Source organism: Solanum verrucosum, unplaced genomic scaffold (genome assembly GCF_900185275.1).
Source record: "Solanum verrucosum unplaced genomic scaffold, falcon-dt-bn FXZP01000113.1, whole genome shotgun sequence".
NCBI classification, from domain to species: domain Eukaryota; kingdom Viridiplantae; phylum Streptophyta; class Magnoliopsida; order Solanales; family Solanaceae; genus Solanum; species Solanum verrucosum.
Genome location: NW_026020105.1, coordinates 1,086,207 through 1,158,295, shown reverse-complemented (window position 1 = coordinate 1,158,295; position 72,089 = coordinate 1,086,207). Strand labels below are relative to the sequence as shown.

General features: G+C 31.9%; 5 protein-coding genes and 1 pseudogene across 5 annotated transcripts in view; 3 read left to right on the top strand and 3 right to left on the bottom strand.

Annotated features, from left to right (window-relative positions):
• Positions 1-19,588: 19,588 nt before the first annotated feature.
• LOC125825142 (NEP1-interacting protein-like 1) lies at positions 19,589-22,190 on the top strand. The gene is made up of 5 exons (XM_049504482.1): positions 19,589-19,819; positions 20,427-20,605; positions 21,442-21,525; positions 21,619-21,786; positions 21,878-22,190. Exons 1-5 carry the CDS (start codon positions 19,648-19,650, stop codon positions 21,998-22,000), a joined length of 726 nt encoding a protein of 241 aa, XP_049360439.1. The 5' UTR covers positions 19,589-19,647; the 3' UTR covers positions 22,001-22,190.
• Positions 22,191-22,549: 359 nt separating this feature from the next.
• LOC125825144 (premnaspirodiene oxygenase-like) lies at positions 22,550-24,151 on the bottom strand (annotated as a pseudogene).
• Positions 24,152-29,511: 5,360 nt separating this feature from the next.
• On the top strand, positions 29,512-33,652 carry LOC125825270 (rac-like GTP-binding protein ARAC1). The gene is made up of 7 exons (XM_049504621.1): positions 29,512-29,938; positions 30,283-30,370; positions 31,850-31,959; positions 32,053-32,116; positions 32,930-32,994; positions 33,099-33,164; positions 33,259-33,652. Exons 1-7 carry the CDS (start codon positions 29,840-29,842, stop codon positions 33,358-33,360), a joined length of 594 nt encoding a protein of 197 aa, XP_049360578.1. The 5' UTR covers positions 29,512-29,839; the 3' UTR covers positions 33,361-33,652.
• A 5,617-nt stretch (positions 33,653-39,269) lies between these two features.
• On the bottom strand, positions 39,270-39,922 carry LOC125825164 (uncharacterized). The gene is made up of 2 exons (XM_049504499.1): positions 39,896-39,922; positions 39,270-39,719 (listed from the first exon to the last, which is right to left on the bottom strand). Exons 1-2 carry the CDS (start codon positions 39,920-39,922, stop codon positions 39,270-39,272), a joined length of 477 nt encoding a protein of 158 aa, XP_049360456.1.
• A 17,811-nt stretch (positions 39,923-57,733) lies between these two features.
• On the top strand, positions 57,734-64,287 carry LOC125825201 (protein FREE1-like). Its single transcript, XM_049504535.1, has 10 exons — positions 57,734-58,424; positions 58,697-58,783; positions 58,885-59,016; positions 61,142-61,273; positions 61,402-61,467; positions 61,562-61,672; positions 63,038-63,130; positions 63,562-63,595; positions 63,749-63,816; positions 63,932-64,287. The coding sequence occupies exons 1-10, from the start codon at positions 57,822-57,824 to the stop codon at positions 64,007-64,009; spliced, it is 1,404 nt and encodes a 467-aa protein (XP_049360492.1). The 5' UTR covers positions 57,734-57,821; the 3' UTR covers positions 64,010-64,287.
• Positions 64,288-71,954: 7,667 nt separating this feature from the next.
• Positions 71,955-72,089, bottom strand: part of LOC125825196 (protein FD-like) — an 887-nt gene continuing 752 nt past the window's right edge. The window contains exon 3 of the mRNA XM_049504528.1: positions 71,955-72,043. Coding sequence (XP_049360485.1) covers positions 71,969-72,043 — 75 coding nt within the window. The 3' untranslated portion in view covers positions 71,955-71,968. The remainder of the gene's footprint in view (positions 72,044-72,089) is intronic.

The window sequence follows — 72,089 nt, the reverse complement described above, 5'->3', positions numbered from 1 at the left end:
TTGGTAAGATAAAATAATTTCTTGGACTACACATTGAGAATTTGATAAATAGAATGTTTATCCATCAATTAATATATGTACACTGAAAATGTTTTAAAGCGTTTTTACATGGACAAATCACGTCCATTAAATACACAAATGATTGTAAAATCGCTTGATATTAAATAAAATTTCATTATGACCTCAAGAAAAGAATAAAAAGCTTCTTAGTGAAGAAACTTCATATCTCAGTGCTATTGAGACATTAGTGTACCTTGCCAACAATACCAGGTCATATATTTGTTTTAGAGTAAGTTTATTGGTGTGATTTAGCTTCTCTCCAACAAGAAGACATTGAAAAGGTATTAAGAATATATTTAGACATTTTTGAGGAACAATTGATATGAGATTGTTTTATTCTTTTGAATTTAAGTCAGAGATGTTTAATTATGTAGATGTGAGATATTTATCTAACCTAGATAAAACCTGATCTCAGACAAACTATTTATTTTTATATGGAGGTACATTTATATCATGATGTTCGATGAAATAAATAATAATTGTCACTTCTTCAAAGAATGTAGAGATAATAGTTATTTCAAGGCAATTCACACAAAAGGACCATTAACTTGGCTTCAAATTTTAACTTTGACCTTAAATTTTCAAAGTGCACAAAGAGGCACTTGTACTATCCAACTCTTGAATAAAAAAAACACTCGAATGTCACCTGACAAAACACGTGATATGCACTCAATTTGCGCATGTCAGGAGTAAATATTGAGGCCCACAACAGTAAAAAAATATGCTGAAATGACAATTATACCCTTAATGAATCCCTTTTATAGATATCTTTGTATTTTCAAATCAAAATCCCATTTTTTTTCTTTTCTTTCGGATCAAGCTTTTTCTCTCTCTTTAGCACGATTTCTGCTCGTTTTTAGTGCAAATAGCTTCTAATTTGTTTTGTCATTATGCAAAAAGAGTTATAATGAAGATTTCTTGATCTGCAAACAATTCAAGTCGTTGGTTTGCAAACAATCCAGATTTAAGTAAAGATTCTACCTTCTATCAAAAATAAACTTTCAAAAGTGCAAAATTAAACATACCTGGACTAAACTGAGGAAGATGAACAGATAAACATCATAGTATATGAACTTTTAGCACAAATCTTGAACGATTTTCCCCTTGATTCACGAGTTTTGTTGTAAATCCCCAACTAGAGTTTCGCGATTTGGAGAGAGAAACAAGGTAAAATGGAAGAATCTTTCACCCTATACAAGTGTATTCATTTGAATATTAATTTTGTTTTTATTTTTAATTCTAATATTTGTGTGTAAATTTTTTAATTAGTTGACAGTCATTGAGTGGCTCACTAATCCATGTTGGAGCGTCAACATTTCACACATTTGGGCTGCAATATTCAAGTGTTTTTTTATTGGATTAATTACTTGAGTGGATCCTTTTTAAAAAATAATTACTTATTTTAGATATACTCTTTAATTATTATTATTATTTATAGCAATATATAACAATACTATATATTTTATTAGATTTTTCTCTCTCTCGCCTCTTTCTCTTTTTTTTCTCTCAGTTTTTTTAATTTCTCTCTTTCTCGCTCCTTTCTTTTTGTTGCTCTTTCTCTCTTACTTTCTTTTTGTTGTTTTTTCTTTCTTGCTTTCTTTTTGCTACTCTTTCTCTCTCTTTCTGTTGCTTTTTTTTTCCTTTCGTTTCTCTCTCACTTTCTTTCGTAGAGTAGTCAATGATTCGTAAAATGAATAAAATTTGTATCAATAATTAATTAATTAGACAAATAATTTAATTGTAACAAATGAAGAGACATAATAAATTGCAAAATGAATTAAACTTGAATTAAAAATGTATTACACACATATTAAAGTTGAATTAGAAGAGAACTAAACATGAATGCAAAATGTAGCAAACGAAAGAGCATTTTATGATTTGCAAACTGAATAAATTTGTATCAATAATGAATTTAACAAGTAATTGAATCGTAATAAATCAACCAATAAATTGCAAAATGAATTAAAATTGTATTTAAAAGTGTATTGCACAATTATTAAAGTTGCATTGGAAGAGAGAATTAAGCATGAATAAAAAAATGTAACTAATGAAAGACCAGATCTATAGAGTAAATTAAACTTATAATAATGAATTAAACAAGTAATCCAATAGTAACAAATAAATCAAAAAATTGCAAAATAAATTAAATTGCTTTAAAATTGTATTACACAATATTAAAGTTGAATTAGAAGAGAGAATTAAGAATGAATGAAAAACGTAACTAACAAAAGACAAGACAACGATCTATAAATTGAATTAAACTCATATTATTCATGAATAAAACTTATATCATATGTATCTTATAAATTATTTTTGCTTTTATCACTAAGAAAATAAGCGATGGTTGCAATATGTATTAAAAATATATTGTGCATGTCTTATAAATGTATTATTAGTGTGCTACCTAAATTATTCTTGTTGGTATCCGTAAGAAATGAGTGAAGTGTGCACTACGTATTATAAATGTATTATTCATGAATAAAACATGTATTATATGTTTCTTATAAATTACTTTTGGTTTGTATCACTAAGAACGTGAGTGATGTTTGCAATATGTATTAAAAATGTATCGTGCATGTATTATAAACGTGTTATCTAAATTATTTTTGCTGATATCATTAAAAATGGAGTGAAGTTTGCAATATGTATTATAAATGTAGGATGTATTGTTCATGATTTTAATACAATTTTAATATAATTATGAAATACATCTAATACAACTTTAATACAAACGCGATATAGTTCCGTAAACTTCATCCTTTTCGAGCTTCAATCCAATATTTTTCCTAAAATCAATTCTAAACTTAACCAAACCCTCTTAAAATTGAGTTATAAACTACAAACGATATTTTCAACTATTTGTAGGAACAACCTATCCAAATTAATCTCAAACGAAAGAGTAGTCAATAATTCGTAGACTGAATAAAACTTGTATCAATAATTAATTAGACAAGTAATCTAATTGTAACTAATGAAGAAACATAATAAATTGTCAAATGAATTAAACTTGAATAAAAAATGTATTACACACATATTAAAGTTGAATTAAAAGCAAATTAAACATGAATGCAAAATGTAGCAAACGAAAGAGCATTATGTGATTTGTAAACTGAATAAAACTTGTATCAATAATGAATTAAACAAGTAATTCAATCATAACAAATCAACCAATAAACTGCAAAATGAATTAACTTGTATTAAAAGTGCATTACACAAATATTAAAGTTGAATTAAGCATGGATAAAAAATGTAACTAATGAAACACCAAACAATGATCTATAGAGTGAATTAAACTTATATCAATAATGAATTAAACAAGTAATCTAATAGTAACAAATAATAACCTACAAAATGAATTAAATTTGCATTAAAAGTGTATTACACAATATTAAAGTTGAATTAGAAGAGAAAATTAACAATAAATGAAAAACATAACTAACGAAAGACAAGACAATAATCTATAGACTGAATTAAGCTTGTATTATTCATGAATAAAACATGTATTATATGTGTCTTATTAATTATTTTAGTTTGTATCACTAAGAACATGAGTGATGTTTGCAATATGTATTACAAATGTATTGTGCATATGTTATAAATGTATTACAAGTGTGTTACTTAAATTATTTTGGTTGATATCACTAAAAAAGGAGTGAAGTTTGTAATTTGTATTATAAATGTATTGTTCATGATTTTAATACAATTTTAATACAATTATGAAACATATCTAATACAACTTTAATACAATCGCGATACCGTTCCATAAACTTCACCTTTTTCGAGTTTCAATCTAATATTTTTCCTAAAATCAATTATAAACTTTACCAAACCCTCTTAAAATTGAGATATAAACTCCAAACGACATTTACAATTATTTGTAGGAAGAACCTATCCAAACTAATCACAAATTCGTAAAATTCAAATAATGAGTTCAAAATTTGAAGCTTTATAATGACCATCAATGGTGAACTCTTGTTGCTATAATTTTAAAGATTTGAAATTTCTATTTGAGAACATGATATTGTACAATTTTTTGATTTTTCTATTCCTCTTTTCGTCGTATTTTTGGATAAAAATAATGAAATATGGGCAAAAACTGATTTAAAAACAGTTATTTAAATGACAATTTCAAAAAAAGAAGGAGAAGAAGAAGAAGAATAAAAAAAAAAGAGGAGGAAGAGAAAGAATGACACAGAAAGAGACGATGAAGAAGAAAAATAAAAAAAGAAGAGGAGGAAGAGAAAAAGGGCAGATAGAGAGGCGAAGGAAGATAAATAGTACAATTTTTTAATTCTTGTTATATTTAGTTAGAAAAATTATATTGCCATAAATGGTAAATATTTTTTTAATATTGCATATTTATGTGATTTTAAAGCTGGATAGTTAAAGTACCTCTTCGTGCACTTTGAAAGTTTAAGGTCAAAGTTAAAATTTGAAGCCAAGTTAAGGTTCTTATTTATGTAGTATGTCTTATTTTAAAGACAACCGAGAGTGTGTATGGTTAAGGTCAATAACTCAACATACTTTACAATTATATGGTCTTTCTTTAAAAACAAAGATTTCAACAATGTTGTATGAAGATGGTATTGTTTGCATAGCTCAATTGAAGGAAAGATTCATCATAGGAGATTGAACAAAACATATTTTACATAAGTTCTTTTTCACACATGATCTTCAACAAAATGGTGAAATAGCTATTCAACAGATTTGTTCGAGTGATAATCTTGCAAATTTATATTAGTTTGGTTCCAAGGGAGAGGAGAAATTATATATTGAAGGAGCTGGATGAAAAGGGTATTTTGTGGTGTGGAGATGTTACTGCAGAATGCAGATAGATTGAAGTGGATCAAAAGGTATGGCCTTTCTAGTCATCTATACATAATACAAGCAAGCATGTGAACCAAAAAGAGGCTATACACAAAGAGACATTCATATGGTAATACACCTCACCTCCTTCTTTCAATTAAATTAATCACTGATGGGCGTAGATGTTGATTTGCAGCTAACCATTAATCGCATTCTTTTCCAAACAGTGCAGTTTTCTTTTCATGTACAAGAAAATATTTTCATAAAAATAATAATTCTAAACCACAAAGTAAAGGACTGGTGTAAAAAGAAAAGTGAAAGTGCATTGACAGATAAAATACAATTGGGCAAACAAAATTGTAAGACTTGAGTTGTATCAACTATCACCAACTCTTAACTCCAGAGATCTGTGTAACCCATATAAAAATCTTCGTAAAATGGTGGGATAAAATCAGCTTCATCTTCTTGCTGTTGCGGAATGTAAGGAACCATTGTTTCGAGTACAGAGGCAGCATACGCATCAAGTTGTTTGTGGTAAGTAGCAATGTCATAAACAGAGCATTCTTCTTCTATTGGGAGTAAGCTAACAGAGGAAGTTTGTTGATGAACCACAGGAACAGAGCATTCCTCTTCTATTGCAGCAGACAATTTTGATTCTTTCAACACTAAACTAACTGGACCAATTTGGTTCCCATTCAAAATACTGTTCGACTCATCAGATGGAATTACATTAGTATTACTGAATTGTTCCAAATCTTGATTTTCTTGAAACTGACTCTGAGCAAAAACAGCACTGAATTGTCCCAAATCTTGATTTTCTTGAAACTGATATTGAGCAAAGGATTGTCCCAAATCTTGAAATTGATTCTGAGCAAAGGATTCTTGACATTGTAATGAAGAAATTAGTAGAGAATCAAGAAAATTCTCTACATTGTGATCTGAAGGGATGATAACCTTAGAAGAATTGACGCTCCTCGTAATGCGACATACAACAAATTCCTCTTCATGTCGAGCATGACCACGTAGTCTTAAGGCCTTGAGTATTTTATCACAAAGACGATATTCTTTCATAATCCAGACATGATTTTTTTCCTCAAAACGGAAAGTTTTCTTGAACCCAATAACTGATTTCTTCTTGTCGTAAACTGGTCTACTATTGTCAACTCCTTTCCATGAGCCGCCACCTCCAACAATTCCCCTGTTGAAGTTCTTACCATTCCCTTTTTTTTTTCTTTAACTGAGTAAAGACATGATATTCAGTAGCAGTAGTCGTGGTGGTATCGAATAACTGAGAGGGTTTGTTGTTGCCATACAAGTCGACAAGTTGAAATTGAACAGAGCTACCACTAACAAATTTTAGAAGACAGATCATGAGTTGTTCATCATCAAAATTCATCCCCATATTTTTACCAAAAACAAACAAAGAAGAAAGGGATATTTAAGAAAAAAATCCAACTGGCCCTTTGGTATGTATAGAGAGACAAACCGTGTAAATTAATGGATTAAGCGAGTTTTTTTAGGATTGGAATCCATTTTTAGAAACTCACACATAATTTTTAGTTAGTGACCGTTAACTAAAAATATGCCTTTTATTGTTTTAGTATAGTAAGTAAAATTTTCTTTAGTTAGTGTTATGATAAATGGTGAAGTCTATGAATATATTAATTAGCTAAATTTGATTTATTTTATTTAGTTTTTGTTACTAAAAAGTGTGATAACATAAATAATTTATTTTTCATTTCAAATATGATTTAAATATTTTGGGATGAGCTAAAATTAAGAATTTGTAAAAAAAATAATGTCTTTTAGAACAAATAAATGAATTGACTAATTAGTAGTAAAGGAAATTAAATTTGGGTTGATGGTATTTTTAGACCAAAGGAGAAAGGAGCTTATGAATTTGGCATATTGTATAGGAACCACACTCATACTCGTGTTGAGTGTTTTGCAAAATATTGACTGGATTGGATTCAAAATTAATAGAAAACCTACTATTGGCTATTGTGTCTTTATTGGAAGGAACATAGTATTATAAAGGAATAAGGAGCAAAATGTCATATTTCTATCCGGTGCAGAATCTGAGTACAAAGCTATGTGGTAGTCTATGTATGAGATTATCTAGAAACATCATCTTTTAATTGAAATTGAGTTGAAGCATCATACACCGACAAAACTTTGATGTGATTAGTGATAATCAAGTTGCTCTAATGTATCATGAAAAAACTAAACATATTGTGGTTGAATGTCATTTTATTTGTGAGAAGATTCAGGATAACTTTTCACTGGTTATGTGAAGACGGGAGAGCAACTGGTAGAATTGCTCACAAAAGCTTTAAATGAAACTCGAGTTGAGTATCTTTGCAACAAGTTAGACATGATCAATATCTATGTTCCAACTGGAGAGGGAGTGTTGAAAAATGAATATAGTTATATTCCTTGTAATATATATTGACACGATATAAGATAATATAATCTCTAAAAATTTCTATCATTTGTTATGTATCGGGTGAAGGAGCAATGTATCCGCGAGTTCTGAAAAATCTGGAATTATTGTAATTTGAGAAACTTTCAGGATAGAATGTAATTAGCGCCCAAATTGTTGGGGTTTCTGTATTTTATTCATATAATTTTGTTACTTCATGGAATAAGATATCAGTTATTTCCTTATCTAATCGATTACAATAAGCAAGAGACAGATTTAGAAGGATAGGGTGTGGTCTAGTGATCAATGATGTTGGTTCCTCTGAGTGTAACTAATTTCTATCACTGATGATGTGCACTTGTTTTCATGAATTATGTGTGCTGGCGAATTGTAGAGGAAACATATGTCAAACAATTAGAGAGTAGTCGCATTATTTTCTTTGGTTGATAAGGTATAGATTAATTTTGGAAAAAGTCTTGTATGCAAGCAGTATACCAGAAAGTAGAGAATCCACTATAAAAATGTTTCTCTACAAAAGTCACACAATCATTTATACATGCATGTGAACCAAAAAGAGGTTAAAGACAAGAGACTACATCAAATATACAAAGTTATTTTCAATTCCTTCAAAAGTTTTTCTACTTCTCTCCTTCCTTATGTAAGAGTGAGGGCAGCGTTATCAAAAGAAAAAAGCGCAAAGAAAACGTTTACTTTAATGAAAAGAGGCGTAGGAGGAGAAAAAAATACAAATATATATGTATAATTTAAGACTAATAATTATTAGCATGAATGACAAATATATGATCTAATAGTTTAGTGTTGCCTCTTTAGAAGAGGTTGTTGGTAAGGAAAAATATGTCTTAGCATCTTAATGATGACACTAAAGCGTACATTAAGCGAGACTAAGTGTTAACACGTTTGAGCCTCACTTCAGGACTTAAGCACGATTTTGATAATACTGCTAGAGGGGCAACTTGTCTTGTCTTCCTTGTTTTTGAAATCCCAAGAAAGAGAGCATCCTTTAGTGTGCTCAACATCGTTCACTAACAGTAACTCATTTTATTCACTTTTAGATTACAAAAGTGTGATACAAGATTCATTTGCAGCTAACAATTGTAAGATAGAATCAGCTTCAAGTTCCGGAATGTAAGGAACCATTGATTCGAGTTCAGAGGCAGCATATGCATCAAGCTTTTTGTCATAATCAGGACGAGGAATAGAGCATTCATCTTCTTTTGCAGCAGTCACATTTGATTCTTTGAAAACTAAACTAACTTTAGTACTGTTTAACTGATCAGATGGATTTACACTGGATCGTCTCAAATCTTGATTTTCTTGAGGAAAGGATTTCACAGTTTCTTGACATTGTGATGAAGAAATTGGGACACAAAATTCTGATCCGAATTGACACTCCTGGTAATGCGACATACAGCAAATTCCTCCTCATGTCGAATTTGACCACGTAGTCTCACAAAGACTATATTCTTTCATAATCCACACATGATTTTTTTCATCAAAACGGAAGGTTTTCTTGAACCCAATCACTAATCCTTTCTTGTTGTTAACTGGTTTCAATCCCTTTCCATGAGCCAACAATTGCCCTGTTGAAGTTCTTAGTTTTTTTCTTTAAATGAGTGAAGACATGATGATGATGATGATTAAAAGTAGTCGTTGTCTCGAATAACTGAGATGGCTTCTTGTTGCCATACAAGTCTACAAGACGAATTTCTGAGACACAAGCTATTTAATTTATCTATTATGGTGTCTTTGATACTCTTGGACTTAGTATTTGGGGATTAAATGTCCTTGATGTGATGACTTTTTGAGAGACATGAATTCTATCAACTAACTTATTATTTCACCAATATATATTATTATCATCCAATCTACCATGCATATTGACCCATCTCAGAATCTCACCTTTTAATAAATCAAAATGATAATAAATACAGATCATAATAGTTATATCAAGATTAAGAATATAAGTACATTTAATAGTTTAGAGAATATGTTTTTGTCAGCCAATCTAAAAAAAACTATCTCCACTCGGTCCCGTTCAATACATACAAAATGCACTAGCACAAGAAGTTGGAACTATACTGTTCCCATAATCAAGATAAATTACATATAATCTTGTGCTACAATCGTACCGATGGCATGTCCAATTTCCATCCTAGATTGTGAACAAAAAACTTTATACTTATAAGAACCGATGATTTAATTCTCTGTGTATAAGCTAAAACTCTGCACACTAAATCATCTACTATATAAGTAAACAGACACCATAAACGAATATATGATCTATTAAAACTGAGCAATATTTATTCTATAATAAATATTATATCTTAACTTATGGTTAATAGTATACATCCCAACACTACAAACGATGAAAATCTCTCTTTTTCCTATCCCTATCCCAATGAGCCGAATCTAAAGCTATTATTTTCTATTGAGTAATAGTTCTAGTAAGCCTTGAATGAGCCCCTCGAAAGCTTGATGCAAATAAATGAATTTTTATTCTATGTCTCCGAGTTATATATCCTTGTTTAAATCTGGTCATTGATTAAATAAAAATTTTGATGAAGAACTAATTGATTGCTTTCTTTCTGTTATTATTTTCCCCATTCCTAGTCTATTAATAACAAAACGGATTTTTCCAATGCATAAAAATAAAAATTTCAATGGCTTTGGCTGCTGTAATTATTTCCCCCCTTCCCGACCATGATTTTTTTTTTAGGTATTTCACTGTGAAATAAGATAGAAATAAGAAATTGTAATGAATAACATACTCCCACGCGTATATCAATTTGGGGCATGAATCAAAACCTTGAAACCACCACAATACCAAATTGGCAACTTTCAGTACACAATGCTCCAGATAAAAAGTAGCATTCCAAGGAATTCTACTTTTTCTATACCTAAAACCTCTACTAGCACAAAATGCAAGAACCCTGGGATCATGGTTGAGAGAGGAGCAAAGGCTGAGGTTGACAAGGCCAAAGTATGACAAATTAGGCAGTGATAATAACACGGATGATGACATTGAATAATCTGCAGACTATACTCACTCGATATCTATACTGGTGAGAGGCAACAGGTTCCCGTTGGAATAGTCAAGCTACACACACAAGTTGACCTGAAAACTATTAGTACAAAAGAATAATCTACAGGTGGGTTTGCCAACAGAAATTGTGGACACATGCATTTGAGACGATACATAATAATCAAGCTAAAGATACTGATGAGGTGCAATAGATGTTAGCTTGAGAGACAGTGAAACAGAGTGGCTTCGTTGTTGTCCAGGCAGCCACACTAGAAGGAAGAGTTAGTTTTGACGTGATGCATATATAGAATTCATTGAAAACCTGGTAATGCAGATTTTCTGAAGAGTGAATATCAAAGGTAAAAACCTTTTTGACAGAGTACGGTTGATGAATAATTTCTTGCTCATTGGAATCAGGACCTTGTTCAGACTCTGAATATGATGACAACTCTTCCTGGGACAGTGTTGGAGGTTGAGGATGAGATGATGAACCGGGGAGACGGTCCTTGTGCATAGTAGATCCTCTACTTCCAGAATCCGCAAATATCACTGGGATTTCAAACGACCGTGGTGGCAAAGGAGGTGGTTTTAAAGTGGGAGAAGATGGAGGAGGTGTTGGATCGGAAGAGAGATGTGCGGTGTATTGATGCCTAATGTGGAGGAGTACAGTGCGACCGCATCAAAATTAGTCGCATTTCCTTTGTCAGATCCAAGGTATTTATGAATTATTGGGAAAATTCCTCTAGGCAGGCAGTATACCAAAAAGTAGAGAAGCATGTTTGTTTCTCTACAAAAGTTACAAAATCATCTATACAAGCAAGCATGTGAACCAAAAAGAGGCTATACAGAAGAGACATTCATATGGTAATACACCTTACCCTCCATCTTTCAATCAAAATTAATTAAGCTAAAAAATAAGATGACAGGTCTCAAACCTGCAACCTTCACGTTATTAGCACGACGCTCTAACCAACTGAGTTTATTTGCAACTAACCATTAATCGCATTTTTTTCCATGCAGTGCAGTATTGTCATAAAAAAATAATTCTAAACCACAAAGTAAAGGACGGGTGTAAAAAGAAAAGTGAAAGTGCATTGACAGATAAAATACAATTGGGCAAACATAATTGTAAGACTTGAGTTGTATCAACTATCACCAACTCTCAACTCCATAGATCTGTAAAACCGATATAAAAATCTTCGTAAAATGGTGGGATAGAATCAGCTTCATCTTCTTGCTGTTGCGGAATGTAAAGCACCATTGTTTCGAGTACAGAGGCAGCATATGCATCAAGTTCTTTGTGGTAATTAGCAATGTCATAATCAGGACCAACAGAGCCTTCTACTTCTTTAATAGAGGGAGTTTCTTGATGAAACACAGGAACAGAGCATTCTTCTTCTAATCTAACAGAGGGAGCTTCTTGATTAACCACAGGAACAGAGCATTCCTCTTCTATTGCAGCAGGCAATTTTGATTCTTTGAAGACTAAACTAACTGGGGTGATCATGTTCCCATTCAAAATACTTTTTAACTTATCAGATGGAATTACATTAGCTGTACTTAATTGTTCCAAATCTTGATTTTCTTGAAACCTATTCTGGGCAAAGGCAGCACTGGATTGTACCAAATCTTAATTTTCTTGAAACTGATACCGAGGAAAGGATTCCACAGTTTCTTGACATTGCGATGAAGAAATTAGTAGAGAATCAAGAAAATTCTCTACATTGTGATCTGAAAGGATGATAACCTGAGAAGAATTGACGCTCCTCGTAATGCGACATACAACAAATTCCTCTTCATGTCGAGCATGACCACGTAGTCTTAAGGCCTTGAGTATTTTATCACAAAGACGATATTCTTTCATAATCCAGACATGATTTTTTTCCTCAAAACGGAAAGTTTTCTTGAACCCAATCACTGATTTCTTCCTGTCGTAAACTGGTCTACTATTGTCAACTCCTTTCCACAACAATTCCCCTGTTGAAGTTCTTACCATTCCCTTTTTTTTTCTTTAACTGAGTAAAAACATGATATTCAGTAGCAGTAGTAGTGGTGGTATCGAATAACTGAGAAGGTTTGTTGTTGCCATACAAGTCGACAACTTGAAATTGAACAGAGCTACTACCACTAACAAATTTGAGAAGTGAGATCATAAGTTGTTCATCGTCAAAATTCATCTCCATATTTTACCGAAAACAAAATTAATACTGCAACTTGCCCTTTGCATATTTATCGAATCCCTTTGCTATGTATAGAGAGAAAGCGTGTAAACATTCCGACTTTTTTTAGGATTGGAAACTATTTTTATATGTTTTTAGAATTCACACGTAATATAGAAGTATATAACCGTTAACTAATTTTATGTCTTATTGTAATAATATTTACAAGGAGTAACTTTCCATAACTCATATCTCTTTAATTTCTAATCTTAATCAAATTATTTCTGTATTCTCTTTTTTTTTTACCTTGATTTTCCATGAGTTACACCTCTTTAATTTTACTTTTAAGAATATCATAACTCTCATAATTTTCATGTTCATGACGTTCAGACTATAATTTGTAAGTATATGATATCTTATGGCATTTCTCTATTTTAGGTATATATAAATTCATATTTAAATTCATATAGATTTACATTCGAGGTTATCATTTTTCTGCTTCATTATATTGGTTCATGAGTAATTAACATGTAATAAAAAAGAAGTATATGAAATGAAGGTAAAAAATATTTCATTTTCAAGTATATATGTCCTTTTAATTTTATATGCTTCAACATATTTTTTAATATTTTATTTATATATGCATTTTATCATCCTCCAAGCAACTATGATCAAGAATATCTTTGTAATAATGAAGGGAACTTCTAAATTTGTCCCAAAAAATTGAAGACACACTTAGGATGTGTTTGGTATGAAGGAAAATGTTTTCCCGGAAAACAAGTTGATTTTTGACTTATTTTCTCATGTTTGGTTGGTGAGTAGAAAATATTTTCCGAAAAAGATTTTTAGTGTTTGATTTATGAATGAAAAACATTTTTGAGAAATATCTTTTATTTTTACTAGAGTAGAAAATAATTTTTTAAATTGAAAATAGTTTTTAAAAACAAACTTAAATTTTTTTGGGGGGTAGGGGGTGGGTGAAGGGGGGGGAGGGGGGTCGAGGGTAGGGGTGAAAAATTGAAATTTTGAAGTTGAAAATATTTTTGAAAAACAAACTTAAAATTATTTTTTGGGGGTGGGGGGTGGTAGGAGGGGTGGGTGGGTGGGGGTCGAGGGTAGGGATGAAAAATTGAAATTTTGAAATTGAAAATATTTTTTAAAAACAAACTTGAAATTTTTTATTTTTTTTTGGGGAGGGGGGTGGGTGGGGGTTCTAGGGGCGAAAAAATGAAATTTTGAAATTAAAAATATTTTTTAAAAAAAACTTAATTTTTTTGCGGGGGGAGGGGGGGCTGGTGGGTGGGGGGGTCAAGGGTAGGATGAAAAAATGAAATTTTGAAGTTGAGAATATTTTTTAAAAACAAACTTAAATTTTTTTTTTGGGGGGGGGGGGGGGGGGGGTTAGGGGTGGGTGGGTGGGGGGTCGAGGGTAGGGTGAAAAATGAAATTTTGAATTTGTAAATATTTTTTAAAAACAAACTCAATCTTCTTGAAGTTGGAAGAGAGTTTTGGAAAATGTTTTCCTTAAGTTTAGAAGGGAAGTCATTTTCCTTAAATTTGAGGAAAATGAGTTGATTTGGAAAACATTTTCCAAAACATTTAGCCCAACCAAACATGAGAAAATTGAAAAACATTTTCCGGAAATACCAAACACACCCCTAAACTATCATGACGACCTATTACACATTTATTATTCTCTGTGAACTTAATATCACCCTCAATCACTCATAGACGTGTAACACTCCTCATAATATCATTCTTTTCACAAAATAAGATGTCTTCTACCTAAGAATGGACACATTTAGGTTTCCTCATCTATTACAATTGTCTTCTTATGAAATCAACAAGCTTCATAACAATAATAATATCCTGATATTTTCTTTGCAAAATCATATTCAAATCATATGTAATTGTCACAATTTTCAATATTAAATTCAATATATGGCATGGATGACCTCATAATTGACGCCCTAATTTGCAAGAATTCTCAATATATGAATAATTGACGAGAATAAAGAATAAAGTTGTATATCATCCTAAGATAAGATTCCTAACAAGTATTATTAGGCCTTTTTAAGTTCAAATTTATTATTTAATTCATTTTCCGTATGAACTAATAGTTTAGGTATGAAACTCATACTTTCAATATTTTAGGTATGAAACTCAAAAAAATGATAGTTTAGATGTGTTTTTGACACTTATCTCATTTTTCAGCTTGACCATCTTACAGTATTTACCCATGCTTAAAAGAGCCTCCAAATAATATTTAAAACATGGGAAAAGGGTCTAATACTCCCCTCAATTTTGCTATTTAAAGCTGATATATCATCGTTATAAAAGTGACACACATATATCCTACCGTTACAAAATTGGCTCACAACCCCTTACCATTACAAAAGAGACTCATATATACCCCTACCATTACAAAAAAGATAAAATTAATTTTTCATTTTTTAACAACCCACGTATTTAATCTTTTTTCACACTTAATTTTTTGTTGACATCTTTGATTATTATTATTATTTGAGTTTCAAATACACCTATAGTTACGAAAAATGATAAAGTTAATTTTAAATTAATTTTTAAAAAAAATCATTTTTTTAAAAAAAAACATGCATTTAATCTTTTTCAGACAAATTATTTTTTGACTTCTTTGATTATTATTATTATTTGAGTTTCTTATTCTTTTTTTTATTATTTTTTCTTTCATTCCTTAGTGTAAATATAAGAGAAATAAAAAGAAAGAAGTGTGAATGAAAAATTAAAAAATTAAAACTATTTTTTTGCGACTATATTATAATTTAGTTTTTGTATTTGTATAAAACATTTGGGGGCATCAATAATAAATTTTACAAGAAAATAAGTAAAAAAAATAAGTCTAGCCCTCAAAATAATAAATTAATATTAGCCGTTGAATGAAAAAGTAAAAAAATATGTGTGAGAAGAATCAAATATATCCCTACATGGATTATTCTTTTAATAAATATTAATTTTAAAATATATTTTTTTCACCTCCGTTAAAGGAAGAGTGTATGGTGTATATGGACCACTTTCATAACAAAGAATATATCGACTCTAAATGACAAAGTTGAGAGGCATGCCAAGCCCTTTCCCCTTAAAACAATGACAAAAATGTCAAAAAAAATAGGGAAAATGCATAAGTACCCCCCCAACCTATACCCGAAATCCCAGAGACACACCTAACCTTTATTAATGTCCTATTACCCCCCCGAACTTATTTTATATGTAATATTCTACCATTTTTTGGCCTACATGGCACTATCAGGTGGGCCCAGCGCATGTTGACATTTTTTTCAAGGATAGTGCCACGTAGGCCGAAAAGGGGTAGAATATTATAGATAAATTAAGTTCGAGGGGGTAATAGGACCTTAGTAAAGGTTAGGTGTGTCTCTGGGATTTCGGGCATAGGGTGAGGGGGTACTTATGCATTTTACCAAAAAAATAATTAATATTATTCACATCATGATATTTCTTTGCAATAGTGTTATAGAAGTCGATTGCAATTAACAAGCAATGTATACAATATGCCAGGATTATCTTTCAGAATCAAAAGTTTTAAGATTATTAATTTCTCTTTACATATTACTTGCTCCAATAATCTTATCCTTGTATTTGATCTACTCAATGAATGGTCTAAATATAAATAGTAGATCTCTTCATTTAATGACTTTGTAGATGTATTTTTAAGATGAATAAAACTAAAAAATCGCTTGTATAAATTATAAGAACCACATATTATAAGTACTAAATAACATCTTATCGCTTCTAGTTTTTTATTTACCAAAAATCCCTTAAAAATGATGTTTGCGGGATACATAGCATTGTGCACGGAATACATTAGGTTTGATACATTCCACATAGCGAGATACATAGCGTTGTGCACGGGATACATGCGGGATACATAGGTAAATAAGGGATTTTAATTTTTTTTGAAATAAGTAGGGATAAATGGATATTAAGGTAAGTAAAGGAGTGTAGTTAAAGTAATTTGTCCTTCTTTTAATTATTATAACTGTCGAATATTCAATGTCAAAACCTAAATTATTCAAAATCTATAAATTTCAAATAAACAAAGTGTTGAACATGCATCTACAAATTAATAATTAACAAAGCCACAAGTTAACAATGTCAAAAACCTAAAATTTACAGATACTAAATTAACTAACACATTCATATTGACAATAATCATAAAATATCATTATTTGAAAAAAAAAATTAAAAGTCAAAAGTTATCACTACACATTTTTTGGCAAACAAAATTTCTGATTTATCACTAATACAAGTTCATACGCATCAATAATGTGATAAAACACTAAATTAATGAATGTAAACTAGCCTAAATATAGTAACACATCAACATTGAACTCAAAATCTAAGGATACCAACAAAATTGCAAGAACTTAAAATCAAGCCCTAAATTAATGGAGAAAAAACTAATATCATTGTTATTTGTAGATGATATAGTACTGATTAATGAGACACACAGTGGAGTTAATGCTAGGCTGGAGCCTAGAAGTGAGGAGACAAACGCTGGAGTCTAAGGGATTCAGGTTGAGCAGAATCAAAACAGAGTGATCTTCCGAATCTAGAGTAATAAGATTTGCATACAATCTACCCTCTCCAGACCCAATTTGTGTCATTTCTATGGATCAAAATTCTTTAAAAGACTCAATCTAGTTGAGTTAGATGCTAATGAAATCCAACACGAAGATGAAATAGTGAAAAGGCTAATCGAGATTCTCAAAAATAAAATAAAATTGCCAACTATCTCAAGAGTAATGCATTGGCTTTATAAATGATTGAAAAATAATTATAAAAAATTAATCAATAATTTGTATCTAGAGAAGCTAAAAATAAATTTTAAATAAAATTATATATTATTTTAAAAAAATATATTGAAAACCTCTCATTAACATTTGATTTTAGGGCCATTAATTTGATTAAATTGCTCCGGTTTTATAGCTACAAACATGACAAGAAATAACATTTTAATATTATAATTTTAATATTAAAATGTACTTAAACTTCAACTAATAAAGTATTCCTCTTCTTTCAATGTTAGAAGTCTAGTATAAATTGTATAAAAGTTTTTTTTTTTTAAATCCTATTAAATGTCTAATATCGACATTGAAATTCAATTAAATTTTAATATATTTCAAAAAATATCACATTAGATGGAAAGCACACTTCCTAATTATAAATGTCTCCATATCCTCAAACTCAAAACTCTTAATTAATAATAAAAAAGTGTTTACTACTCCATAACAACTCTGATTGATGTATACAAGTTGTATATAGTAGAAAGATTAAAGTGAGATGTGAAGGAACTAAGAAAAGTTGAAGGGGACATGGAGAATATTGCAAGTACGAGGATTTTCTCCTTTCTCTTGTAGTAATTATTACTCTCTCTTTAATTACTTGTTCACTTTTGAATTGATATACTTATTAAGAAAATAATAATTGACATAGTGAGTTTATCATTTTACTCCTATTAATTATGAAATGGATGAATTTTAAGATTTTCAGGAAGTTTTACCTTTTTCAAAGTAATTAATTGAGGGTATAATAAATAGAAAAATTGTCTTTCTTTGATTTGTCAAAATGGACAAATAATTAGAGCAATTAAAAAAGGAAATGTGGACAAGTAATTAGGGACATATGGAGTATATTATATTATATTATATACTCCTTTTGTCCATTTTTTATTGTCATGTTATGCTTTTTGAAAGTCAATTCGACTAATTTTTAAAGTTAAATTAGATTACATTAATTTGATATTTTAAATAAAAAATTTAGATATTCAAAAACTATACGAAAAACGTTACAAATTCTAATTCTTTGCATATCAATATGATTAAAAAAATATCATAAAATATTAGTTAAATGTTGACTCTAAAAAATAAACTATAACACTAAAAAGTAGATGACGAGAGTAGCCAATGAAAAAGGGCACGTGGTGCTTTGTGTTGATACATAAGAAAGAAACAATGCCTTGTTTTGATGGGCAGAATATTGGATGGACTTTGGATCCCACTGAATCCTTATAATTAAATAAAATAATACTACCTAATTTACTTATGACCTATCTACCTTCTTCACAAAATATCTCTTCCCAACTATAAATTCCCCATCTATTATCTGCCCTTCACCAACTCAATAGCGACTTGATAGTCGGCCAGGAGGTAAATTTTATTATATTAAATTTTATATAAGTAATATTATGTTTTTATTTTACTCTGTATCAAAGTAATATTATTTCATTTTTTTAAATGATTTTCTGTTTTCTTTTTAACTTCATTTTTTTCTATATACCTAGAGTGTTTTTCTTTTTGAAAAAAAAATAAATACCCTTATGTAGAATTTCTATGCCTTTTTGCTTCACTAGTGATTCGTTTCATTCTGTTTGGATAGTTGTTACGTATTATTTCATAATATATTATATTATATTGTGTTATATTTATTTCATAATGTATTATATTATATCTTTATATTATTTTAATGAATATAATTATATAATGTCACACATTAATAATTTAAAAGATAAACTTGCAAAAGAAAAAAAGGGTACAAATAGAATTGCTATAAAAAGGTAGAAAACAAAATGAGAAAGAAAATATTAAAATAAGAAGACGTTCACATCAAGTTGGTTTTTATACTAAATGAAAATTTTATAATACTTAAAAAATAAGAATTTAAGTAACAATTAAAAAAATAATGTAAATAATAGCAGCATAGAAACAAGTAACAAACCATCCAAAGAAAGGTGAAAATTACAACCTATCATTTTTGCTTCGTTAGCGAATATCGAAATCACAATTTATTGGAAATACAAGTTATGTCTACCCTCAAATCGATTTTGTCCCCTATGCCTATTGAGAAAAACGAGTGATCATCTAAAGCGCTTTGGTAATTTGTAGATCATTCCAACTCTCGAGCAAACATCAAAACTCCATTTTTTTTCTTGAAAAATAAAGGCAGATTCATTCGATCAAGACTTTTTCTTTTCCTTGTTTTGGAAGAAATAGAACGAGCTTTTCTTTTGTATGATTCCTTATTTTCACCTGCATACACAAGCAGTTGATTCATGTAAATCAGAAAAGACCAAGTCTTTTGCTGTTGATCGTTCAAAAGAATCCATGGAAATGGAATTCTACTCATACCCATCTCGTGTTTTCCCTCTTTCCTCTTCTATTTGTTCGTTTTCTATAAGGGATTTGGTTGATAGGGCTAAAGATTTCTTTACCGTTGCGGTTTCTGCAATCATTGGCAGCGTCTTATCTGCAATCTTCACCTTCTTCTTTGCATTAGGTGAGTATTGGGTATAGGTTTCCCTTCTTCCAATTTGTTAAATTCTGTACTTTCCACCACAATTTGATTTAGCTTTTTAGCATGTGTATAATTCTTGATGTATGTATCTATGCTCTGTATTGGGGGTTTGCATATGTTTGATCGGGGGGGGGAGGTGGGGGGGGGGGGTGTTGCCTTGTTGAAACTAGGCTATGATAATTTAGGGTGCTTCTTCTTATGAGTAGCAGAAAAAACAATCTTTTTTGGCGTTTCTATGCATAGCGTGACGTGACAATTGTACCTTTTGATTTCCAAAATATGGAAAAGATATTAAGCTCTCTTTAATGAATTGGTTGAGATATACTCTCCTAGGCGTGCTACGTTCGCACCCTGGTTTAGAAGTAAATGAGCAAGGGGTTTGATACCGTTGTTAGACCAGAATGGTTATAGGCATTCATATAACCACCCCAACTCTGTTTAGGATTTAGGTGAATTGATTGATTGACTGATAGATATGTTATTGAGTTCCAAATGTTTAGTGGCTGGTTTAGATTAAAAAATATGGGTTTCTTATCTTTCTCTACTTATGGTAGCTGGAACAAATCTGAGATCGATTGGCTTCTTGCAGTGGGCACCTTATTAGGAGCATTGACTGGAGCTTTGATTGGCCAGGAGACGGAGAGTGGATTTGTTAGAGGTGCTGCAGTTGGTGCCATCTCTGGTGCTGTTTTCTCTCTTGAAGTCTTTGAGTCATCTCTGTTACTATGGCAGTCGGATGAATCTGGAATAACATGTCTTGTTTACTTGGTAAGCAATATAGATTCTTTCTCACTGATAATGCTGAGAATTGGTTCTCTAATATTATAACTTGAGTATATGGGATAATAATAGATGGGTAAATCATGTCCTGATCCAATATTGGCGTCAATCTACATCTGACTCTCGCAAACCTATGTTGCTCGGACTCTTCAAAAATGTTAGCGGGTGCGTATCGGATTCTCCAAAAGTATTGTATTTTTGGAGAATCCGACCCGGGTGCAGCATCGAAAGTGAAGAATCCGCACAACTTAGCTACAAACCAACAACTTACGACACCATAGTCCCAAATTAGATAAGGTCAACTATATGAATCATTTATATCCATTAAGCTTCAATTGGACCGCTTTCATTCCTATTTAATAATTTTATCTTATAAGAAAATTTAGGCATTTGCTGACACCAAAAATTCTCTATATCTCACATCTATCCATATACTGACATTCAAATCTCTAGATAATGTAGAGGACACTTCGCAAATATGGATCTAATGCAAGTGTACCAACCCGACTAAAACCTAAATCCCAACTAGTACTTTTTGCTTCCATTCTGTTATGTTCTTCCCTTAGTCTTTATGGATTCAGAGATTGTAGATCTCTAGAGACAGTTTTAGGTCCCAAAATATTTCAAATGACCTTTCTTCTACTCCTTTATGTGTGCTATTTTAACATCAACATTTATATGACACACTCGTCTTGTAGAAATCCTCTCCCCCCCCCCCCCCCATCAAATGAGGAAGCTAAGAGAGAGAGCATTATTACAATCTTAAGATCATTTTTGTGGCTCTAAGGTTTATCCTTGATTGATGAAACTTTTAAACTAAACAGATTGATGTACTCACAAGCCTGTTAAATGGTCGATTGGTTCGCGAGAGGATTGGCCCAGCAATGCTAAGTGCAGTCCAGAGTCAGGTATGTCATATATGCTACATGACTGTTGGCCATCTAAAATATTGCCAGCAACGTACTTTCCCTTCATTGTCTTGACTCTTTCTTGTTGATCAGATGGGAGCTGTTGAACTTGCATATGACGAGGTCCCTAACATTTTTGATACGGGTGCGGCTAAAGGCTTGCATGGAGATTCTGTTGAAAAGATCCCAAAAATTGTAATCACAAAAGGTAACAACTTGGATGATTCTGGAGAGAGAGTCTCTTGTTCCGTCTGCCTTCAGGTGAATTACATTAACAACTTTTGTTTGCTATTCGTCCGGATACTGCATTACTTGTTGATCCTGAATCCTTTTCGCTATTGTATGCATACAGGACTTTCAACTGGGAGAAACTGTTAGATGTTTGCCACAATGTCATCACATGTTTCACTTGCCATGCATCGACACATGGCTGTTGAGACATGGCTCTTGCCCAATGTGCAGAAGGGATCTGTAATTGCTCCATAAACTATACCAAGGTTATATAAGTTCTTCATACTTGCTTGTATGGTTTCCTTAGCTGTCTTTCTTCACTTGCTCCAATTTTCAAGGAAACCTGTGTATTTAGTGGCAAGTATGTGCTTTTTCGAGTTTGGTTGTTGTAGACTATTACTTACCTGTAAATTGAGCTATTGTAGTGTTCACTAGCTACTTCCACTTACTGGTATTCTCTGTCAATGTGTCTCATGTTTGCATGCATCGTGGGATTAGTATAACATCTTGCAATTCCAATCAACTGATTCACAGTGAGTATAAATAAGTTGCCCTTGTAAAAACAGAACAACAACATAAATCATTCTACAAAATTCCCTTTAGCCAAATCCATAGATAAATACAAGAAGGTTAGTTGATGCTATAGCTAGGCAGCAGAAATGAGTTCTCGATTAGATTATTTTTTTTCATTCAGAAGTTTGTCTTATACAAACATTTAAATACATATGTAAAAATCAAAAACCTTTATTTATAATATAATACCCCAGTCCCCAAACAATTACTACTGTTTCAATAAACTCAAGGATCATAACGAGTGGCAATCAAAACAAGATCATCCTTTCTTGTTGCAGAAATTCCAGGTGACTCTGTCAAGTCCAAATTTTCGTGACTTTGTCCGTTAGGGAGTTTCCAATCGAAGTGATAAAGCAATTGAGCTAAAGGTTGTCCAACATTGGCTAAACCAAATAGCATTCCTGGACAAATCCTTCTTCCTGCACCAAACGGAATAAATTGATGATGACTTCCAAGAAAGTCAACAGAACTATTTTCAAATCTCTCTGGTGAAAAGCTTCCAGGGTCATCCCAACTTTCAGGATCTCGTCCAATTGCCCATGCATTAACTATGACTCGAGTTTTGAAAGGTATATTGTACCCATCAATCTTTGTATCCTCCATACATTCTCTAGGGACTAACAAAGGAATTGGAGGGTGCATCCTTAAAGTTTCTTTGATTACTAACTTCAAGTACTTTAACTCATCAAGATCAATTTGTTGAATACCTTTCTCCTCCTTCAAGACTTGTCTCACTTCAGCTTGTGCCTTTGCTAAAACATTCGGTTTCTTCATCATTTCAGCTAATGCCCAAATTATAGTAGTCGATGATGTCTCAGATCCCGCGGAGAACATGTCCTACATGATGAAAAAAATTTGAATAAAACAACTATGATATCGTTCAGGTTACCATATCAAGCTTGATATAGAAAACTTACGACTAATATTGATTTAATATTATCATCCGTGATGGGAATTTGAACTTCTCCACTTTCTCTAACTCTTAACAAAACATCGATCAAATCTTCACCTCCAAATTCACCATTACCCTTTTTACCATCCGCTCGATTTTGTTTGTGCTCATTCACTACATTTTCCAAAATTTCATCGATTTTACGATGTGCCTTCACCAGTCTAGTTTTTGAACCACCAACGTCATGTAACATTTTCCATGTAGGGAAAAAATCAGCAACACTAAATCCACCTGCCAATGATATTATTTCCCTCATAAAAATTATCAATTTATCTTGGTCACAACATATTTTTCCTAAAGCTGATCTACAAGTTACCGAACTTGTAAACCAAAATATTTTATCTGTAAGGTTGACCGGAAGATTATTAGGCATCGTTCGTATAGACGAAACCATCTTCGATAGCTCGTCTTGACGAATCGAGCTAAAGAATTTGACCATCTTGGCACTAAGGAGTTCAAGTATGCAAATTTTACGAATTTGTCTCCAATATTCACCATAAGGAGAAAATGCTATATCCGTACTATCATAGTGGATGATGTCGGCCACTACAAGTTTCGGCCTCGTTGCAAAAATGAGGTCGTGAGTTTTTAGTACTTCCTTAGCCATACGTGGTGAAGAAATGATGACGGTAGGAATTTCTCCGAGTTGAGTTGTAAATGCATGAGCGCCCCATAGCGTTTTGCTAGATTTTTTAGACCATGATGAGGGAGTGGGCCTGCCACTGCCAAATGATGTAAGCTTCCAATAAAAGGTAATTTCCATGGACCAGGAGGCAAATTTAGCTTTTGAATTTTCCATTTTTTGAATAGAAGAAATATGGTTGAGAGAAATACCAAAAATGCAACTAAGTTAGTGAATTGAATCTCCATTATTTTTCAGTTGGAAGGAATTAATATTGATGGATATTGCATTATTAGTTGATCTAGTTATATGTAGTGTCTTTTGTGTCATTAAATTCAAAATTGTTGGGTTAGCTATTATATCATGTGGCTTGCTAGTTTAATTAAAGTCAAAATTGTTAATCTATTGAAGTTTCCAACTTTGAAATTTTCTGGAACTACAAAAAATATTATTCCCTCCGTTTACGTTTATTTGTCATGTTATGTTTTTCGAAAGTTAATTTGACTAACTTTTAAAGTTAAATTAGATTATATTAATTCGATATTTTAAACAAAAAAATTTAGATATTCAAAAACTATACGAAAAATACTATAATATCAATATGATGAAAAAATATATCGTAAAATATTAGTCAAAATTTTTAAAATTTTAACTTCAAAAAAGAAAACTATGACAATTAAAAATTGATAATATTAAAAGTAGACAAATATAGTACGAGTTAAAGGTGTATGTGTTAGTGTCGCCAAAACCGACGAACTTTAAATAGAATGATTGATGGCATACGTAGTTTCCTTAAAAAAAAACTGCTAGCTAGTCATGCATATAAGATATAACTTGGCTAAATATTACAGATTGGGGTGAAAAGCAAATTTTATTAACATTTTTTTTTAACTTCACGTGTATAAATTAAATAACAATAACAATAATAATATATTCAACCTAATGTTACAATTACGTATATGTGGAAGGTAAGAAGTATACAATTTTTACAAAGTAAAAATAATAAACGTGGTTTAAAATTTTGAAAAGTTGATATAACAATATTGAAATTATATTGCACCGCTTCAATATAATTTGATTACTTATTGCAATACTTATAATTTTAAAGAGGACACCAAAAGCAATTTTTGATGTTTTTGTATAGATAACAATAGATTTTGCAGAATGCAGAAGGTTTGACTAGTGTACAAAATCGAATCGAGAATCGAATCTAATCGCAAATCGAAAAAAACCTAACTAATGATCATTTGATTTGACCTGATTTGGTATTGGAAAAAAACGGACTATACTTGGGTTGGTTTGATTTTATCTAAAAGAAGTCAACCTAAGACCAAACCAACCCCACATTATATATATAATTTTTAAATTTTATCTTATACATAAATATATTGATATAATTTCTAAATATTTCTTATACTTTTTCATAATTTTTATTTTTTTAACATATTATTTCAAGTTTTTTGAGACTTACAATTTTGAATGGTCCAATAAAGATTATAGTTCATAGATATTAATAACTCTATTAATAAAGCTCAATTCAAAATCGAATCAATGCTAATGCTAACAAAACAAAATTGATTCAACACTAAAAATAACAATAATATTGAATATTTGTTCTTTAGTTTTACATTGGTTTTGACATTTAAAATATATAACCTAATTTTAATTTTTCTTTAATGTTTAATCATGTAATACTTATTAGACTTATTTTAGCATGATGTAGTACATAGTTTTAAATTATGATCATTTTTATTATGACTTATTAATTTGTAATATTTATTTTATGCGATTTCATTATTATTTTTTGTTGAATATTTTAGTGTCATCACCTATCTCATATTTTTATTTTTTTATTTTTTTTAAAAACACCTTAGATAGTTGTATTTTTGTTGGACTAAAGAAATATTTGGAGCACAAGTTAATTATATGTTTGTATGAATATTTTATTGGAAAAATCCAGAAAAAAGTCGAGGTTAAAAAATCGAGTTTTATTAATTTGATTTGGTTTATGAATTTAAAATTCTAACACAAATCGCTTGATTTGATATTTGAAGAAATCCAAACCAACTCAGTCATGTACATCCCTAAGTTTGACCATTTGGAATTTTTTTTTGAATATTTTAATAATATAAGATAATAAAAATTGTGAAAGTGAGAATAAATAAATATATATATATATATATATATATATATATATATATATATATATATATATAATAATGGGTTCATGTTAGTTTTCAAAACATAAATTAGGTAACAAAATAAATATATATATTATAATTAAAAATTACTTCATTTCTCAATCATTACAACAAATCGCACATTAAAAAAGTAAAAAATAAATTTATTATATTTTCATCCCAAAGAATTCTAATTCTTTTTAAATTTAACCGCACATGTTTTATTGCCCTTATAGTCGAGCAGTACCTTTGTCATAAATCATAATATTCACATATTCTTCAAACTACTGCATAGACATACTACATGACTTGTTGCATTAAAATCTATCCACAATATGTGTTATGATACCAAAGTTAAATTAACTTTCGAACAAATATAATTAAGAAATATCCTTCATTGATTTTTTATGTTGTTTCTTTCACGCTACCCTAAGATAATCGCATTCTTTATTTTTGCCATACCTTATTATAATTGAATATGTCAAGAATGTATGATTCTTAATTAGAATCGGTTTGGATTGGCTTGTTTAAGGTTCTTTTTAAGTTAAAATAGTTTTTAAGCACTTTAATTTTAAAGTGTTTGAATAAGATTAAAAAGTGTTTTTGAGCACTTGTTTTGAGAGCCAATTTAAATTGACTTATTTAAAGTGTTTTTCAAGTCAAAATAATTTATATGCACTTTTTTAGTGTTTGCATAAATTATAAAAGTGTTTATAAGCATTTGATTTAAGCTAAAATGATAAAAATAAATCAAAAATCATCAATTAAATTTTTTAACTTATAAGTCAAAAACTAAAGACCAATTCAAACAGACTCTTAGCCTTTTCTTCCTTGATATATTTCTTTTCAATTTTGATCATAGATTTCTTTTCCGAAAATTATATTATTTATACATGGTTAAAATATTTTTTTTATGTATATATAGTAGATGTTGAATTCCCTTCGAATACTTCGTGTGTCTTATTATACATATTTTGAACCTCCTTACTGAAAATTCTGACTCCGCCACGATTGGATAGTAACACTTGCTGGAGTAATTTCAATTGAATTAAGGGACAATAAATAGCAAACTAAATTTACTTAATACTTGAAATTAAAATAAAAAAAGCAAATTTAAATATCTAGACACTCTAATGTTTTTATCTTTGAACAAAATATTAACTTTCTGGTGGTCTCTTTATATGTATAACATTACCAATATTCTCCCAAAAAACATAAGTATAAATTTCAAGAAAAAAGTTGTCACTATAAAAAAATAAAATTATTTTAAAGAACTTAAGACTGCCTTTTGACAGATAACACAGCCACCTAAACCAAATACCATTACTGTGAAAGAGACGAAATGCATTTTTTTCATGCTATGTCAGCAAGTTATCATGGTCTCAAGCTAAATAGATCTCATACCAAACCATACTAAACAAACATGCAAATTGCAATCATTTAGATATTGGTATATTGGTGTACAGTAAAACCTCATTAAATTAATGAGTTAATATTTTAAAAGGTTATTGAACTATGAAAAATTATTTAGCAAAGTCATGAAACTTTGTTTTATATCAATAAAATCACTCAACTTAAGATATTTATCTACAAAAATCACCCAACTACATTTATCATTAAAATAAATTTGGCATAGCAAAATAAATTACTTTTTATGCCATATAAATTACATGGACCCAATAAATAAATATATATAAAAAAAATTTGTCCCGCTTATCAATACTCCCGTTCTTTTTTTATTATCAAAATTTGGATATGAAATTCAAATTCATAAGAGATCCAATATCACACTACAACTAGCTAGCGAATATATGCAATGAAATTCTATAAATCGCATTAGGGTTGCACATTGTATTTTGGCGTATACATTATTACTCATTTATTTGAATCAACATATATGTACTGGAGTATCTAACTAAAGTAACCAATATATAATGATCACTTTAATTTAAAAATAAATAAATAATCTTCTACGAACAGTGGCTCAAAGTGTAGAAATTGAAAATTAAAGCAATGTGGGTATAAGTCGAATTTATACTGGGCGAGCCGATTAAAAAATACAAAATTTTAATTTGTGGGATTCAAATTTATATGGTAAAAAAATAATTATTTATCATGTCAGATGTATCTCAATGATAAATTAAGAAGCAATGATAAATTAAGAAGGAGATCTTTTAAAATTCTGTTTATTTGTCATGACGTCCATATTTACATGATATATAAAATAATTTATTTTGCCATGCTAAATTTATTTTAATGTTGAGTGATTTTTAAAGATAAAAGCTTTAAGTTAAGTGATTTTATTGAAACAAAACAAAATTTAATGACTTTGCTTGATAATTTCTCATAGTTCAATGACCTTTTAAGATATTAACTCTTAAATTAATATAGGTGGAACCATGAAATATTATTATTATTTTATAGAGGTATTATTCAATAAAGGTCAATTTTGATTATATCAAAATCATGATATCTTACTAATTTATATATCATATTTTTTGAGTTCACATAAAAAATAAATTTATTATTCATAAAGTACAATGGATACATCAAAATTTGTATCTTACTAAATTAGGTATCAAAATTATTGAATTTACATAAAAAAATATATTATACATACCGTACAATGTATTTGTATAATTCATTGTAATATATTTTTTACCTTAGGAACCAGTTACGTATAAGGAACACTCATCACATTTAGAACTCACAATTTTATGGTGCGGCTCGAAAAGACAACACCGAAACTTTTGGATACAATAAGAGAAGTTAGATATGAGCTTCAACTACATTTAGATTTTAACAAAAAAACAAAATACAGTAGAATTATATTTCATTAAATTGTGTTAGATATATTTGTACTTTTAAAGAATTATTAATTTATAATACTAATGGCACCATATATTTATAAAGGGGTCTTCTGGAAATATATTATCTTATCGAAATGAATGATTTTTTCTATTATCTTGAGTCGAAACTGAAAGAAAATATTATTTTAGAGAGATTGTTAATTTACATTCTATTAATTTAGTAAGATTTTACTGTATTTGTTTGACAAACTAGTAGATTCCTATAAAGGGAATAACTTTTTTAAAAAAAAAAAACTGATGAACGAAGTTCCTGACAGAAATCTTTAAGTTATAGGAAAATCTGTGGCTAAAATTGAATGACAAGAATAATATAAGTAACAAAAAGAATAGAATAAGGGATAAATATGACCCCTTCAGTAAGAAAAATAAATATGGAGTATCTTTCTTTATTTAGTAATACTGAGCTTTAATTAAATGATTTATAACTAACTCTAATTACCTTACTATTTTATATGACAAATTAAATTTTATGCTTAATGAATTGAACACAAGTAAAAAAATATGATTGTCGGATTCCATAAAAGAAGGATTGTGTGAGGCGGAGACAGTTTGCGAGAAAAGCGTTGTTGTTGGTCAGTGAAGAACGGTTCAACGGCATAATTTTCCGGCTAAAAAATGAGACCCACAATATAATAGTTATGCATTACAAACACTAGTCATCTTTCTCTTACATCTTTCTTCCCTTTTCTCCTCCTTTACCCATCACATTTATTCGAATTTTAGGGTTAGGGTTCCTCCTTCTCCTTCTCCTTCTACTTGTTTGTTTGTGTGATTCTGCATTGTATGTACAAATGTGTGATTGAAAGCAACCCATCAAATTTTATTTCTCTGTTTATACAACAATCAGGTCTTCTCGAGAAGATCTGAGAGAGGGATACCTACCAAAATGAGCGCCTCCAGGTTTATTAAGTGTGTCACCGTTGGTGATGGTGCCGTTGGAAAGACTTGTCTCTTGATTTCCTACACCAGCAATACCTTCCCCACGGTTTGTTTTTTTTTTTTTTTTTTTCAAATTAGTATTACAAATTGCGATATGCTCTGTTTCCAATTCTTTATACATGCCTACAATTGTATGTCCTCTTTCCCATTCAAGGTGAAAATGAACCAATTGATTGCTCTTCGAGATAAATGCGGTGATAATAATTCATGTTAGATGTTATGGCTTTTGCTGGTTGCTACTTTATATTATTATCACATAAAGACATCACTTGCAGTGTTATCTTTTTTCTCTGGGATTCGGTTCACATGATCAAAGCTTTTCTTTGTTTTTGTATATCCTAAGATATTTGACATCAATTTCTTTGTCTCATCTATTACAATGTTTGACAGGATTATGTGCCAACTGTGTTTGACAATTTCAGTGCAAATGTGGTTGTCAATGGGGCTACTGTCAACCTAGGGTTGTGGGATACTGCTGGTAACTACATTAAACACCACTTTTTTTCTTTGTCAGAAAGCTTCTAATTTCTATTTAGGCCAAATACATGGATAGCCTCTCAAACTTGCATGAGATGTCACTTAGACACTTTAACTTTAGCTATGACCAATTGAACACTTTTACTTTTCCAAATTGTGTCTCTTGGACACTTCAGTCATCAAGACTAAACAAAATCAAATGTGTAACTTTTACGCTCTAAAAGTATGATGAATGACCATTCAAATAAGAACATATCTCATTTTGAAAAACATACATGTCATCCTAAAAAATACTTAAAAATTGAATAATTTCCTTATCCTCAAGGTCTTCGTCTTTCCAAAAACAAACCAGATAACCAATTGCAAAGGAAACCTTGTGTGAAGAATTCCGTCCACGCCAAATGCTTAATTTAGAGCTTTCGACTGATTCAGTTGTTTGTTGAACTTGGTTGTATGACTTTACATTAATGTCACACATTTTCATCCGGCATAATACATAGATAGACACCTTAACTTGACCTCTACTACCTGTTGAACACCCCAACTCTCATTGTGACCATCTAGATACTTCAACTTGACACAACCTTAACTTTGAAAATGGACATCTAGACACTTTTAAGGGGGGTGCATTCTCAAAGTTGGGGTGTTTATGGGGACACTTGAACCAAGTTAAGGTGTCTAGATGTGCATTTTCTAAGTTGGGTGTTTAGTTGTCAGTTGAGGCCAAGTTGAGGCCAAGTTAAGGTGTCTATCTATGTATTAGGCCATTTCAACCTTTAGCTACTAAAAATTGGGGGCAACAGAAATGCCAACATCTTTTCTTCTGATTTCAATCATAATAATCTATTTTCATAGCTAACATTCAAAATTTAATTTATTGGGAAAAATTTACGACCTTTTTCCATCTAATTCATCTATAGCACAAGAAATCACCATTTTTAACTAATCTAGAAAATTCTTGCTGGAAGAAGGAGACTTCCTCACAAGTTCTCTTATATCCTTTGTTGCCTCAATCTTTTCCTTTTCTTACACATTACTCTTCAACTATTCTGCTATTTTGTCTATCGTATTCATGCTTTTTCTGTGCTCCTCTTCTTCATCTCCAATATTAGATTTTTCTTCTTCTTCTTCTTCCATCAATGATCCTCTTACCATTTTACGGACACCCTTTTGAGTACTTTTACGGAGGATGTATTCAGAAATTTACAAACAGTTTATATGCTCAAGGCTGAGGGCGATACACATGATGTGCCATATCAACATCTTGTATCCACAAGATACATTTCTGTTAACTAAAAGTGTTCAATTGGTTATGGCTAAAGATGAGGTGTCTAAATGACATTTCGTGCCAAATTTGAGGGGCTATTTGTGTATTTGGCCTTCTATGTATTTGCAGATGTATTCTTATGATATATTTGCTACTGTCATTATGTTCATATTCATATTTATATAATGTCATCATAAAATATACATATTACAGGACAAGAAGATTACAATAGGTTAAGACCTCTGAGTTATCGTGGAGCTGATGTTTTCATTTTGGCGTTCTCTCTCATCAGTAAAGCCAGTTATGAAAATGTTTCCAAGAAGGTAGTGGAAATTTTCGTTTTTCTCTTTGTTTTATTTTTCTTCTTTGTTATTGGTTCATGGAAATTTATTTTTGCTCTATTGAATATTTTCCAGTGGATTCCTGAGTTGAAACATTACGCCCCTGGTGTCCCTATAGTGCTTGTTGGAACAAAACTTGGTAAAGTTCTATTTATACAATATGATCTTGGATTTTTTTGTATATCTTCATGAGGTGATGATTAAGTGGTCTCTGGGATGTTTCCATTTTACTTCTATTTTCTCTGCGATTAAAAAAAATCTTTCAGAAGGATCTGATCATCTCAGTATAATAGTGGATCAATCTTCATCTTATGTTATAGTGCTGCTTCTATCTCCTAATTGGCACTGATAATCATGTATGTATACTCAAAATCCATGGTGGTAGAATAAGTCTTTGCTGCTCTATGAGTAGAAGGTACTTTGTTCCCTGTCACAAATACAAGATTTTTAAGAAACTGCTGAAGAGCAAACAGAAGAAATAGTAGACCTTTTGGGCCATGGAAGTAGAAAATGATTGGTGGTGTGGGGTGTGTGCAGCACATGTTCTTGTCCCGTGTCTCTTTGATAAAAGTTAAAAGAATGAACTTTCGTCTATACAAGGACATGTTAAAAATAGTTGGAATTAAGTTCTCTTTGCCAAAGAAAAAATAGAAAACGAAATACAAATGGCTTTCCTTGAAGTGTACATCTCTTATCTTTTACTTCGAGTTCCTAAACCTATTCAGGTTGAAGGTTGTAACACAACTGTTTGTTTTATTTATTCTTCAAATTGTGATTTTCCTCTTTTATGAAATATATATTCTTTGTACTGGTTGTACTAATGTTCTAATGTTTTGTTCTTGAACTTTTATGTCTCATCTTTTTCCAGTTTTACTTTCCCCGTCTTTTTTTTCATTCAGAGAGGATTATTCATATATATAATTGTCCTACTTTCCACTTGCATTGAACTTAGATCTTCGAGATGATAAGCAATTCTTCATAGACCATCCAGGTGCCGTGCCAATTACTACTGCTCAGGTAAGGGTCACTGTGGCTATCCTCTCTTCGAGTTGCTTTAGTGGAGTACACTGTGTACCTTGCTTGTCATTAGTAGTTAATTTACTTCTTATTCCAACATTAAGGGTGAAGAGCTGAGGAAAACAATTGGTGCACCTTCCTACATTGAATGTAGTTCAAAAACACAGGAGGTATATTTTGTCTAGAGCTTCTTGTTTCTTGTGCTCAACATCTTTTTGGATGCGTTTAATTGAAGTTATATGATTTGAAATGTTGTTGCTGCAGAATGTAAAAGGAGTATTTGATGCTGCCATTAAAGTTGTGCTCCAGCCACCCAAGGCGAAGAAAAAGAAAGGGAAGTCTCAAAGGGCTTGCTCAATTTTGTGATCAATAGTAGGTCCGGGGTTATTCCTTGTCACAGTTTCCACGCGTTGTAATCTGTCCCCTCACATCTGTTTCTGTTTTCCTTTCTCGGAAGAAGTAAGAGGTCCTTGTATGTCTGTTTTGAAGCTACTAGTGATCTCTTGAAGTGTCAGGTGGCTCGATTTCTTGTATTGCTGTGATCTCTGATTACTGAGTTTCACAACACGCTCTAGGCCACTCTATTTTGTCCTCGCTGTTTTGATTTGTTTTATGTATTACTGACTGAAAGATCAATTTAGGAAAACAAATTTTCTCAGCAATGTTGTTTAGCGTTTCTTACATTTTTATTTTGATTTTAAAACCTTGGAATGTTTAGCACCCTTCTTGTTGTAGCTGTTCAATTTTGCCTAACTTTTTTTCACAAAGATCAATCTAGAACCTTCTGCTTTGCATCTTCATTTCTGTTTTTAAAAGTATTTTGTATTCAGGAAACATACTTTTTCCTGATGAATCAGCAATTCTTAACTTACTTTTTATTGGAATCCCTAAGTGACCATTTCTCCTTTTCTACTACTAGCATTTTTTTTTTATGGGGAAATGAAAGAAGTTTTAAAAGCTCAAAAGATGGTAGTAATTCATTAGCGGTGATCCACTCCTAAGTTCTTTTTCTTATTCTATAATGAAGTGTTGAAATAGATGTCATTGCCTTGTTGATTTAAATTAAATGGGAATGTCAGCTCTACAATGTCGTTGATTAGATTCCCCTCAGCGTGATGTTTATAAGAGAGTTCAATGTGTAGCACTAATCTATCTTTTCAAATAACATGCTTTCTCCACGTCTAGTAGACTCAGTCATGTTTCTTCATTAAAATAAAAAATAAATACTAATAAGAAGTTGTGCATTACATCAAGTACTTAAGTAATTATTGTCAATGGTTGGCCTCAAGGTAGAATTAGTCAGGGACCTCAGAATTTAGCCGGTACAAGGCTTTATATTAGTAGGGGTCAAAATCAGTTATTGGGACGTTGTGGCATAAGTTTTATTGTTGAGAGGGCAACAACATGGATCACCAGTTAAGACCTCTAATTGACCACTCAGTGTTGGTACTTGAAAAGTATGTTTGCAAGAATAAAATTCAAAGACGGTGGAACCCACAAGTGATAGAGCATGTGCTCTAATTCGATGCAAAACAAAGAATCTTATCAGACCTTGAGGTGCTTTCGAGAGTGTGGACACAAGTGGTGCATGGTTGTTGTCAACTCATGTCATAATGTGTTGGGTTAAGTCAAGTCTGGCAACGGAACCGGGAGGTGCCGGTTCCGGTTCCGGTTCCGGTCCGTTACCGGTTCCGTCTCGGTTCCGGCTTGTACCGGTTAGGTCTGGTTAGTAGCGGGTCCGGGAGGGGTAAAGGGACGGAAACCGGGATTTACCGATTAGTCCCGGTCCAGTCCTTTTTCTTTTTAAAATTTTTTTTGCAATTAGCCGTTGTAGGAGCCGTTGGCCAACGTCTTTTGGGCCCCACAACGGCTCTTTCACCCCACAACTCCCCAAAGCACCCCCTACCTTCCCAAACTTTTATTAACACCCCAACCTTCTAAAAACTACATTTTCATCCTTTTTTTTAAACTATAAATATCCCAAATCTTTCATTCTTTTCACTCACAAAAATATTATCTTCTACTCTCTCAACAATTCTCAAAAGTCTCACTCTCTAATCTCTCATTAACATTAAAATTACGAATTTGGTCTTTGGAAACTGGAGCTTCAAAATTCAACTTTCAATTTCCGGCATACACGTCTAATTTTTTAAGTAGATGTTTGGTACATTCGTTCCAACTCACTTTTCATTTAGTTATTTATTTGTTTGCATTTAATTATTTATTTTGTGAGTAATTAGTCTCTAGTCTCTACTTATTTAGTTATTTATTTGTTTAAAACTTTGCATTACATTTTCGTATTATATGTAATTTACTCACTTTTTATATTTGAATATGAATTTCGGTAAAAACAATTCGATCACTAATTTATGGAGCTCAAAATCCAAGAAAAATAAAAAAATCGATAGTACTTCTAAATCTAAAACTATAAAAACTTCTCAATTAAGAATAAATACGGATGATTATATGCACTGTTTTTAATATTGATAGTAATAGTGGATTAGATCCTTATCATGAACATTTACAAAGAAGGTTTGGTAATTTTGATGAGGAATTACCTGAAGATGATGAACATGATGATGTTAATGATTATATTGATAGTTTTGATAATAATGTTGATGAATATGATGATGATGAAACTGAGCTAGTTACGGCTACTACTCCCACTTCCAGTCCCTCTTCCCCGGCTCCCGCTCCCTTTCGTTGTCATGATCCCGTTCCCCCTGTGCATCCTAGGCCTAAGGTAGAACGCGCTAAAAAATCAGTTGTGTGGCAATTTATGACTCAGAATGAAGATAAAACACAAGCTATTTGTAATAAATGTAAACATAGAATGAATCATAAAACTGTAGGAAAACATGGTGGGACGGGACATTTGAGTAAATATCATTTAATGTCATGTTGTAAAAATGGATTTTTGCATGCTAAAGTTGTAGCCGAAGCTAAAAAGAATGGTACCACCCTTCCTGAAACTGTAGGAGTAGGGGGCTCTAATATGGTCCAAACACAATTAAATCCGTCTAATGTTTCTGGTTCTAGTATACAACGGTCATATAGTAGAGAAAAAGATTTTGAAGAATTAGCTAAAATGATTGTTGTTATGGGTTTGCCATTTAGTTTTGCTGAAAATCTCGGTTTTATTCATTATATTCAAATTGTGTATAATCCACATTTTAAAGGTTTTACTAGAAATACAATTAAAAAGGCTATCTTTGATTATCAAGCTCAACATTTTCAATATCTTCGTTGTTTATTTTATGATAATAATTGTAAAATGGCTATTACTTCTGATATGGGCCGTAGTGTAAATGGTAATGATTATTTCACTATTTCTGCACATTGGATTGATGAAAATTGGACTTTGCAAAAAAGAATTTTAGGTGATAAATGTTGTGAAATGCATAAAATCGATAGTTATATAGCTCAAACAATTATAGATGTTTTACAAAACTATGGAATTTGTGATAAAATAAGTAGTGTCACCTTAGATAATGCTTCTAATAATAGATCTGTTGTTGAAATACTAAAATCGTCTCTTTGCCCTATTTATATATATTGATGGTTTTCATATTAGGTGTGTTGTACACATATATAATTTGATTGTTAGAGATAGTATAACAATGTATAATGATGGTTGCATAAAAGTTGAAACTGCATGTTATTTTATTTTTTAAATGTCAAGTTAAGTCTAGACGTAGAGATTTTGAAAATCGTGGTCATAAATTTAATCTTCCACCTAGAAAAATTCCAAAATCAGTGTGTACTAGATGAAATTCTTTATATGAAATGCTTAAAGTCGCTTATAAATATAGGAAACCTTTACAAATGGTTTGGAATACTCATAATTCAAATATGACATATAGATTTGATGATAATGATTGGAATGACATAAAAGAACTTATAGAATTCTTTAAAAAAAATTATTTAACTACAAAAAATAATATTTGCACTTTATTATCCAACTATTTGCTCTGTTTTACCTAATATTTGTGCTATATCTAGTAAATTTTATAAATTCAAAAATAAATCAAGATTTGAATAATCTGTTAAGAAAATGATTGAAAAATTTTAAAAATATTTTATTCCTATTCCTCAAATTTATTTAACCGCTTGTTTGTTAAACCCACATTACAAAGATGAAGGTGCATCATGAATGGTTGATAAAATATATTTTAATTTGGGTATTGATAGTGAAGATTATGAAATACCTAGTTGTCAAAATGTTAAAGATAGTATAAAAATTGAAGCTAGAAAATTGTATGACTTGTATAATTCTAATAGAATGGATGTAGTACGTAATGAAGAGCCTCAGAGTTCTAGGAGTAGATATAATGAAGATGATCTTGATGATATGATAGATTGTTATCTTGAACTTTCTCATGATGATAGAAATGATTTTGATGCATATATTAATCAAAATACAAAACCTGCTACTATTGATCTTCTAGAATGGTGGAGCAATCGCGGCTAGGGATTTCCAAAACTTCAACATGTTGCTCGAGATGTGTTAGTTATTCAAGCATCTTCAATAGCTTCGGAAGACGCTTTTAGTGCATCAAGATTTCAAATTGAAGAGCATAGATATTCATTAGCAGCATATAGCTTGGAGATATCGATACTATTTAGAGATTGGATTAATGACGAGAGAAGGAGTTATGGTCGTCCACCTTTACCGACCAAATTTGAAAATGACGTCGATGAAATACTGCAAGAATTTAGTGACGACGACATTGATGCAATAGAGGAACTATCTAATCAACCAATTCCAGAGCATGTTACTAGAGAAATGTTAAATTATTTAAAAAAGATTCCCTTGGTAGCATGAACTATTAAATTTAAATGTCTATTATAGTATGAGTATGATAATTCGAGGTCTAATTCAAACAGAACCCTTCTTAGAAGATGGCTGTGTAGATTAGATTTTTTAATACTCTACTAATATTTTGTAATTCAACTTGTATTATTTAATTAATATTAATAAAAGTATAAACTATTCGCCTTAATTTTTGTTTTATTGTCTTAAATTTAAATTTTCAACTTTTAATGTGTGAAATGTAAACTTTTATAGTTTTATAGTTTTAAAGTTTGAATTTAAATTTTCAAACTTTTAAAGGGTGAAATTTAAACTTTTATAGTTTTAAAGTTTGAATTTAAAATTTCAAACTTTTAAAGGGTGAAATTTAAACTTTTATAGTTTTAAAGTTTGAATTTAAAATTTCAAACTTTTAAAGTGTGAAATTTAAACTTTTATAGTTTTAAAGTTTGAATTTAAATTTTCAAACTTTTAAAGTGTGAAATTTAAACTTATACTTTTAAAGTTTGAAAGTTTGTATTTAAAACTTTAAAAGTATAAATTTTTAACTTTAAAATTATAAAAATTTCAATATTATTTGAGTAATGTTCCTAATTTTTTAATTTTAATAAATTTTTTTAAAAAATATAGCCGTTGGGACCTGGTTTTCGGTCCGATCCCGGTCCGTTACTGGTCCGGGACGGGTATACATATTTTTTTCCGGAATTACCGGTTCCGGTACGGTTCCGGTCCGATAGTCCTGGTTCCAGTCCCGTTGCCACGCTTAGGTTAAGTAGCGAAACTCTCGTGTATGATTTTCATCATTAAGTTTGAAGTCTTGAACATACCACCAGTAATTCGATGGAGGAAGATGAGGATGACATCAAGTCATTATGCCCTTTATATCCTATCGATACACATGCTACAATAGTTGAAGTAAAGATCGTGTTCCCGCGAGGGTAATGTAATCCTAAAAGTACGTCCTCAGTTTGGATTGCAAGATATTATTCGTTAGTTGGAATCACTAGTAAACGTCGGTTAATCATACAATGGTGAACTCAGACCTTGTACACACCAGTCACAGTGTGGAGATGGTCATGTCCGAAGTCATTACCTTAATTGCAAGGAGGGTAGTTCAGTTTTGCTTTAATATAAACCCGAGAAAATTTCCAAATTGTTGAATTCAATTTGATTAGTTTAATTAATTGGATCATAACAATCACGTCTAATCATAACCAAAACGGCGAGTAGGAGCGAGATTGACATACAAAGGAGGCTAATCTTTTTCAGATACGTCAAGTTCAAGCATATTACATGAAAATTATCAGTTACACTTAATTAAACATAAACTTATATAGCTTCTATTTATATAAGTTACTAATATTCTACCAGATCCCAAATTAGCAAAACACACATAATAACAGTATAGCTAAACACAAAACATCCACAACACCAACAATACAGTTGAAACATAATAGGCTAACTAATGCGAGGCTGTAGAGTTACCATTGTCATCAGAAACCGATGCATGAACCTTGTCAATGTTAGCAGTAGGAGGAGCAGCAGGTGCCACAACTGATGGGTGGTCGGTATGAGTATTTGGCGGTGAAGAAAGTGCTCTGCGTACCCCCTCAACAAATATAGGAAGCATGTGATCCATCAATATGGGAATCAATTGCATCACTAACTCCTCCACATTCCCTATCGGTGTTGATGGAACATTCAAAAGCAGATTTCCTATCAGTGTTGATTTAACATTCAAAAGTGTTGCTGGCGAGGTAGCATCAGATCCAGAAGAGGTATGGAGATTCGGGCTGTGGTAGCTTTTTGCTTGAGATTCAAGACTGTATACTCGTCTCATCTTTTCCCCTCCAGCGGCTTGGTAATATGCTTGACACTGATCATCAATATCAGAATGACGCTGTGTTTGCGGCTGTCATATTTCATGAGATCGTTCCTGTAGAAGAGTTTAATAAATTAGTGAAATTTAAACAGTAAAGAATATTGAGCACTCAGTTTACAAAATAAAAGGAGACACGAAAGTCATATATAAAGTCAATATTATAATTATAGAAAATTGAACTTACATGTACGATTGGGATTGCTCACCGACAAGAGATTTTCCAGCATGACCATGTGTATGGACGCACAAATGTTTCTCACTTGGTGTTGGATCTCGACCCTTTTCAGCAGCCTATACAAAACACATTTTCAAACTGAGGATAAATTGCAAAGAAGTTAAATTGTGATCCTAGATCCAATAGTGACGACGAAGCTCATATACCAGTCAGGAGAATACAGAAGGCATGTCAGAGAATTAATAATAGAAATTTTCAGCTAAATGAAGTTAACAGAAGCCACTAACCCACCTTTTCAATGATAGTCTTTTGGGCATACAAGATATGAAATATGTTACAAAACATTTAAACTTTTAAAAACAGTACTTATATATGCCTTTCAAAAGTTTAGTTGTTATTCATAGTTAAGACTTACAAGTTAAAAGCCAAACAAGGAAAAAAACTAATTACTATGTTAAAGAACTTAGAGGAGGTATCAAGCTTGACAGCCCAAGCCCCAAGCTTCATTCCTCTTGGCAATACTACAGTTTACAGCTTCTTTAGACTTGTAACTCTAACCTTTTTCTCCTTGTTATATCAAAATAGAAAGACAAGTTCTTCCTCAAGTATTTCTTTTCAGTCCCAAATCATCAATTTGGGCTAATATAATCTAAATGTTTGTCAAGATTTTCAGCAAAGAAACTATCAGAATTCCCCAGCTGCACTGGATTAAAACAGGAAAAAGCTTTTTCCTCCTTTTGGCCAGCAAACATTATTTTTCTATACAGAGCCTTCTCTTCAAAGTTGGATTCCAGGTTCAAAGATTCTTAGCAGTATAAAACAATCTTTCCACAATTTAGCATCAGAACATGCTCACAAGTCTCTTGCGATGTAAACATGAACTTACAAAAGGCAAAAGCTATATCATGTAACTTTCAGATTATGTACTTCCAGTTTCTTAAATGTGTGTGCATAATTCTAAATGGAGCATTCATGCTAATCTTTTTTTGGTTGACAGCATGCATGCTAAACTTATTAAAGATACCGGAATTCTTTGTCCATGCGAGCTGTGCAAGGGAACTAAAGTGAGTATTTAGGGTGTGTTTGGTATGAAGAAAATGTTTTCCAATTATCCCATGTTCGGTAGGTTAAATAAATTGGAAAACATTTTCTTTAGGAAAACAAAATAAGGAAAATGAGCTCCCTAATGGAAGTAGGGAAAAAAAGCTCTACTAGGGACTTGATTGTGTCCTCCCCACCCTCCAACACACCTCATCTTCACTCCCACCCCCCATAGCCCTCGTCCCCACCATCTCACGCCCCTACCTTCCATAGTATTTGTCTGAATTATATACAAATACTTTTAGGATAGTTTTTGCTTACCTACCGAACACAAGAAAATAAGTTGTCTAGTAGACATTTTTCAAGAAAACATTTTCCTTCCTACCTAACACACCCTTAGTTTTTTCCATTTCTCTTGCTTCCCTTTTTCACACTCTACGACTTTAGTCGTCTTAATAAACAGTTGTCTTAACTGACTATACTATCACATTCTGTATCACTTCTATAATATTTCCACTGAAACAGTAGCAATGATGTGGATGTAAAGTACTTACAAGTCTCTTGCGTTTCCTAACTGAGGAATTGCCTGCATGACCTGCGCTAGCTTGACCTCTACCTCGATTCATATCTACAGAAATATAAGTAGAGGAGGATATGAAACAATGCATAGGAAGAAAACATTCAACAGAGAAAAAGAACTGTGAAGATCTCATTTGTGCCCGACTTTATTGACCAGCTCTCTAAAGATCTCAATATTAAAATGAAGATTGGTAAAAGAGATACAGCAAGGATTCAAGAATTCTGACTTGGGAAATCAATGCTATCATAGATAAATCGTTAAATCCAACCAAACTTCACTATCATTCATTTACAATAATATAAGTAATATTAATAATAATCTGCCAACTGAAGATTTCTCTGCCGTTCCCTTTTCTTGACGCTACCTATTTTGTTCTCTCCAACTGCACAAACTTAAGATAATTGATTTTAAAGGATCTGCATGGTCTGTTAGTAAGGAGTATATTCTTGCCTGTGACACAGTTTCTTTACTAGTAACACCTAACTACTAGCATTAAGTTTGCAGTTGATTGGGGCAAAAGACACAAGAAAAAGGTAACTAAAAGAAAAGGGAAAGGCGAAAATGAAAGGAAAGATCAAAATGGTCTGAAAAGAAAATTTGAAGACCATCACAGTTGCTTCATGAACTCCCTGTGACATGGCTTGTATCAAAGGGGACCTGGCTATAATGCGACTGCTGAACGGTACAACAATAATGTCAATATGTAACCAAGTAGAGGGCAAACAATTGTAGTATCAAGTTAGAGTTGCAAGGAGGGTAGGCTAAGAAAATAGAGATGAATAGCATTCATCAGTAGCAGGATAAGGAACTGGAAAGCGGGACAGATAGCTATCTTATTATATTTTAGAGTAATATGAGCTACATGTTTTGTGTATTACTCATCCATTGAGTAGTGATAGCTGATATATTTATTTTATCAACAGCAACTGTTCACTGAATGGGCATGTGACTAAAATAAATGAAAAGATAAAGTAGCACCTATTTTCATTTGGAATGGAAGATTTATGCTATGCTATTCTAGAGGGAAGAACAAATTGACTTTAAGATCATATTTAAAAGAGAATGTCAAACTCAAGTCTTACTTATGGTGGTGGTGACAAGTAACTACATCAAAGATTTTCAAGACTTTTTATACTCTCAAACCGAATTTTAACTTGCACCTTGGCTCCAACCTCAAACTGGATTTATTCAATTTGCACCCTCACTTTACAAGAGAGTAACTCAATGGATCATAATAAACATGCAACTAAGAGTTGCAGGTAGTAAATTGAGATTGCAATGTCAAAAAGATAGAGAACGAAAAATCTAATAAGTGTACTAAGCAAAATATATACATATTTTCAGAATGTGAAACCTATAACTGCAATATGCAAAGCGTATGCTAAAGTTGTACTTCTCCTGATAAATAAACTACTCTTTCCTAGGTCAATAAGCTGTAAGATGATATCTGCGTGAGAGTCATAGCATTGCAAGGATACTCAATGATCTGATTAACGCAGTAAAATTTTTGAATACATATTTGGGAAAATGGGGTTATTTACAGCTGCAGAATGGTAACAAATAATACACCCATTCTCGGAAAAAAGGCAATTTACACCAATCCTTCATAATCTAGAGACTTAAAGACAACCTACACTTCTGAAATTTAGTCCTACTAATAAGAGCAAATTAGATAGGCCACCTACTTAAAGGCAGTAAACAAAGAAGCAGTCTTACATACTTTGCTCCTGATGATATAAACTTTAAATTCCACCCCTAGCTCTTCTAATTGTTAAAATTAATGAAATTAATTAGATGCGAGCTAAGAACGAACATATCTTAAGATGAACTGAAAAAGGATTAGATCAAATTTAATTAAGTTTCAAAAATTTGTATAAGATGCTTAGGCTAGAGAAAGGATAAAGTCATGAGTCCAACTTTTCTTTGTTCTCTCCTGTTAGGTTCCCAACCTAAAAATTAGTTCACTAATTTGTCGTTTCAATCATAATTTGTGCATCCTCATAGTTCACTCCAATTCTTTACATTCTTGCCATTAGTTTTTGTATACTTTGAACCTACAGTTTCGATTGTGCACCTCACCCAGGGAGCTGGAAGTTGGCAAAGTTACACTTTACTAATTCCTCACCTCCGCATCATGTATAACTTGGTTTGGATTTGCATCATTTCAACATTTTTGTTTATCTAGTGATATCGCAGGGGAATAAAATATTGTCATGAATGAGCTAATATAATGTCATTTTGTAATCAATACCAACTCTTTTGCACCTTTTTTCTTTTACTTCAAGAGGCACATGTAGCTGCTAAAAAAGTTCAACATTTCCCCTAATAGTAAGCACACATATTCGCAATTTGTGAAATGTATTCTCAGCAATGAAACTACAACTACTTGAGAAAAAAAAAACATCATTCTCTCATAGTAGAAATATACAGAACAGACAGAAATCAGATAACAGTAAATGGCCGAAAATTTTCAGTCTGCATCTGTTGAAATTATATCATTGTACATTTTAAGAATTCCATACTTAACCTAATCTGGGTCCTTGTAACACACAATTATCAAAACAATGCACCATTTTAATAACCAGGAACTAGCAAAAAATCGATGTTAGGGTTTTGAAAGGAAGGTGAATTTCAGCAATCAAAGCAAATTGAGAAGTAAAATACTACTCCAGAAAACTTACGGAGAGCGAGCAAGCAAGCAAATATTGAAGAAGGAATAGTAACAACAAAAAATCACCTGTAAAGAAACTAAATTGAAAGAAACAAAAAAAAGAGAGAAATATACACTACCTGCAATGGAAATTGGAAAACCCTAAATAGCAATATTTCATCCGCGAACGGCAAGAGGTATTTAAATCATAACCGGCGACGGAAAATTGCTATTGTACACTTTTTTGACGATTTTCTTTTTTCAAAAAAAAAAAAAAAAAAAAAACACTTGCGTCTCCATTTGATATGTGCAAAAGTTACATTGTGCTTTCTGCTTACTAAATTTTGTACATGATCGTGTCCTTAAAACTCAAAGCATAAAGTAGTAAAAATGTGTATTTCTTCACTGTTTCTGAGCATTCCATCACTAACATATGTGCCTTGAATGTAACTCTCATCAGTGTTAAGCTTAACTGCCTGTGGGAAATTTGATCCATTGCACTGCTCTACAAGTTCTGTGTTCAATTCTTGTTTAACATCTTACTCCATAAAATATGCTTTGCCAGTTTTCACCTGTTTATCAACACTTGATTTCATTTTGTGATTTCAAATTATGTTTTCATCTCAAAACAAGCCCTTGACTTTCGCAAAATTTCTCTCTAAAGTATGCGACAAGATTAAAAATAATTTAGCATTGATTCTATGAAAAGAAGTTGTGTTGATTTCAATTTTTTTTCTATTTAATCACGACGTCTTTAGTTGTGTATCGGACAAGGAGAATTTCAGTTTCTTGGGCCTGAAAACTATTTTCATTCATACTTTCTTCGGTCATGGTTCAATGTCTGTTCTCGTGTCTTCGGAGTTGGACGTGTTGGCCATAACTTTCATGGATGTGGTTCGTAATTTATATAACATTACATTTGTCATGTTGTTCATAACCTCTCCTACTACTGTCCGCTCTGTTGGTAGCTGCAAACAAAAGTTTTTGATGGAAAACTTCTGTATAAATAGTACTATATCCGGAGATAAGATTCCTAAGTACAAATTCTCCTACTAAACATCGCTCAATCTTCATCTTGAATGAGGTTTAAGTGCTTACCGAAATTGGAAAAACAACTCCAACGTCTCTAGCTTCGCTAAACAATGACTTGGAGGTATGTCGATCTATTATTTCCGTTGTTCTATTGCTCTGAATTCGCTTATCGATATGATATTAGTTTCACCAGTATCAACTCTAGATACTTTTCGAATTCAGTATCTTTTCCAAAGCTATTATTCATTGTTTTTTATGATTTCTTTTACCTAGATATATTCACTCTTGTCACGTGTCACTTCAATATTTGTCCACCTATTCACAAATATTTTCATACCATATACAAGAGTACTTATATAAGATCAAAAGTTTATGATTTTGATTAGAGAAAAATCTATATGTTAAGGAAACATGAAAGGATTTATGCTATTACGTTAATATTTTTTCTTTTAGTTAACAAAGGTAATTTCGCAAGAACTCTACCAGGACAAACCTGGGTGTTTTGCATGTCTCATTTACAGATTTTTTGTTTCTTATTTTAAATTTTAATATTTTAAAATCTGCCTTTTTTTTATATCAACTAAGTTAAACAAAAAAAATGTCTTTTAACTTGCAATTCTTTAAAAAATATATAATTACCTACATAGCAAAAGTATTACCTACATAGCAAAAGTATAATAAAAAATGTACATTATAAATCTTTAGCCTAAAACTTAATTCGATATATAATCATAGAGTTAATATCTTAAAAGGTCACTGAACTATAAGAAATTATCTTGTAAAGTCACTAAACTTTATTTTGTATCACTAAAATCACTCAACTTTATACTTTTATCTTCTAAAATCATTAAACTATATTTGTCACCAAAATAAATCTGACATGGCAAAATAAATTATTTTTTATGCCATATCATTGTGGACCCCACAAATAAATAAATTTATAAAATTTATTTATTTTAATGTCATGTAATCATGGACCCCACAAGTAAACAAAATTATAAAATTTATTCATTTTTTATGTCTTCCCCTCTTAAATTCTGTTTTTGCAATAAAATCCATAACGCTTTTTTTGTGACTATTTCAATCAAAATTTCCTTCTTTTCAACAACATTTAAAAAAATGCTAATCAACATTGGAAATAAATGTTAAATTTAATGACATTTACTATATTGCCTCCCGTGTCCACCTTGTTACATAATCATACTTGTACGTACATCAATTCCAATATAAATAAGCAAAACACAAGTAACATTAGAGCATTTCTAAAAATATATTACATACTAGGCTGTTATGAGCACCATTGTTAGCCAAAAAAAAAAAAAAATCCACAACAATATATAGTGTCGTAATAGGTGTCTCACATAACCACAAAAAATTACAAAGATAATTTTTATACTTTGCTATGATTTCCAATCTTCTTCTTCTTCTTCTGAAGTTCAACAATGTACTCCTTCATGACTTTTCTCTTAAAGAGTCTGCCTCTCTTAGAAGTATGAGATAGTCTAGTAGTTTCGATACCTTTAATTGCAACTTCATCAACACCTTGAGCAGCCACTACATCAGTTTGAACAACTATTACCTGTTCTTCAATTGGTGCCTTGTGAACAATAAATAAATAAATAAATAAAGGTATTGATAGAGAAAGCATTCAAATTGTATTAACTTTAAAACAATCATTACCTGAGTTATGGTCGACTGATATGCCAAATTCAATCCTTGGTGATTATTACTCCACATCTCCGGGCGATACATATTTAAATAATCCCCGCCATTTGAAGCTGCTTGAGCTGGACTTATAGCCTCCAAATAATGGCTTGAAGATGATTCTCCGGCTTTGACAAATTTATAATGTACTCTCACATTATGTCCATACTTTTTGCAAATCGAACACATAACCTGCGTAGAACCTTTTTTGGATAGCTTTTGAGGTCGCCTTTTTTCAGACTTCTACTCAGCTCTTTTTTCAGCTTTTCCAACAGCTTCAACCTTTTTTTTCTTCTCTAATTCTTCAGGCTTTTTCCTTGATTTGGGCTTTCTTCCTCGCTTTTTCTTCACAATTTTAGGTGGTATTACCTCTCCACAGTCTACAACCTCAGGCCAGTGATCTTTTGGATTTGTTGGATTGATGTAATGTGAATATACATTCTTGAAAGTTTCAATTGTGTAGAATGTATCCACATAATCCTCCACTCTTTCACTATTTCCACTAATACATGCATATGCATGAGGACATGGTAGTCCAGTAAGTTCCCATCTTCTACATGTACAACTCTTTGCCTTCATGTCAACAATATTAACTCCACCAAGACCATCTACCGAGACTCTTGGCCCCCTGAATAATCAGTTTTAAATCAAATTGCTTCCTTGCTAATCTTGTTCAATTTTTTCACAATTTTTGGGCAAATTGAACTATCAAACTTTGCAACCCACTCTCTCTTCTTGTACATTCTTTTCATCAACTTGTTTTTTTTTTTATCATTTCTAGCATTGTAATAATAGCTTTTATCTCTAGCATCAAGTATATACCTAAAATAAGTGCTACATTAGTAATACATATTATAAACTAATAACTATAACAACTACATACTCAGTGTAATCTCACAAGTCATGTCTAAGGGATAAAGTGTGCATAGACCTTACTCCAACTTAACATACATCAGTCGATAAAGGTGATCAACATAATAAGAAATAACAGACAACAACACCATCCTAACAAGAAACTTATTAGTCGATATTTCCAAAGACAACCTTGGCCTAACAATGTAACTTATGCAATTACCTAAAGGCATAAATAACAACGTGATGACCAAAAAATAAGTGGATGAAAGTATTTAATTAATTACCTGTTAAAGCTTTCACACAAGTTGTTGAGTAACATATCACATTTTGTATTTGTTCTAAACAATGCTCTAGTCCAACTTTGAACTGGCCTTTCTGGGTTTTTGAAACACTCTCTTGCCGCTTTGTCCTCTTGGTCATGTTCTTCCATGCATTTCTGGAAGATCACTTGTTGCTTGCCCTAGCAGCATTCCATATCAAATCCTTCAAAACTTTGCCTTTATGTTTTTGCTTGAAGTTCTAATACATGTGTCTAACACAATTTCTATGTTCTGCTTCCGAAAACAAATCTTTTACAACTCCAATCAGACCCTACATAAGAAACAAAGTAGTAACATATGTATTTTAAACAGTATAAAGAACAAAAAGATATAAAAGATTTTTACTCACTTTTTGCCTGTCAGACATAAAGGCAATGTGGTGACTATTTATGATGTCTAAATCATATCCAAGAATGTCAATAAACCAGCTCCATGTTTCTTTACTCTCTGCTTCAGCTATCACAGCATAAGCAACTGGAAATATACAATTATTTGGGTCTATTGCCACGGCAGATAATAAATTTCCTCCGTATGTGCCTTTTTGCCAGCAACCATCTAGGCTAATTAATGGCCTACAACCTGATTTAAAAGCTTCCTTGAGTGCTCTCATACACACGTAAAATCCCAAGAATTTTCCCTCATCTCTCCAAATTACAAATTAGATCCAGGATTAGATCTAAGCAATTCAGCTCTATACGATAGTAGCTTGCCATATTGAAGACCCTCATCACCATAAACCCATTTTAATGCTTGATTTTTAGCCCTCCAAGCCTTCAAATTTTCTATAGTATAATCAAAGTCCTTCCTTACTATTTCAACAATACTACTAATGTTCCAACCTGGATCAGCTTTAAAAATATTCAAATACTTTCTAGCAATGTACTTGGGAGATAAGTGGAAATTATCAAACACCTTAGCACCTTTATGTTTCAGATAAAGTGACTTGATATGAACAGTTGGATCACGCTTATTCACTTTACTAGCATAAATTCTAAAGGGGCAGCCATCAACCTTACAAATACAAACCACCCTCTGTTGATCATTGGGTTTAAAACGTAATTGCCTTCTTTTTCTAATACCCAATTCCCTACAAGCTTCTTTGAATTGCTTGAAATTCTTAAACTTCATCCCTAATTCAAATATAAGGAAATTCTTGTTTTTACCTTCATCATATTCTTGACCATTGTTTTCTCCTTTATCAGATTGAACATTATCATCAGGCAATTCATCTGAATATGCATAATCAGATTCAACATCAGCATTTTGTAAAGGTACTAAAATTTCAGAGCTAACTGAGACATTGACACTTGCATTTTTTGGTCTTCCTCTAAGCTTCTTGACTTGTTGATCGTCAATAAGAACGTGTTGATCGTCAATAAGAACTTGTTGATCGTCAACAAGAACTTGTTGATCATCAATAAGAACTTGTTGATCATTAATAACATCTTGGAAATCGTCATCTTCATCGGACAAATTATAGTCTGGATCACTAAACTCCTTATCTACTTCATTAGTTACATCACCTCTAATACCTTGTAAAACAACTTTCGTTGAATTTTCCTGAATTAAAAAGTTTTTGTCCACACCATTATCCTCCCTATTATCAACTATTGTATCTTCAATGCCGATATCGCTAACAACTTCCAAATAGTTTGAAAAATGCAGTTCTAAAGCCTTTGAAGTTTCAGGAAAACATGAACCAGAATTCTAAAATAAAAAAAGATAGAAAGAATACTTAGCATTAAATATTTACTTCATACTAATAATAGTATAATCATAAAAAAATATATAAGTCACTCTTACAAACGAATAAATATTAATCCATATGAATAATTTATAGCTGAATGAAAGAAAAAACCATATAGGCTAAAGCATGAATTTTTAATTTTAGAGCACTGAAATGGATACTAAGGTTACAAAGACATTAGTTAATCACAACCTGGTACACGAAATCAACAATAAACTAACCTCCTCTAAATACAGGGAAAAAAAATTAGAATACAAAAAGCCCTAAACCCATTTCGAGATTCTACAACAAAAGGACAATATAGTTAAAAATTTATATTTTTTACCTCATTTTGAAGTAGGATTGGTTTAGCAAGCGCGTAGTGGTCCCTTTCGTCGGTATTAGAGGCTTGTGGGTGCAGGGGGGACCATTCTTTTACAGATTTCATCACATTATTCCTCGAAGAAATGAAGGAATCCATTGTTTATGAAAAATTTCAGCATCAATAACCTTTAAATAAACTTTACAACACCTCTTTGTGGATGAGAATTTTGGGAGAAATAGAGAAAGAAGTAGAAGAAGGAAGCGGGAGATTTGGGCAGAAATAGGGTTTTACTATTTAAGATGAAGACAACTTGTAGGTGGGTTGGGATATTGATAAATTAATTTTACAATTTCATTTATTTGTGGGGTCCACGATGACATGTCATAAAAAATAATTTATTTTTCCAAGTCAAATTTATTTTGGTGATAAATATAGTTTAATGATTTTAGAAGATAAAAGTGTAAAGTTGAGTGATTTTAGTGATACAATATAAAGTTTAGTGACTTTACAAGATAATTTATCATACTTCAGTGACCTTTTAAGATATTAATTCTACAATCATATACATTGGGTATTCATTAATATACAAATTTTTCATATTTTAATTTTACAAAATTATTTAAGAACTTGGTATACAATATTATATACACAATATACAATACTATATAAAATTATGAAATGTATTTATATATTCATATACAATAATATACAATATTGTGCACTATTATACAAAGACTAACTCCATTTTTTTTCTTGAATCCAGAAATCAAGTGTAGACAATAAAATTCGCGTCAAGAAAACAATAATCAAGAACGGAAAATTATGCAACAATCGTTTTATTATTTCAAAGTTCGAGTGTTGCAATCTCTATTATTCCTCTGAATTCGCCTTTTCAAATATAATTCAAGGTCTCTTGAGCTTGATCTTGGGATTTATCTCGATCTTGATCTTTATCTTGAACTTAGACTTGGACTTGATCTTGAACTTGAACTTTATCTTGCTCTTGACTTTCTAGTTGAATTCAAGGGCTTCGAGCTTGATCTTGAATCCGGTGGTCTTGATCTTGATCGTTCTTGAACTTGATCTTGACTTCTTCAAATCTTAAACTTGAACACTTAAATTTTTGAATTCTCAAATTCTTGAACTTGTAGAGAAATTGCGGCTTTTGATCCACGAGCTTTCTCTAGCTTCTTGTTCGAATTCTTGGTCCTCTTTTCTGAATTATGAGGACCCCTATTTATAGATTTAAAATAGGGGAGTTGTGATTGGAATAGGATTCCCTTCTGCCAATCAAATTTAAGTGACATGACATATGTGTTATATGGAGCGGGCTTTAATTAAATTCATATTTATTGAATTTAAATAATTAACTCAATTATATCAATCCATAATATTTATTTGGACTAATATATTAATGAATTTAATATAATCCGAATTATTTTATAAATTTATATTTAATAAAATGTTAACTTCCTTTAAGGGATCTATTGTGGTCTTCACTCTTTCTTCAAGTTCTGGTGGAGCATCTCCAGCATCTTCCTCTTCTTGAGGGTTATTGTAATTGACAGATATATGACAACACCAGACAATATCTTCTAACTCTTCATCAATCTTCTTTTGAGGCAAAGAATTGTGCTCATTCTGGATTGCAACATGATATGAAGAGCCTACACTTTCTTCATCTTCCTCGCGCTCCTTGGTGTAAACCACAGTATGAGCCTTTGCCTTGAGTTCCTCTTTACACGAAACCACAAGTTCCACTCGTCACCTCATTCTAGAAGGAATCAAACTTTTGAAATCCTTTTGAATCATAGATGAAGCCAGTGTTATCATTTTTAGATAACTTCTCTGATGCTTGTTGTTTCTCTTCTTCAATGTACCTAATCACTTGAACACAGAAGTTCTTGCAGTCGATTCTTCAAGTCGATCAAAGACGGAAGGCTTTCTATTGGGAGCAATGACATCATCTTCAAAAGTTATATGATTATTGCTTGCTCTTCTTATGGAGATGTGAACTGGCGGTGGTTGGTTATAGCCTAGGCATTCACGTGCTTGCCTGGTTTTATCAACTGATGGGAGTTTTCCTAACATTGATGGCTCATTAGGGTTATATCCAGCCTTCGCAAATAACTTGTAAGCATTAGGATCAAAACCTTCTCCCGTGCGTTTTGTAGGGAGTGCCACATCTTGCACTTGATTTTGAGCGATTGTCTTTCCTGGCAGTTTTGAAGGCAGGTTTATTGCATCAATCCGTCTGATAGGAAGAGTTAGTCCTCTTAATGCATCTTTTTAAAGGTTAGATGATTTGACTTCTTCTTTCTTTACTTTTAGAACATAGCGAAGTCCAGAAGTCAGATTCTTCTTTGAAGACATGGTCTTCCCTTCATTGAGATTGGGACAAAGTTCTTTAGTGTCAACTTTTGCCTTTTCGACAGCCGTATCGATTATTTTGCTTGTGATCTTGTCAGACTTGGTTGATTTGACATCATTTGATTTTGTCCCTTTAACAACATAACTCTTCAAATAGAATTTTGCATCGGCAAAGTGCGTCTTAACTTCGGTGAAAGGATTATTATCTGCAACTATCTTCCTTTCAATCCCGTCTTCAAGATTCTTCAAACATTAATAGTAAGAACATGAGACAATTATATTCTCGTGTACCCAAGGCCTGCCAAGTAATATATTGTATGAAGTCTTTGCATCGATCACGTCCATCAATGCACTTGATCGTAAATCTTTCATGTGAATTTCTAATTTAATGGAGCCTATGGACCTCTGTCCTCCTTGATTGAATCCTTGTATCAACAAACGACTTACACTAAGTTTTTCGATCATGATGCCGAGTTCCTTGAATGTGTGGATAGGCAGAATGTTGACTCTAGATCCTTCATCTATCAAGATTATATTTATCTTCTTCTTTAGCACGTGACCAATCATATACAAAAGACGATTGTGTAGTATTTCACCAAATAGAAGATCATTATTTGTGAATGTGATTTTTGTATCACGTGTATGTGCTTCTTGGAAGAAGGTTCAATAGGCTTTTCAGAAGATGAAGGAGACATCATTGACAAGATTTCCATTGTTGCTTTTTCTTCGCCACTAGGAGACACTTTTGGTGAGGATTCTCTCGTTGTTCCTTCTTTGTCAGTTGGAGACACATTTATTGTTTCTTCTTTATCAGCATTAAGATATGATGCCTCAACATTTTCTTGAGTAGACTTTGTGCGCAACCAACTTGGTAAGACTTCTTCTAGAGTTACAGGATGTCGGGGTTTCTGTTAGTGATGCACTTCTACCTTTGCCTTCTTTGGGCGCTTGATTGATTTCTGCTTCACCAGTTTCTTCACCATCTTCTTTCTAATCGGTTGCTCACATGATTCTTTTCATAAGCTTGACTTGTTTTGTCTTCGCCTAGTCACAAGAATCCAGCCTTCATTACCATCTATATCAACTTGAGATTTGTCTAGCTCCAATGACTCTTTTTTATGCTTTTCAGCGATACATATTTGGACCGGATTGAGCGAGCCGAATGTGATGGAGATTTGATTAGAACTAGCTTTCTCATCATCAAGGACAATCTTCTTTACTCTAACCAATCGCATCACTATATCCTTGAAGACAAAACATTTTTCAAGATGATGACTCACAAGTCTATGATACTTGCAATAATTTGGGTCATCAGCTTTTCCAGCTTCATCAGGCCGCTTCATCTCTAGAAACTCAATGAGCTTTTAATTCAAGCAACTCATCAAAAATATCAGAAACGTCAGAATCCAAGAAAGGGTATTTCTTTTCTTGCATTTTCCTTAGGATCGATTTTTGGTCTGAACACGCTTGAAAATTCGTTCTCACAATTTTCTTCTTCCCTTCCTTCGTAGTGAACTTCGCAGGCGACACATTAACATTCATTGTCTCTTTGTTGTCGTTCTTGGGCACAAATTTGCTTCATCTCTTAGGTTCCTGCTTGTCTCTTCCTTTGCGAAGGTCATGGACAAACGTCATATCCTTTCCGGCAGAGGACATGCTCAACTCCATATCATGAGCGCGAGTAACTAGATCTTCAAAGAATTTTTGTTTTATTCCCTGTAAGATATAAAGAAGCTCTTAGTGCATCATTTGGATACACATTTCTATTGCAGAAACTTCACTAAGCCTATTATTGCAATTCAGGCTCGCGTTCCTCTATCAATTTATGAAGTCTATTGCTGGTGCATCCTTTCTTTGGCGAGTATTCGTAAGTTCTACCATGCTCACAGTACGCCTCGTGCTATAGAATCGATTGAGAAATTCATGCTCTAGTTGCTCTCAACTATCAATAGAATTGGGCTCAAGATCCGTGTACCAATCAAAGACATTTGTTTTAGAGACCGGACAAACTGCTTGACAAGATAGTCTCCATATGTTCCACCATTATTACATGTCTCCACAAAGTGTGCAACATGTTGCTTCGGATTTTCTCTACCCTCAAATTGTTGAAATTTGGGAGGTTGCTAACCAGCAGACATTTTTAAGTTATCAATTCTTGCAGTGTATGGCTTGGCATACATATGAGAAGACTTGGTGGAGACTTTATACTTATCTTTTATAGTGCCTTCAATGAACTCCTTCAAGCGATCGAGAGGGATCATTCCTTCAGAAGAAACTACATCTCATTAACAAGTGGTGCTTTCTTCGCAGGATCTCCAATCTTGAACTTCAACACATTTTCCGGGTGCAAGACTCGTTTCTCCATTTAAAACTCTTTTCATTCGATCCATCAACTTATCGATTCTAGACTCTTGGTGTTGTACATGCTTTGTCAATCCTTCAACAAACTTAGTTAGATTTACGAGTTGTTCCTCAGAGGAAGAAGCAACAACCACCATTGTTTGCATGATCATTGGAGATGTAGGAGAGTAGCATGAATTGTCGCATAAGTTGATCTTCAGCGGCCTCACATTACGCGATGCACGTGGAGATGACTCATTCGTTGAATTATAGCTCTCTTTTGTGGTAGAGTTCTTGGAACCAGATTGCTCAAGGAGAGCCAATGTCTTCTTGATATTTTCAACAACACTACTTCTTCCTTCTAAAGCATTTGCGAATGAACTTGATATTTTTGAAGTCGTAGACCCAAAAACTGGAGTTGATGCGGATGACACCTGAAGTGTTTGTTGTTCTAGTGTAACAACCTTGCTTCTCGTAACAACTCTGAAACTTCCAAAGGTAACACCCAAAATGCCTTCAACTTCAGTAGAGAACTTGGAGCTAGTGGCCTTAGAGGCAGTTGATCGAGAGTTGTTCTTCATAGAAGTCATCTCGATATTATTTGATGCTTGAAAAGTTGAGATGAGAGGTAGAGATTGTCCCACTGGGCGTGCCAGAATTTGTAGACAATAAAATTCGCGTCGAGAAAACAATAATCAAGAACGGAAAATTATGCAACAATCGTTTTATTATTTCAAAGTGTTACAATCTCTATTATTCCTCTGAATTCGCCTTTTCAAATATAATTCAAGGGCTCTTGAGCTTGAGCTTGATCTTGAACTTGAGATTTATCTCGATTTTGATCTTGATCTTGATCTTGATCTTGGACTTGGACTTGGACTTGGACTTGATCTTGAACTTGAACTTGAACTTTATCTTGATCTTGACTTTCTAGTTGAATTCAAGGGCTTCGAGCTTGATCTTGAATCCGGTGGTCTTGATCTTGATCGTTCTTGAACTTGATCTTGACATCTTCAAATCTTAAACTTGAACACTTGAATTCTCGAATTCTTGAACTTGTAGAGAAATTGCGGCTTTTGATCCACGAACTTTCTCTAGCTTCTTGTTCGAATTCTTGGTCCACTTTTCTGAATTATGAGGACCCCTATTTATAGTTTTAAAATAGGGGAGTTGTGATTGGAATATGATTCCCTTCGACCAATCAAATTTAAGTGACATGAAATATGGGCATTATGAAGCGGACTTTAATTAAATTAATATTTATTGAAGTTAAATAATTAACTCAATTATATCAATCCATAATATTTATTTGGACTAATATATTAATAAATTTAATATAATCCAAATCATTTTATAAATTTATATTTAATAAATTTTAAATGATTACACCAAGTTCATCACCTAAAAAACTACCTTAAATCAATCAAAATTTTAGATTTAGGATCCACAATACATAATTGAATTTTTGCAATATTACCAACCCGAAACACAACTTATATTATGGAAATTGAATTTTGAAACTTTGAAGTTTCGAACTTCAATAATGACTGAACATCAGTTCTCGGTTGGATTTGTGAAAGAAAAATTTATAAGAAATTATTATTAACAATAATGGAGTTTCACTATGAAGCAAGTGAAAAATAAGTGTTTTTGATAAATTGATTAAGATAAAGGGTGTGTTTGGTATGAAGGAAAACATTTTTCGGAAAATGTTTTTCAATTTTCTCATGTTTGGTTGGGTTAAATGTTTTCCAAATCAACTCATTTTCTTCAAATTTAAGGAAAATGACTTCCCTTCAAAACTTAAGGAAAACATTTTCCAAAACTCTCTTCCAACTTCAAATTACAATTATTTTTTTGTTGAAAAAATCAATTTATTTTGTCATATCCTCAAACCAGCCCCCCAACCACTCCTCCCCCCCAAAAAAATAATTTTTAAGCTTGTTTTTAAATTCAATTTCTTTACTCCACCCCAGCCCCCACCCCCCTCCCCCAAAAAAAAATTAAATTTGTTTTTAAAAAATATTTTCAATTTCAAAATTTCATTTTTTTCACCCTTACCCTCGAACCCCCCACGACACCCATCCCCCTACCAAATCTTTTCCGGAAAATATTTTCTATTCACCAACCAAACATGAGAAAATAAGTCAAAAATCAACTTATTTTCCAGGAAAACATTTTCCATGAAAAACATTTTCCTTCATACCAAACACACCCTAAGTTTAAAAGTAAATTATTGAGATAGTTTTTTAAATAGAAATTCAATCTCATTGAAAATTGGATAGCTGAGATTATAGTCACATTAAAAATGGGATAACTGAATCTATTATTGGATAGCTGAGATTATAGTCACATTAAAAATGGGATAACTGAATCTATTCAATTTTTTTACAGTAGAAGATATAAAAAAATAAGATATTTTCAATATGAATTTGTAAAAGAGAAATTAGTAAGAATTTCTAATTAGGAATAATAGAATTTTATTATAGAAGAAGATATAAAATACTCCGTCCGTCTACTTTTAGTTGTCATATTGCGCATTTTGAAAGTGTGATTAATTTTTAAAGTTAAATTAGATTACATTAATTTAATATTTAAAAAAAAATTAGATAAAAAGTACTACAAATTGCAATTTTTTGCATATCATTATGATAAAAATACGTCGTAAAATGTTAGTCAATATTCTTATAGTTTGATCCTAAAAAGGGAAATCATGATAATTAAAAGTTGACTGAGTAAATAAAATCAATTTAGATAAGCATTAAAAAAAGTTGACAAAATAAATGTAATTATTAGGACAAGTCATGCTATTTCGAGAAAGTTCCTCATATCGCTAACCCGGTCGGCCTGTCCAGTCCAAATTGCATCCCGTGGCGCTTACACGCTATTCTTTTCTCTGTCGCCATCTCAACAAACTTAACTTCCCTTGCACTCCACCATTTCTTCTTCTTCTTCCTCTGTTTTCATCATTTCTTCAACCGATTCATCTTCTCCGATCTCTAAATTCTTCAGTCATGCATAACGGCGATGTTGGCTCTTCCTACTACCACCAACCTCACTTACACAACCCAAACCCTAGCTCTACTCCCCCCGATCATTCCTACAATTCCTACGCCTCCGCTCCTCCTGAACCTTCCAGTTACTCTTCCTCCGACTACTCCACCACCTTCCCACCTTATTCTCATCAACAACAACCTTACACTTTCCCTCACCTTGATGCTCCTCACCCGAATTACTATTATCCTCCGTATGATCAAAATCAAACCCCTATGAGTTACGATTATACGGCACAAAATTATGGTTCCTCTGCTCATCATACAATTGAGAATAATGGATCGTATGGTGATTCGGGTATTTATAAATATAATGGTAGGAAAGATGAGTTGTATAAAGAGAGTCGATCTGAGTCGAATGTTGGAGTGATGTTTGATGATTATGGGAGGCCTATCAATGTTCAAAATCAGAGGGAGAACCAAGGATATGAGAGTAGTCGTAAAATTGTGAAAGCAACCCCGAAAATGGAGGAACAACAGGATGTTACAGCTGGTGTGTTGAAGTTCCGCGTCAAACTTTTATCAGAAGGGATTGGTCAGAGTGACATGGATGTGCTTTGTCAGGTTAGAAAGTTGGATTATTGGTGTTTGCACAACTTTCATAAGCTTGAAAGGGAAAATAATTGCAGTTTGAAGCTATAATTGGCCTGCTTCAATCAATAAACTAAGCCACAATTACTAACTAGTTTAAGTTGTTTATATGAATCCTCTGCATCTACTTTTATGTTGACTATCATGGCTATGCTTTGATCTGCTTACCACTGTTTATTTATTTATAATATCTACCAGTTCACCAATTATATATTCTAAAGTTTTGCATTGAAATTCAAATTCAGATTGGTCTAGATGGGATTCACTTACTTGATCCTGCTACAAGCCGAACTCTGAGAAAATATTTGCTGGAGAATGTGACAAGATGCGAGGTAAGTTTGTCATTTTGATTGTATTACTTCTGGTATACGTTATTTCATTGGCAGACAAGATGCATGTGAAATAAGTTCATTTATTATTCTTTCTCTGTCAGGTGTTGGATACATATATATTTGCATTTTGGGCCAAAAACTCGGTTGACATGGAACCTAGACGTATCAGGCTGAAATCAAATAGCTATACTGTGAACAATATGCTGGACACTGTGACAGCCGCAAGTATTCAGGTTAAAAGATCTCACTCTTCAAAATTTGATCTCATCTTTCTGTATGTTTGTGTTTGATAAATGTCTTCCTTGGGTTTGCTACATATAACTTTAATCCCGCAGTTGCGGAATGTGTTGAGTTACACAAGAAGTTGTCTTCTTTATCTGACTTATTATCCTTCTTTTGTTTGCGTAAAGGTAAGCCTACTAAAGGATATCTGACCTGTTGTCTTAGTGGTGTTAGAATTTATATGTTGCTCTCAAGGTGTGTAGTTCATGCCAGAGAACTAGCATTTAGCACAAAATGAATAGGCGTTGCTGATTTTTTCACACACTATTACTCTGGAGGTAAGACACGAAGTGTCTATTTAATAAGTGATGAATTTGAACTTCGTTTAGTTTCTTTTTCCCGTCATGGAAGATTTATATTATTTGGTGTTACCCACCATTTATGCTACAATTAGTTTTAGTCCAATTCAGTGACGTGAACTTTTAAATCTGAGAGATGTCTGGGTTTAGCTACTTATTTGGGGATAAAGAATTCTGGAGGATAGATACAGCCAGGCTCTAATTGGTTTATGAAACAGATGAGGAGGTTGTGCCGTGTTGAGGTGAAGTGACGGAGGGGTACATGAGAGTGTTAGAATAGCTAAGTAGAGGAGAGGACTATGAAGGAGGGAATTATGGGGGGGATGATAGGAGAATTAATGGGGTTAAGCTTTTGCCTGTTAGTAAATGGCACCTTATAGCGATGAAGATACTCAACAGGATAGCTGATTCAATTGGAGAGCAACATGGGGACGGGTTATTTGATTGGTTCAGTATTGGAATATTCTTGATGTGAGGTTTTGATATCAAGTTAGGCTTGCCAAGTGGGAGCTTGAGTGGTTTAATGTAGAAAGAGGAAACAAGAGAAGATGCGGCAGTTTCAAAATTGGAAAATAATTTTGCTCAGATACATATAGCAATGAAAACTAAATGGAGGATATGAGATCACAAACGACAAAGCAACAAGAATAGTTGGATTGATGTATGACCATTAATAGAATGACATCATTTTTAGGGATGGAGCGCGCAAGACAATTTTGTTCAAGAGAATAGATTGGCTGAATGAGCCCAAATGAGTTAGCACAATATGTTATGAGATCTGAAATCAGGACCCATTAATGGGGCTGCTGGAAATAATTAAGGGTATATGTAACTGGGATTTCGATTATTACTTTATGGCAATATTTAAAGCCAAGAACCTAAATCTGATCCTTAGGAATTGTAAGTATTTGAATTTGCTCTCATCTTTATGGGAAAATTGCATGGCCTATAAACTTGGCCAGTAACATGGAATTGGAAAAGCACAAGAGATTTGGTCCCATCAACGAAAAGGAGCTTGTGAAGACTACAAAGTGGTTCTCTAATTCGCTATGGACAGGCAAATTTGGTGTAGTAGGGATGACTAATTTTATCAACTCATATATTTTGGATATGTATGACTTTTGGAGTTAATTGATTAGGTATGTCTTAATGGGTTAGGGGTAACAGTAGAGGGATAATACTGATACCATCGACTTTGGTTGGTCAAGAAAATCCTACCCATAGAGGAATCAGATAGGTGGAAGGTTTGCAACCCCCTTCTCCCCCAACCAAGCAAAGCAAAGAGCCACAGCCATCACCATCTTGGTTTTTTCTTGGAAGGGTGTAGAAATTGTACTTTTCATGTTATACTTGGCTCGATTTTATATGTCAAAATAGGTTAAAAGTGGAGGTTAACTCTAGCTGGTTTGGTTAGCTGTATTAGGTTTTATCCTGTATTCACACAGCAGTAGATTGAAGACTTAAAGTTGCATTTGATTGTCCCTCCTATGGATGCTTGCTTATCTACTACATTGGAATTTCCATTAGATTTGTAGCTGAAGCAACTACTATAAGTAACTGTAAGCTCAATGGATTAATTCTTCTCCCTGTTTCGTGCATATCAAGTTTAGCTGGTGTTCCTACTCTTTAGATATCGTTCACTTAAACTATTGGATACGATTGAAATTGTTTTTCTTTCATCTACTGCCGTTGCTCTCAACAAGATATCTAGATAAAGTGCTCCTCTGAATAGTTGACGTCATAACCAATGTACACATGCTTCTTTTATGTGGTTCAGGTCAAGGAGATGGGTGAGAGTAATAAACCTTCAGATTCAATCAAGGGATCTGAGCAAGCTGCTGAGAAGAAGAAAGGTTTTGCTGATTTGATGAAGTTGATGAGGCCACTAAATGAAGAGAAAGATTTCTGGGTTAGATTTATGATCAACAAATGCATTAATTTAGTGGTCCTGCTTTCCATTTCTTCCTGTTGAATTGACTACTGCAAGTAACTCTTAACAAATTTGTGGCTCTCTTTTGCCTAATTATTCTCATATAGGTTCCTGATGAAGCAGTTCGAAAGTGCACTGCTTGTGCGACAGATTTTAGTGCTTTCAATAGAAAGGTACATTTATTTTGAACAGTGGGGTAAATGTCACATTTTCGTATTTCCTGTTTTAATTTTCTCTTCTCATATGTCTTCTTTAAATCTGTATCAGCACCACTGCAGGAATTGTGGGGATATTTTCTGTGACAAGTGCACGCAAGGTAGAGTTGCCCTCACCGCGGATGAAGATGCACAGCCAGTTCGAGTTTGTGACCGATGCATGGTATGCCCTAGTAAAATAATGGGTTAATTTCAGGTTTATGGTTTTCATTTATAAAGACATGTTAAATGTGACTTCTTTGTTTCAATTAATGGAATGTTAAATGTGACTTTCCATGCTCATAATACTAAAGTTAGACTGTAGTTTGACTAGAAAAATGTTGTTAACACTTCTCACCTCAGCTTTTCTCTAACTGGTAAAAACACACCTATTCCGGATGTTTTTCACTCTTTTTTAGCACTTGGGAATTTTAGATTCTTGTTTGCCAAATCCTTTGACCATATTACTGTATCTAATAAATTCTTTTTTTGCATGAGATCCCAATTGTTCTAATTGATATAACTTTTACACTTCTCTTATCTGGAAGCTTGGATGGGAGCTTTTATGGCATTGGTAGTTGCAACCAAAGAGTCAAATATGCTCCCTTACATGAAAAAAAATAAAAAAATAAAAACTAGTGTCCTACTGGACAAACTTGATTTAGGATTTTCCCAATAAAATCGACCTTAATATACATCATTCAGCTCTAAATCTTCTAACCTCACCCTTAAGTTTGTCAGAGAGAGATGTTTTGAAGCAACACAAGTGCAATTATTACTCGTACAAATTGAATAGAAGTGGAATCAGGAAAAGTTGTGGACTAGGTGCACGTGAAAATGCTTTGGGGAAAGAGGGACATAAGGAAATCAATGGATCTCGCCGTAGCTCACTGTTTCATGCTTGAGAGATAAAGAAAGATGAAGTGGTTTAACACCATGAGCAGCTGCAAAGAGACATTTCGTCTCTAAAAGCTACTAAAGGTTTCAATAACTGAAAAATTTCTGCCAAAACCTCGATTACATGTAGAAAAGATTGGAGATGTAATCCTTATCAAAAAGAAATTGGAGAACTAAAGCTCCAACTACATAGTTGAGCCCATTAAGGAAATAGCGCAAGATAAAAGCAGTGCATGTGTTCCATCTATTTGAAAACATCAGAGAAAACAGTGTAATTATTCTGAACAGAAAGCCTCTGTGTCTTATTAAAGATAAGATACTACCACCTGGGAACTTTCATTGTTGATATATGAACAAACATTGACTATTTCATTTTAAAAGCAGGACATTAAACCTATCAACATTTTCTTGGACAAGAACCTTTCAACAATCTAATGAAGCTATGGACTCTTAATATCTGATAGTTATTGTATTCTAAAGCTTTTTCAGTCTTTCATGACAGTGTCTTTCAATGTTTTACATTCTTTTATCTGTTATTTTGTTCAACGATTGACCTTCCATATTTTGCATTCCCTTGTGATCTTATAGGTTGCAATGTCTTGAAGCAGTACTTTATAAGATATAACAAGATTGAACTTTACTCATTATGCAGGCAGAGGTAACTCAGAGACTCAGCAATGCCACGGAAGCAACGACAAAAGTTGCTGCATTGCAAAGTCATGCGGACCTTACAAGAAAACTCAAGGTGAATACTGACTTCCTAGGTTCTTTAAATTATTCATCAGGACTGTTCGGAAATTTTCTGTTTAGATAGGTCATTGGAAGTGTATCTTGGAAATCAATGCTAATTAGCTTATGTCCACAATTATGGAAGTTACATTACTTTGAACATTTGAAGTATGTATTAACAATTTTGAGATGAGCAGTTGGATGATTGAATTGGAGAGAGAAGAAGTAAGCAAACAAAAAATTATAATTTTTGCTACTTTAAATTTGCGATGTGCTTTATAAAGCTTCTGGTTAGGGTTGACATATTATTTATCGATGGATTATAAGTTGTTTTTTTTTATTATGTTTTATTACTTCTATATTCTGCCAATGTGTACCTACTTTAAAAAATTTCTATTGCATCTTCGTCAGCATATACTAATTTCTACGATTGAAATTCAATAACAGGAGGTGATGGACAAAAACCGCAAGACTTCAACAGGTAGTATACACGGCTGCAACAGTTTCTTGTTTAATTGGCTTGAATACTTGTTTAGAATGATTGCTATCTGGAATAGGCATGCAAACCTTTCTATGAGTACTACAAGTTGGAGAATGTTTTCTCTTGGAGCTGATGATGTCTTATCATTTTCAGGTCTTAGTTCTCAAGGATCTAAGGGGATGAGAGAGGTAGAGTGTCCAACTTGCACAGTCCATTTACAGGTTCGGTACCATAGACCATGCTTTTCTTCCCGTCTTGTTCTCTTGTGTCTATTCCTGGAAACCCAAGAATATACTGTCCCTGTGGATGAATTTTATATGGAATTTGACTTTGCAGGTTGAAGTGCCAGTTTCTGGATCAGAAACGATAGAGTGCAGTGTTTGCCAGCATCCGTTCCTTGTTAGTGCCCATTGATCTACAGTGTTTTCTTTTGTAATATCCCTATGTTAAAAGCCAGTGTGATCGTCCTTTACTCATAGTTTTGAAAGAGTATCATGGTCTTTATTGAGTGATAACTGTATTATTCTCTCTTTATTTCATAATGTAGATTTATGTACAAAAGGGGGTACAGTAGTTGTACCATCTGTCTAGTACTTAAAAACTCGGGAAGTGTATAATGATCTATTGATAGATGCCTAGGGGCATGAAACTAAATTATTGAGTTCATTGTACAATGCATTTGTTTACAACTTTCTGCTTCAATTTTCATATGATATGCTTTTAGACATGTTACGTCAAGGGTCAACTTGGGATCACTTGTGGTTCCAAGCATTGTGTCTCGGTTAGGGTGTAACTCGTCCAAGCATGTAAGCTCTCAATCAACAATAGTGGGCTGTTAATTTTTTAAAATACTAGACTACATGAATTCCAACAGAACTTCAACTTCACGTAGTTGATTAATTCAGGGTGCTTAATGTGGATGGTTATATCCTTGAGTAACGCATCATTTGAAACTCTTCTGGCCCCAAACAGGCAACTCTCTCACTCTTCACGGATCCAAGGACAAAGTGGTAATGGAATGATTTTATATATTATACACCCATGTTTGCTGTCACTTAAAAGTGACAATTATGTTGTCAAAAACTTAATTTGATATGCTTCAATATAGTTGAGCTCAGAGGCGGAGCCAGTATCAGGAGTTTGGGGTTTTAAATTTTCTTCATCTTCCTTACCATTGAGTTGTCAATTTGTTTTGTTAGGAATTCAAAGTTATTGTACTTAATTTTCTAGTACAAATATATGGTCTACGGAAAAGCTACTGAGTTCGTTCAAACCCACGAATCCCCACCTAGCTCCACCCCTGATTCAGTTCTCACTAATGACATTCCCTTCTTGTACTCTGTTTGGATATGCTTCAATATAGTTGAGCAACTTTTTTCTAATTATGGTCTTTACTTAAAAAATAATAATTTAAGTTTCTCTCTACCTATACCTGTATGAACACTAGATTAGTGGGAAAATCTTTTTTCTACTGCCATCATGTATGTTTTTAGATGGCCTACAAAAAGGTCCAAAAATTTCTAGTTTCTTGATCAACGTAATTTGAGGAGACTTATGAAAAAGATAGTACTACTTTTTATCTTCTAAGTTGATCATGCGTTTTAAATTCTATTTTAGACTGCAAATCACTTGGTTGTCAAGACAAATTTAAACCTTTATGACTTTCTAATATAGTTCTTTAATTTTACATGTGTTGAGTTCATGAAATTGATGTAAATATTAAGGGTAGCTTTTGAGCATCTCGATTAATTTCACAGGATATCTGTCATTTTTCATCAGTAACAAATACTAGATAACTCTGTCCACTAAGGCGATAACAAATGGAATGAATAATCTAGTATTATTTTTTTTTTGATCCCCACTAAATTTTGAACCTGAAACCTCAAAAGTTTCAACCACTTCATGGGATCACAATTTTATTTTTAAAAAAAAGTATCTATCTTAGTGTTAGCTGTGGTCCATTAACCAAATCTCTATATTTGATATCCGAAAATAAAGTACCATAGAAAAGGACAAACATGCTTATTCAGCTGTTCCTTTTTATAACCATTCTGAGTGAAGACAAAAAAAAGGATCACTATAAAAAAAAGAAGGTGAGATTACATAAATTATTTGATTACATGCAAAAAGAAAAGTTTTTTATAAAATATATACTCTTACCTCTTAGGCTTTGATAACTTTTATTATATAAAGGAGCAGTATACTTTATTAGTTAAGGAGGACCCCAGTCTCTCCATTGTTACAAAACCTACACTGCTCTAGGAAGATGGGACAACATGTTAACATCACTATAAAGTTGCCTCCACTTAGGCAAGAGAACTCACCACTAAATAGATAAAACACAGAGAAAAGATATAAAGTGACACTTGAAGTTGTTCCGAATTTTCAAAAAGATACATTAACTCTGCGGGCGTCCTATTACTTCACTAAACAATCTTGAACTGATATTATTACATCATTCGGGACAATTTTGGTCTGTGCTAGCAACTACATATATGTATACATCTCTAAAATTTAGTTGCATTCCAAATTGATATTTGCTTTACACTACTATTTTCAAAGGGTGTTCCTATCACTCATTTTCAGCCAAGCAAGATGTCCCATAAATACTGCTAATCTGAGCAAAAAAAACTCATTACTAGTATTCTCTTTAGTAAACTATAATAGTATATGGACTATATATGCATATAAAATGTTATTAGTGATACTAAATTGTTTTCTTCCACATTGTAATTAACTTTGTTAAAAAAAAAATCCAAACTAGTTCGATAGACAATGCTCTATGATGGAGTCTGAATTCATAGTTTTAGACAAAATTGATGAAGAAGCTGAATGATTTTCGAACACCAAACTGTGTTGGGTTCGATATGCTTACATTGTGATTGCCAAGAAGCACAAGAAACGGCTGGGAGCATTATGTTTAATGAAGATCCTCCTCAAATACAATGAATATATAATACTGTTAGACAATTTCTCTAGTGGAATTATCACAATGAATTATGTAAAGTCTGTAAGATCACTTACAAAAGACCTAACTTAGCTTGAGAGATGGTTGAAAGATCGTCGAAGGAAATAGGACTATGGACGATGATAAGTCATCGTAGTGATAACTTTACCTAGAAGACTGGAGATCCCAAAATCTTGATTCAAGAAGATCAAACAAAGTCTTCAACATTGTCATTCACCATCCATTGGAATTCGATTATTTCGAATTCATGCCGTGTAGGTCCTATTTGGAGGGAAGCATTTCCAATCAAGAACTTTTCTATACTCAAGGCTCGAGTCTGAGATTTCTAATTAAGGGAGAAGCAACCTTATCCACTGCCCCACATCCTTAGCTGTTTTTTTTTTTCTTTTGAAAGTATTAATCTTGTGTTAGTTGTGGTTCCATTAAGCTTACTCTGTATATTTGATATCCAAAGATAAAATACTTTTTCTATCCCTAATTACTTGTCCACTTTTGAATTGACACACAAGAAAACAATTATTGTCATAGTGAGTTTACCATTTTACCCCTATTAATTATGAAGTCGATGAATTAAAAAACATTAGATTTTCAAGAAGTTCTACCTTTTTCAAAATAACTAATTTAGGATATAATAGGTAAAAAAAATTGTTCTTTCTTGATTTATTAAAATAGACAAGTAATTAGTGACATTTAAATAAAAAAGTGGACAAATAATTAGGGACAGAGAATACGATAGAAAAGGTCAATATGCCTTATCTCGGTCCAAAATTGGTGATAGATATGCTTATTCTGTTATTTCTTCTATACTACTATTGTGAGTGAAGAAAAAATTAAAGATGATCACTAAAATAAAAAGTGATATTACAAAAGTTACTAAAATATATATTCTGATCTTTTTGGTTTTGACACCTTTATTATATACTTTATTAGTGTAGGAGGACCCCAATTTCTCCATTGTAATAAAAAAAACCTGTAAGTATGCTCTTGTAAGATGGGACAGTAATATGTCAACATCATTATAAAGTTTCCTCCACTCCCACCCAAGAGAGCTCACCACTATTATCTTGTCTTACTTATACTCTCTCTGTCCCTTGTAATTTGTCTAATTTTAATTTTTTATGTGTTCCCTGTTACTTTAATATCAAATTTTAATTTTAATTTGATATTTAGAAAATATCCTATATAGAAATGAAAATTAATAGTTTTTAATCTTTCGATGGGTATATTATTGAATTATTAATTTCTTGATAGTCAAACATTGTTCATTCTTTTAGTCACGAAATTTGATATTTTCTTCAAAATAATTTTAAAATATTGATACATTATTTTAAAAACTATTTTAATAATCAAGATACGAATTTTAATTGCGGTCATATTATGTAACATAATATTAAATATGTTTACATAATATATTTTTATGAACAATATATTAACTATTCAAACACATTTTGTTTTAAATTAGTTCAAAATTTTCGTTCTAAAACATGTCAAAACAAGCTTAGCTTTTGTTATTGTTTGTATGAAGTTAACCAATAGAAACTCTTCATTTTAACAATTACAAAAATATCTTTATGGGCACATAACAAAAGTAAAAACATGTATGAATTCTTCTAGGTTTTCATTTTGACCATTAATTATACAATTATTAATTTTTCCTTAAATGATGTTAGAATTACTAAAATGTCATTGGTCGTCCTTTTAATGACTCTTCTATATATAGAAATTTAGCATATCTACAAATCGATAGCCATTAAGTCAAACTAATAAATTTCAAAATAAAACCGAACCAATCGATATGCAACAAAAATTTATTCCAAAATTATCGATCTCTCTTTATCCATTAATCAATATACTAAACGTGTCTTAATATGGACAATAGTGGTAATAAATTGTTTTCGTCCATATTGTAATTAACTAATTAAAAAACTTTGTTCTGCCGACAATCAGGAAAACAGCTACGTATATTTCCATATTGTTTTTTTTTCCTTCCATTCATTTTAGTTATATTAACTTATTATGCTACTAAAAATAGCTAGTTTAAACTATAATTAATTATATTTATTTTTACTTTTATTCCTACTCAATAAATATGGGGAGAGATTAATATTTTAAAAAGATAGTAGTATTGAATTAAAATTAAAGAGTAAACAAATACAATACTTAATAATAAAGATAAACTAGATAAATAATATTATTTTTTTAATTTTATAAATTAAGACAAATAAAAATAAACATATATTTTTAATTAATGAATATATAAAAATAGACGGAGGGAGTAATTGTTTTGATTCAATTTATTATTAGAGTGGAATAATGAAAAAAAAATGTGTGAATAGAGCTGGGCATAAAATATTGAAAACCAAAGTATCGAATCGAATAAAACATTTTGATATTTTGATATTTTGGTATTCGGTATTTCGGTTAGTATGATATTTGAGAGTAAAATTTTAGAATTATGGTATTTAGGTTTGGATTTGATATGAGACATTAGTATCATTTGATATTCGGTATTTCCCGAATACCGAATTATTTACTTAATGAAGGTCACTAACAACATGTTCATTACTCATTAGTACAAGTCCAAAAAGTAAGTTAAAGAATAAACATAAACAACTAAAATACATATGTCTATTAGTTGTATCAATTTGCTTTTCTTGGATCTTTTATTACATCGTGTCTCTAAATTAAAAAAAAATAGAAATAATTGGAGAAATAGTATTAAACTTTATAATATAACCGACTATAACTTTTATATGATATTACCGAATATCATACCGAATCGAAGTTTAATTTACCGATTACTGAATTACCAAATCAAAATTTAAAAATATGACATTAGATATCTACTTTTAACCACCAATTATCGTATTATTAAACCCGAATATCGAACGCCCACTCCTACGTGTCAATTACTTAGTAGCACAAAGTACTCTCGAGAACACGACACGTGTATTTCGGATTAAAGTAAAAGGTAACAAAATTTCATGAACCATATGGTTAGTGTTGCACTTCTTTGAAACGTGATTGAATTAGAATATTGAATTTTGGGGTACCATGTTTTTTTAATTATTACTATTGTTGGATTACTATTTTGAGAGTAACTTTTATTTTTTAAAAAAGCTTACTTTATTTTCTTGTAATCTCTATAAAGAGAAGGACAAATCCAACATTATCCTAATGGGATTGTTTTTTTCCCTTGTCTTGTCAACAAACATATCAACACTGCTGGGTCGTTTGGTAGCTCATCTAGAAAGTTAATTATATTCAACAAAAGAAATATCGCATTCAGTGAAGGTAAATAGTTTTTATATAAAATTAAGAATTAATTTTTTTTTGAGTAATATTTATAAAATAATTATTATATATATATTTTAAAAATACTTATCATCTATAGTTACTGTGTTATATATTAAAGTGAATTATATATGTATTATACTTATTTTGATGGAAAAAAATTTGCATTATGTATTAAAAAGGAATTATGCATGTATATAAATATATTACACTATGCATAAAAGTTAATTTTGCATGCATTATAGGAATATTATAAGTGTCTTAAAATGTACTAGACTTCATTTGGTAAAAAAAAGTTGCACTATGTATCAATGGAATAATTAATACATGAATAACTAAAACTTTCATTACTAATATCTACATAAAATAATACATAAATTTATTCATAACTAATTCATCTATTACTCAAGTTGCATAACTTCAATCAACTACCAAACGATCCCTTAGAGTTGTTTGGTAATTGGTTCGAAGGTGAGTTATGTAAATATTAAATTCTACATAAGTAATACCACATTTGATAACTAGTTAGAAGATAAATTATTCATGTATAAAATTAATATAATGTTTAGTTTGTAATTTAAAAACTTTGAATAACATGTGTACAAGTTAATTATAGGAGAATATATAAATTATATATTTTATATAAGATAGAAAATAAAATAATTAATATGTGAATAATTAAACTCCATATAAAATAATACATAAATTTTATTATAATTAATCTACACATAATATATTATTAATATCTCACGTAACTCTAACCAGCGACGAAACCACCCTTGGATGAGAGTGTAAAGTACAAAGGGGTTCTGTCTTTATTGGAGCATCCTACCTCTTTTTCTGAATGTGGAAAAAGTGTTAGGTAGACTCCTAGCCCCTAGGAAACTTGGTAGTACTATAATAGCCCATTGGTCCATAAATTCATTTGATTGGTTTTTGCCCAACCAAACCTTTCTTTGTCGTTTATGAAGAAACAAGATAGGATAAAAAAGGAGACCCACACACAAAGGAACAAAATGAAGAAAAAGGAAAGGTCCACCACATGAAGAAAAAACCAATTAATACGGATTATTTGGCTAGAAACAAGTTATTTCAGAATTAATTATCGTAAGATAATTTATTCCATCATGTATATGGGATAATTTATCCATCACTATGATATAAATGATGGGATAAGTTATCCCAAACATGATAACCAAACAAGACACTAAATTTTTATTCTAGAACTATTTACTTTTATCCCCACACCAAACAACCCCTAACAGATTTGGTCCACATTAATCTCTATTCACAATATGGTCTAAGGTTTCCAAGGCATCTCTTGTTGTTGTCTAGTATACCTTGTCTGTGTTTCCTCTCTTGTCAATATTGCCATTAAATTATGTATGAATAATTTTATTTAACATAGTACTTTAAAAAATTAAAAAGAGTTCTTTAAATTTTATCATCTTAAAGTAAAGATGTGAAGAATATATCAAAATGTACTTTAATCTTTAATCTAAAGCACGTGCAAAATTAGAATTAAAAAATTATCAAAAAGGATATTTTTTTAAACGGAGTAAAAAACAATAAAACAAAATTTTTTTTTTCTTAAACTTTATCTCAAATTAAACTAACTCGTATAAATTGAAACAAAATGAGTAGACTACATGCACAAATGCCCTTTGTAGTTGAACCAAAGAATGAAAAAAAAAACATGAGGCATCCCTATCAATGGGCAGCATTAATAATAAGGGCAGAAGAAATTGGCGACAATTTAGTGTTGTGGTGTCACAACAAAATGAAAGTGATGGCCAACACAAAAGATCTTTATGCTTCCAAGATTCTTACTGTTCATTGTCCAAATGCTACAATAGTACAACATTACTAAACAAAGTCTCTCAACCACACACATTAAATTAATAATTAAAACTTAGCTTACAAGAACTAACCATTAGGCTTTTAGATGGATGAAGACAAAACACTAGTACAGTGTCATAGATAGAGAAAAATAATCACTTTCTGTCTTCCAATTTGATCAAAATGCCTAAATCACAAAAAAGGGGGCATAGACAGAAAGAGGATTAATAATTTGTAGGAAAAATATTAGACATTTCATTGTTGGAAATTCCTCAAAATGGGGCCGTTGATGTTCTATTGAGTGACTTCATTTTTGGAAGTTGAGCACCAGTTGAAGCTAAGCATAACTGACCACCACATGAAAAAGGACAGACAGATGAATGAGAAAAAAAA

Bases quoted from the DNA above. Each gene is read 5' to 3' on its own strand.
- LOC125825142 (XM_049504482.1), top strand. From the start codon at position 19,648: ATGGAAATGGAATTCTACTCATACCCATCTCGTGTTTTCCCTCTTTCC. The intron at 21,526-21,618 runs GTATGTCATATA...CTTGTTGATCAG, and splicing joins TAAGTGCAGTCCAGAGTCAG to ATGGGAGCTGTTGAACTTGC. The intron at 21,787-21,877 runs GTGAATTACATT...GTATGCATACAG, and splicing joins CTTGTTCCGTCTGCCTTCAG to GACTTTCAACTGGGAGAAAC.
- LOC125825270 (XM_049504621.1), top strand. From the start codon at position 29,840: ATGAGCGCCTCCAGGTTTATTAAGTGTGTCACCGTTGGTGATGGTGCC. The intron at 30,371-31,849 runs GTAACTACATTA...TACATATTACAG, and splicing joins AGGGTTGTGGGATACTGCTG to GACAAGAAGATTACAATAGG. The intron at 32,995-33,098 runs GTAAGGGTCACT...TCCAACATTAAG, and splicing joins TGCCAATTACTACTGCTCAG to GGTGAAGAGCTGAGGAAAAC.
- LOC125825164 (XM_049504499.1), bottom strand. From the start codon at position 39,922: ATGGTCATGCTGGAAAATCTCTTGTCG. The intron at 39,720-39,895 runs GTGAGCAATCCC...GAAATATGACAG, and splicing joins TGCTGGAAAATCTCTTGTCG to CCGCAAACACAGCGTCATTC.
- LOC125825201 (XM_049504535.1), top strand. From the start codon at position 57,822: ATGCATAACGGCGATGTTGGCTCTTCCTACTACCACCAACCTCACTTA. The intron at 59,017-61,141 runs GTTAAAAGATCT...TATGTGGTTCAG, and splicing joins TGACAGCCGCAAGTATTCAG to GTCAAGGAGATGGGTGAGAG. The intron at 63,131-63,561 runs GTGAATACTGAC...ATTCAATAACAG, and splicing joins ACCTTACAAGAAAACTCAAG to GAGGTGATGGACAAAAACCG.